The sequence below is a fragment of the Nycticebus coucang genome, chromosome Y (genome assembly GCF_027406575.1).
Source record: "Nycticebus coucang isolate mNycCou1 chromosome Y, mNycCou1.pri, whole genome shotgun sequence".
NCBI lineage: Eukaryota > Metazoa > Chordata > Mammalia > Primates > Lorisidae > Nycticebus > Nycticebus coucang.
In genome coordinates, this window is record NC_069805.1 from 31,315,097 (window position 1) to 31,387,185 (window position 72,089).

Below are 72,089 nucleotides of genomic sequence, written 5' to 3' on the forward strand. Positions count from 1 at the left end.
TTTGGGTTTCAGGAACTGTTTGGCATGCTCCAAACTTCTGTGTGAGATATAATCTTCCAAGGGACTTGATAAAAGCCAAAACATTGGGGGCTTTTAAGCCCAGACAAGATAACATATTAGGAAGGATTTTCAAGGAATCAGTTCTGCACCAGGAAGAAACTGAGCTCCATGAGGTGTTTCTCTCTTCTACTTTTCAAATGTTCAATATAATTGTAAATAATGGAGAGAGGATGATAATTCAGAATTCTTTTTATCTTCACATATACTAGGTTTTATATTTTTCCTCTCAAGGATAACCAGACTAGTACAACTCATAAAAGTGAAAATAGAACTTGCATTATACCAGTGCACATTTAGATGTATACTGAGTAAGATGACATGGAAGAAATAGATGCAATTTGCAATTGAACTTAAGGAATCCTGAGAATTGAGAGTAATCTATCAGCTCAGATTTTTCACCTATAAAATGGGAAAACTAGTGGTATATCACTACATGGTATATTTATATGTTCATCAATCTTTGGCCTATGTTTGTAACATAAATATATATCATGTCACTACCTAAATAATAAATACATGCATTAATAAATAAACACATGCATATTGTTCTGTCAAAACTCTTTCCCTAGCAAACTGAAATTGGTTTAGGCAAAAAGAAGGAAAAAAAGAGAACATGTTAGTTACCAAAACTGAAAAATCTAGAGGGTCAATCCAGATACAGGTGGATCCAGGAGCTCACATAATGTTTTCCTGAGAAAACTCAAGCCATAACTATAGTGTATAGAAGGGGTTAAGACCGTTCTGGGCATTCTGAGCAATGAAAAACAATAAAATTAACTGAAAATCAAAACATAATGTTTTATTATAAATTAGGCTGAGTTGCTAGTAACAGCAATACACATGAAATAGAATTGAATGTCTTTTTCTAAACAATCCAAATGTGAGTGGTCCAGAACTACTCTGGAAGCTCCTTCATTGTCTGAAAGCAGGGCTACTTCCAAGTTCTTGCTGTGCCTCCCTGAGGGTGTGGCCCTCGTCCTTTTTCTCCAGGATGGAGTCCCATCCAGTAAACCCACATTCCAAGCAAAAAGAAGAAAGAAAGAAAGTGGCAACAGAACTCAAGACCACTTTCTGGGAGAAATTTCCTGAAAGCAGCTAGACTAGCTTAGACTCCCATATATCACTCAACTAACTTTGAGCTGTACTTGGAATTGTTATTCCAGGCACTTGAAAGTTGGGGGTCCTAAGGAAGAAACTGTGTATTACAGTAAGAAGCCCGTACACCCACAGCAAGACATAAGTGCCCTGATCAGGGACTTTGTGTCATTCATTTAGTGCCAGATTGTGAAATAGTTACAGTGAGTGCTCAGTGAATATTTAAGAGAATAAATCAGTGAATGCAAGCATGTTTAGGGACAAAAACAACTAAAAACCTGTAATGTTATTGCAGGTTTACAAAACTTCTTTATAGATTGCAACAGCATAGAGAACAGCATAAAAGCAGCTTCTTCACAGTTCACAAATAATATGGAAAAAAAACAGGAGCTGTGAAATCGCAGATCTAGATTGCTAAACTAGGGTCACTGCTTATTAATGTTGTGATCTTTGAAGTTTATCTCATCTTGTTATATCTGAAGGCATAAAGTTGGGTCTAAACATCTAAACTTTCAGGAGAATTTAACTGAATTAAATATGTGGAAGCACAGAATATAGTGCTTGACATATAAGCCCTTGGTCATGGTCATTTGTTTTCTTTGTTCAATTAAATTCTGTATGGCTATATAAACCTTGGCCAATTTCTCCAGCTCTCTCTCTCAAATTTACCTCCAAAAGATTCTGTTCTTTTGAATCTTATTCTTAGATGGGTTTGATTTGCGCGCAGGGCAGATACTAGAAACTTGAGTTCTACCAATTTTTAGCCCAGATCTCCCTTGGGTAGATTGTTACATGCAAATGTGTTAAAGTTAAGGTCCTCAAAATAAGCCAAATATTGGGGAAAGCCTTTTAAAAGAATGCTAAATTCTGGAATAAAACTGTTAATCACAAACATTATTTTTGTTCTTAAATATATACATGTACATAAAATAAAGCCTTTATTATAATATGAATTGTAGCTTATCATATTCTAGCACTCAGCTCCAATATACTCTGGTAGAAGAATCTAATTTGAAAAAATGAAAACAACAAAATAATGGAGAAATAATGTAACCTGTTTTCTAAAATATAAACAAAATAAAACACAAACAGAAAACTCCCCCTAATTTTTAAGATCACATTTTTATTTTGTGATTGATATAATTTCAAAAAGAAAAAAATACATGCCTGACTAAACTAAAGTAAGCCTGGTCAAGACACATTTTATCTTTGAGAATCATCTGAAGAAAGATCTGGGGCTAAGATAATCACTAAAGGTCAAATGTACTGGAAAAACTAATTCTAAAGTAGGTCAAGAATTTCTTGAAAGCAGTAGACACACTTAAAAACATCCCAGCTGTCAACTGAGAATCAAGTAACAGTGTTGATCCTGAAAAAATTTCTCACTGTCACCATGAAGTGAACTCAAAAGAACTAAGAATGTGGTCAATGCCATGAAAACTCTAAACTGCTTTTAGGATTTATATTTTTCCATCCTTCTAAAGGTAGCATTTAATAAAATACTCTGGCTCTTTCTCAAATTCAATCATAATAAGACAGAGATTTCCAAATCCAATTTGCTATTATTTCTTCTCTGAGTTTTAAGAACCATTCATCCTTAGAACCAGTCTCGTTATCAGAAAAGGTATTTACCCATAAGTCCAATAAGTATTATGAATTTTTGAGGGAAAATAGCAACAGCTTGCAGCTGAGAGATGTCGCCTCTTACACCGAATTTGTGGAGAGTTAGCTTGTCTAGCATGTGTGAAGGGGCTCTTGCTGTTTTGTTTCTTGATGGAGACGAACCAAGAGGGAGCTGGAATTTGTTCAACACTTAGATTTACATCCAATATAACATTTTATCTGCAACAACCTGGAAAGTAGAAGTTACTAATTTGCATTTTACGTTTGATAAATGGATGCTCCAAAGGGCTACGTGACTTGCAAAAGGTAACTCACTTAGGAAGGTATCAGATCCCGACTCAGGCAGGACTTAAGTTTTTCTCGGCACACCTCTCTCTTTTCTCGGCACACCTCTCTCTTTTCTCGGCACACCTCACCTCTCTCTGTAAACTGACTAAACAATGCTGCTTTCTCTAGAGTAAGCGAAGGGAAGCTGGGTATAAGACACACTCGGTCATGAAGAAGTGACAAACCCTCTTACCAACGATCATTAATTTTTCTAGTGTGTGAAAAATAGTTTACACAGCCCAAAGTAGTAAACGGGTATGAGCAAAGGTAATAAGACCTTTAGTTTAACCGCGCAAATCTTCCGCCCCTCACGATCTTCTCTTGCCTGCCCTCTGATGCATCCACAGCCACACAGATACCAAATCTAAACTTGTGACTGCAGAGATAGTCAAGGGAGAAAATATTTACAAACAATTCACCTCAAACCTGTAGCCAAGGGAATCAGCTTTTACATGACAGGCCCCCTCTTTTCTGGGATCAGAACAGTGGTAAACATAGCAGTAATAATACCCACCACTCCTTTAGAGCTTACTACACACTGTGATAAGGGTGTTTCAACACTATGTTAACTCCCAAACAACCTCTGGGGTATGGGCTCCTTTTCACAGGTGTAGATGATATGGCTTAAGAGGTAAGCGGCGCAGCTGAGGTCACACAGCTGGTGATGTCAGTGTGTGCTAGAGAGCTGATCTGCCCGACACCCGAATTCGTCCACATTGATTGGTGCTTTGTCCTCTTACCCTTCCAGTGTCCCGGTCCTCTTTCACTCTCACCCTCCCAGGGATGGCCTTATTCAGGCTTTACAAGGGGTGCTACAGAAATCACACACAGGAAATTTTCTCTAACTTATGCCCTGATTATTTTCTATAATTTATACAATTTATATAATTTAAACAATTCTTTTACTTCTACTAGCATTTCCTCTAATTGAGATTAGCTTTCTTCCCACTTACCACCTTTTCAAACTCTACATAATCTAAAACGTGTTTAAAATATTTAAAAGTCTTGATAAAATCAGAGGAAAGATGTAGGCTTCACCCCCAGTCTCTCTGAAGCAATATAATTCACAAACAAAAGAAACCCACTCACAAGAGAGGCAACATTCTTTTCCTCTTCACAGCCTTATTTATCTCCTTTGGAAGACTTTCCAGGTGCTTTTGTTAGAGACACGTCTTAGTCTCTTTCCCTTTTTACTACATTAGCAGATTCTCATTTATTTTCAGTCTTGTTATCAGCATTTATTCCTGTCTTAAGAGCAGAGTTAGGAGTTCTCTGTCCCTTTAGACCTTATAAGATAGTATAAATGTAATTCTATTGAGACTTATGCCTTATTCAACTTTTTTTTTTTAACTCAGCTTGCATGTCAGAATCAAATCATTTCAGTGTTAATTGATTGGAAATACTGTATACTACTTCCAAACCAGAAGTAAAAGTTGATGCGTTCAATCTTGTTTCTAGAGACACATATCACCACATCCATGTGGGAAATTCTATTTTTAGGGAAGGTAAAAATGGAAATAGCCAGGTGAATTTCGTGGTGTGTCACTTCAATGGATGGGTGTCAGAAATGTGGAATACAGTTGTCTTTTTTCACAGAGGCTCTTGGACCCTGTTGTTCTGTGTTATGAATCTCTAAGGTAATCAAGCTAGATCCTGCCAAGTCTCACTTGATAATCTCCCTCTTACTGTCCCAGCCCTTTTGTTTATACATTCTACTCTACCCATCAGTGGAAGGATCCACAGACATGTCCCACAGTATTTTAAAATGAGAATATCGTGTGACCTCGGAAAATTTAACTGACAATGTTTAAAGCATATAACTTGGGCGAGATGTAAGCATTCCACATTTTATATCAAATCAGCACATTGTAGCTCATAAATGCATTAATACACACAGCTATGATTTAGTAAAGAATTTTTAAAAAATAAAATACAACCTCTGTTACTGACAGGAAACTTCCCTGTTTATCCCACCACTCATCTTGATCACTTCAATCACAGGATGACTTCCTTTTCACTGCTGAACATAGCCTCTCTAATTTGAGTGTAAAGGAGTTTCTAAATCACTTGCATTTCCTTTTCACCTTTGGAGAGTAAATACACTATAGAAACTTGAGAATTGCTTGTAAAATTAAAATGAAGCAAGTAATGTTTCAATGATATGACTTTGTTCTATTTTTATTTTTATTTTTTTTAACTCAATGAAATAGAAGATCTTCAGTTATATCTCAGGCACTCCTAGAAGACAGAAAACACTTAGCAGCCAAAGTGAAAAAACTGTCTTTGGTGGGAGGTTTTCAGTCACACCTTTGATATAAATCGACCAGAAAGCCTCAGGAAACAAGACCAGGGTGTTAGCTCACTGGCCTGGAATCATCTGGCTGGGGGCCGCGTGCAGCGCTTCTAAAAAGTCAAATAAGGACGGCAGGTAGTTTCTGTCCTGGAGGATCCCAGCTGGGAAAGCGGGAACCTTCTGTTGTTATGGATAATCTGATATTTCTGGCACACTTGCCAGCTAGAAAATCCATGTTAAATCCTTGCTATATAGAACAGTCATGTTTTCAGGATTACTAGGGGAAGATCAGAGCCCTAAATATTCACTAATTGGATTCCAAATAGATGATCTGATGTCTGTGACATTAGAGTACCAACATAGAGGAGGGAAAAAAATCAAATCTGTCTGCCCTTTTCTCACGTGAAAAAGAATTTCCATTTTTTCCAGATTTAGGAGAGTGTAACAGGAGTAGCAAATGTTTTTCTAATAAGCACCGATTAGCAGCACCTTAAAACGTCTTTTACACGGCTCTGGGAGCAGTTTGACCTTAGCCAGGTGTCCCGCATTCTGGAGTCTTAAAAGATTACATTTTCCCCCAAATAAGTATTCCATGTTCCTAATAGGTCAAAACATTCATCCTCTGGAGCAAATATCTTCCTGAAACCAAAACCATAAAAAGGACCCATTAAGAAAAACACACGCACACACCCCAATTTCACTAATGAATACAATCCAACAATACTCAAAATCCTAGCAAATAGAATACAGGTGTGGGACGGCGCCAGAGCCCGGGCACGCTGCGGCGGGTGACAACGGTCCCCTCGTCAGTCTCACCTCACGGGCTGCCGTGGTGACAACCGCTGCGGCTCCCCCGTTCCTCGCCGCCTTTGCCTCCAGCAGCCCCGCGTCCCGGCCAACTCTCCGCCTCCGTCAGCCGCCGCCTGCCCGACTGCGCACAACGTAACCGCGTCACGTGACCCGGCGCTGGAAGACGGCGTCCCCGCGCACGTCGGACAGGCGAGGCGCCTCATGCCAGCGCGGGCTCCACAGTGGCCCTGGGCCAGGAGGCGGTGCTCGCCGCAGCCACAGTGCCGGCCCTTCCCGGGGACCGACGCCAACGTGGTCCTCCAGAGACTGCGCGACCGGCAGTGGCTGGAGGCGGTGTTCGGGACCCCGCGACGAGCCTGCCGGGTGCTGCAGCGCACTCACGCCAGGCCCAGCTTAGGCGAAGTGCGCGCGCGGTTGCGCGCGGTACTGTGCCTGGTGCGGCGGCTGCGCGGCCTGAGCCAGGCCCTGCGGGAGGCCGAGGCGGACGGCTGCGCCTGGACCCTACTGCACGACCAAGCCGCACCGCTGCGTGCCCAGCAGGCCGAGCGACTGCAACCGCTGACCCAGGCCGCCTATCTGGACGAGGCGCGGCGGAGGCTGGAGGGTCCGGCGCCGCCAGCTGAGGCTTCGCGGGAGGGCTCGGGAACTGAAGGTCGACCGGGAGGAGGAGGCCAAACTATCGGGCCGGCAGCGCCTGGCGCTGGGGATGGATGCTGCGCCAGGAACGGTCGTCGCGCGCGGTCAGGCCGGCTGGACAGGTCCCAGACGCACAGCTCACAGCGCTGGGTCACGTGGCGCGCAGTCGGGCCGGAGGCGGCTGACTGAGGCGGAGACTTGGCTGCGACGCGGGGCTGCTGGAGGCCGAGGCGGCGAGGCACCGGGGAGCCGCAGCGGTTGTCACCACGGCAGCCGGTGAGGTGAGACTGATGTGGGGACCGTTGACAACCGCCGCAGCGCGCCGGGCGCTGGCGCCGTCCCACACCTGTATTCTATTTGCTAGGATTTTGAGTATTGTTGGATTGTATTCATTAGTGAAATTGGGGTGTGTGCGTGTGTTTTTCTTAATGGGTCCTTTTTATGGTTTTGGTTTCAGGAAGATATTTGCTCCAGAGGATGAATTGGGAGTGTTCTTTCATTCTCAATGTTTTTGAATGGATTCTGCAGCATAGGTATGAGCTCTTCTTTGAATGTTTGTTTAAATTCTGGTGTAAAATCATCTGGTCCAGGACTTTTTGTTGTCGTTATTAGAAGCTGTTTTATTTTTGCGATTACTGTGCTTGATATCGGTCTGTTCAAGAGTTCTAATTCTTCCTGGTTAGGTCTAGGTAGGTAGTATAATTCCAGGTATTAGTCCATTTCCTCCACAATGTTAAATTTCTGGGCATAGCAATTTTTGTAGCAATCAGAGATCATCTCTTGTATTTCTGCGACATCTATTGTTATTTACCCTCTTTCATTTCTCAGTGAGGTTATTAGAGATCTTACTTTTCTGTTTCTAGACTAGCCAAAGTTTTATCATTTTTTTTATTTTTATCAATTTTATTTATTTTAAGGAACCAACTCTTTGTTTTCTTAATCTCCTGAATGGTTCTTTTGTTCTCAATTTCATTTTCTTCTGGGATTGGATAGCTCTTTCTTTTCCAGTTCCTAGAAATGATGCATTAGATTGTTGATTTGTGCTTTTTAAATTATTGGCTGTGGGCATGTAATGCAATAAATTTCCCTCTTATGACTGCTTTCTCAGTATCCCAGAGGTTTTTCATCATCATTTTGTTAGACAAATCTAATGATTTTTCTCCTTTGTTTTCTCCTTGAAATAGTTGTGTTTTGCGTAAGATCATTTAGTTTTTATGATTTTGGGAATGAAAGGTTTTGTTGGAAATGAGTTCGACCTTGATTCCATAGTAATCTGTAAGCTACAAGGTATAATTTCTATTCTTTTAAATTAGGCGAGGTTTGATTTGTGTCTTAGGATGTGGTCAGTTTTGGAAAATTATTCATGAGCTAATGAGGAGAATGTGTATTTGGTAATATCGGGGTGGTATGTTTTGTAGAGTCATGTTAAAGTCGATCGTTTCTTTGCTCAGTTTGTGTTTGGAGGGTCTGTCCAGTTCTGTCAATAGGGTGTGAAGTCCCCAGAAATTATGCTGTTATAGGATATTATATTGTTCAGACTTGTTAGAGTTCATTTTGTAAATCTGGAAACATTTAATTAATTTGGGTGCATAAAGACTTAGGCTTGAGATGTCTTCTGGTATTGTTCCCTTGACAAGAAAATAGAGTACTTTATTTTTATCATTCCTTATCTTTTGTGGTTTGAAGCCCAGTGTATCTTGAAATGGTGACCCCTGCTTTCTTTTGATTTCCATCTGCCTGAAATATTGATTTCTAATCCCTCAACCTGAGTCTTGTTTTGTCCTTAGCTGTTAAATATGTTACCTGAGGACAGCATAGAGTTGGCTTGTGCTTTTGATCCAGTCATCTGGTCTGTGTCTCATCAGTGGGTAATTCAAGCCATTCACTATGGCTTGACTATGATGGATTTGTGTTTGTCTTTTGTGAAGGTTGCCACCTACATTTATCACTTGTACCATTGAGGAAGTTAGGCTATGACCTTTAATTTCTGTGTGTCTTTGCTTGTGGTACATTGTTATGTTCGATGTGTAATATTACTCTGGAATACTTCCTGGACAGGTGGTCTTATAGTGGCAAATTTCTTCAACGTTTACTTGCAAGGAAAACATTCGATGTATCCATTGAATATGGAACTTAGTTTCGTAGAATACAGAATCCTAGGCAGGGAGTTGTTGTGTTTGAGTATATTGAAAATGAGAGTCCTATCTATTCTAGCTTGTTGTTCTTCAGCTGAGAAATCTGCTGTCACTCTGATGGAATTGTCCTTGTAGGTCAACTGGTGCTTATTCCTGGTGGCCTTCAAAATTTTCTATTTCATTTTGGCCAAGTTTTTTACAATGTGTCTAGAAGATGCTCTGTTTGAATTGAGATAAACTGGGCTTTGATATTTCTCAACGGACTTTCTCTGAATCTTTGGTAATACTTAAACATTTTTCATTTATGATATCCTCCAATAGGTCTTCTGTGCCTATAATTTGTATGTTTATAAACTTTATAAAATCCCATAATTCTCTAAGATTGCTATTCTTTTACTCTCCTGGATTTGTTTGTTTGTTTTGTTTTTTGAGATAGACTGTCACTTTGTCACCTGAGGTAGAGTGCCATGGTGTCATAGCTAATAGGAACCTCAAACTCTCGGGCTCATGCAATCCTCTTGCCTCAGCCTCCCAAGTAGCTGGGACTACAGGCGCCCACCACAATGCCTATTTTTAGAGATGAGGTCTCACTCTGGCTCAGGCTGGTCTCAAACCTGTGAGCTCAAGCAATCCACCATCATTGGCCTCACAGAGTGCTAGGATTACAGGTGTGTGCCATCACACCTGACCTTTACTCTCCTCTTTTCTGCCTCATTAAATAAGCGAGTTAGCTCAAGAGCCTTGTCTTCAAGTTCTAAGATTCTTTCTTCTTCAAGGTTTATGCAGTTATTGAAATTTTCTATTGCATTTTTAAACTCCTTGAATGACTCCTTCAATACTTTGAACTCTTTTCTAATTTCATCATGTCTTTTGATTGTTTCTTGGGTCAGTTTTTTTATTTCTGTTTGGTGACTTTCCACTTGCCCTTTAATTCTCTTCATCACTTTGGACATCTATAATCTAAATTCTTTTTGTCTTTTCATCTTTGACAGCAGCTTGGTAATCCCTTGCAGGATTGGTCTATTCTAGATTTTCAAGTTGATATAATTTTTATTTGTTGGATCCTCTGCATGTGTTGTTACTTCTTGTTATTTCCTTCCCCTATTTAACTTTTCGCACTTCCTAGTTGTCCTTAAGCCTCTTTGTTTCTGTGCTTTGAGATTAAAGTTGTCTTTTGGGTGGCGCCTGTGGCTCAGTGAGTAGGGCGCCGGCCCCATATGCCGAGGGTGGCGGGTTCAAACCCGGCCCCGGCCAAACTGCAACAACAACAAAAAAAATAGCCAGGCGTTGTGGCGGGCGCCTGTAGTCCCAGCTACTCGGGAGGCTGAGGCAAGAGAATCTCGTAAGCCCGTGAGTTAGAGGTTGCTGTGAGCCGTGTGACGCCACGGCACTCTACCAAGGGCAGTACAGTGAGACTCTGTCTCTACAAAAAAAAAAAAAAGTTGTCTTTTGGTACAAGGATTAAAAAATGAAAAGGAAGGAGAGTAAAAGAATGAGAAAATGAGAGATAAAAAGAAGAAAGCTAATGATAATAATTGTAACAGGCCATGCATAGTGAAGCATACCAGCAATTATCAGTGATCTGGCGGCTCTAGGGCAGGTGTATTACCCAAAGTTAGATGATTCTGACCAGCCTTATCCAGAGTGAGACCCTACTTCCATCAAATATGGAAAAAACAAACAAACCAACAAAAACATGAACTTTAGTGAGGAACAGCTGTTGCAACTCCTCAGGAGGTCAAAGCAGGGATTTCCAAATCCAGGTGTTGAAGGCCACCATGAGCCAGACCATTGCTGCAACACTGCCATGGAGGCCTTAGAGAAATGGTCTTCCAAAAAACCAAACACAAAACACACTCAAAAGAGAGAGAGATTATCTTGATTGTTACTTAAGGGATTTATGAGAGAAAGATTAGAAAAGTAGAAAAATAAACAAAAAGAAAAAGAAATGGAGAAGAGAATAGAAATAGTATAAAGTTAAAAAAAAGGAAAAAAATCAAAAATACATGTATTGCATGGTCCGTAAGTAATGCTCCCAGATTAGGAAAAGAAAAAGAAAAAGAAAAAACCTTTTCTTCCTAATGACAATACGTGGCACTTCTTGGTTAAGAGGGGGGAAAAAAAAAAACCCAGTAGTCTGTATTCTGCATGTGTTAGAGGTGGGATGTTATCAGCTAGTTGCCAAAGAGATCCAGTCTTGTTTTCCTGATTCATTGATGTTATTCTGGGCTTGGTAGCTAACTGTATGAGAGATGAATCCCCATGGGGGTGGTAGAGGCAAATTCTTGAAGCTTATGCCAGACTATGAGGTGGGGAGGCAGGGAAGACTCTGCCATCCAAACAGTTCCCTGCAGCCACAGATGGAGCAGTGTCGTAGGCATAATCTGCTCACCTCTGCCCATGTGTCCAAGGAAGTCAGCCCTGGGGTAGCTCCAACTGCTGGAGTCAGAAGCATTAACATAATGGGGTACTGTGAGGCTGCTCCAAGCTTGGCTCCCTTGGGTGTCAGCCAGCTCAAGGTTTTAGCATTATCCACACCTGCCCTGTCAGTCTCCATAGGCAATGGGGACCAGGCTGCCAGGCCTCCCACTGAACAGGCTCCAGGACCAGATCTGCCCAGCCAGTGGCAGTAAAATGATAGCCTGGGTTCAGGCCTCTGGCTTTGTCCCTAAGAGGCAGAATATGCTCTCTCCAACCCTTGAACAAAAGGCAGCTTCTGTGCAACTGAACGTCCTGTGGGACCTATATTCCTGCTTATTTCGTATCAGTCTTCAGGCATGGATGGACAGGCCCTCTCAGAGTTCAGTTCAATTCCCAGTCCACTCCTACAGAATGCCATGGTGCGGTGTGGGGAAATCACCTGCAAAATTGATCCCCCAGGGATTCCACATGCAGGCTCTCTCTCTCCCTGTGTTGCTGCAGTCCTTTGCATCTGCTTTTCATGCGTGCCTCTCACCCTTCTTAATGTTTTGTTCCTGGTACTCCATTCTGTCTCACTGTGCCTTTGCAATGTTGTTTCTGGACAGGACAATCCAGATGGAGGCACCTAGAGACTCCGCTCATCAATTTGACTGAGATCAGCTGATGAAGAAATGTCTCTAGTCTGTCATCATGGAGCCTCCCTTTCTGCATTGTTTTTAAAATCCATCTGGGTATTTATGGACTGAAAATAGATTAGAAGATTTTTTATATTTTCACAAAAATGAATGGATTATTTTGTTTCAACGTATTACTGGTGTAAAAATATTTCATGTTACATGGATCATTTTTGTGATGCTACAGTCCTGACTATAGGTATGCCCATCACTCATACGGTATTCATAGTAACCACTAGGTTGGCTTAGTCCATTTGCCTCCTTCCCTCTACCCCTTTCTCTTGGTTGATTTCCACAGACTTTTACTTCCTTCTATGCACATGTGAGCTCATCAGTAGCTCCAATTTAATAGTGACTGTATGTGGTGTTTGTTTTTCATTCTTGAGGTATTTTACTTAGAAGGATGGTCTCTGGTGCCATACAGATTGTTGTAAAAGGTATTAATTTATCATTTTTTGTGGTTGAGTAGTACTCCATGGAATACATATACAACATTTAATTAGTCCACTCATGAATTTGTCAGCACTTGGTTTGTTTCCACATATTGGCAATAATGAATTGTGCTGCAATAATCGTTCAAATGCAGGTATCTTTTTGGTAAAATAATTTCTCTTCTTTTGGGGAAAATAACTAGTAGTGGGACTGCTGGGTCAAATTGTAGGTCTACTTTTAGTTCTTTGAGAAAACATCATTCTCATTTTCATAGAAGTTTTACAAATTTGCACTCTAACCAACAGCATACAAAAATGCCTTTCTCTCTGTGTCCATGTCAGCACCTATTGATTTGGGAATTTTAATAAATTCCATTGTAACTGGAGTAAGGTGATAATGTCATTGTGAATTTAATTTGCATTACCCTAATAGGTCATGAAATTGAATATTTTTTCACATGTTTAATAACCATTTTTTCTTATTTTGAGAATTGTCTTTTCACGTTTTTTGCCCACTTGTTTCTAAGATGGTTTGTCTTTTCCTGTTGGTTGCTTGAGTTATTTGTAAATTCTACTTACTAGTCCTTTATTGGAAGTGTCATTTGTGAATATGTCTTCCATTCTGTTGGTTGTCTATTTTGATCTGTTAATTGTGTCTGTAGCAGTGCAGATGCTTTTTAGCTGAAACAAATCCCAGTTTTGGTTTTGTCATGATTGCCTTTGGGGTCTTTTTCTTAAATTCTTTGCCTAGAATCATATTTAGAAGAGCTTTTTCTACATTTTCCTCCAGAATACTTATGATTTTGTGCCATAAATCTTTTGTATATCCTGAGTTTGAGCGGTGAGGACTAGTGGTCCTACTTCATTCTGGTGCATGTAACAATCCAATTTTCCCAGAGCCATTTATTAAATAAGGCTTCTTTTCCCCAGTTTATGTTATTGCCTGCTTTGTCAAAGATAACTTTGTTGAAGGTAGGTGGTTTTATATCTGGGTCCTCTGTTCCATTGGTGTATTTCCATATTTTTGTAGAAATACCATGCTGTTTTTGTTAAACTACAAGGCTATAGTTTCATAGTATGGCTGCAAGTGTGGCACTGGGAGTCCTACAGATTTGTTCTTTTGCTTAAGATTCAGGCTCTTTTATGGCTCCAAACAAAGTATAAAATATTTTTTTTTCTTTATCTGTGAATTATGACTTTGGCAAATTGATGGAGATTGCATTGCATTTATTAATCACTTTAGGTAGTATTGATATTTTAACATTATTGTTTCTACTGAGTCAGGATATTTGTTTATATCCTCTGCAACTTTTTTGTTCAGAGGTTTCTGCCTTAATTTCTATTGTCACCTCTGCTAAGGAAAGAGTTGGGCAGTTACTCTGCTCGTGGACTTCTGATTTCCCCTCTGAACCACAACATAGAGGTGGGACATGATTAGAAAATCACTGGGATTTCTTCTGCTAAATTCAGTCTGTAACTGAGCACCTGGTGAGCACGAGGTACACCACTGCACACCTGTAAGGCGCTCTGGAAACTTCTGGGCTGAGCCAGCAGGGCACGGTCCTTAGGACTTGGTGTCTGTGCAACATTCAGGCTTCAGTGCAGTTCGGAGTTTAGGACTTTGAAAGGCAAGTGAGCTCATTTTTATTTCATTGGGGAAATTACTTATTCTGTTCAGCCTATGGCACATGAATGGCTTTTAGTGACCTAAAAACAAATCTCTTTTGCGGATGAGGAGGGAAGGACAATTTTTCACTTATGAATCATGTGTGTACACATGCATACGCACGTTTTTGTGCATAAAATGCGATAGTGTATCTGTGTAAACGGATACACATGGGTGTATCTGGTCCGTCTCTCAGCGCGCGCACACACACATACACACATACACACACACACACACACACACACACACACACACTACCACATGCCCTAAAAAGTACTAGCTTGCCTCCTGTTAATTCAGAATTACTGATGCTTTGGAAAATGGCTGAGGGTTTAAGTGTGGACTTTAAGCAGCTTATCAAGTAAACATTTGGTAGGAGTCATAAGCTGATTAAAACATATTCTGTTTATTAAAGGAGATTCTCTTTGGTCTTAAACTAGAAAACCAGGAGTGAGCTACCACACCTGGCCCTATTTTCCTTTTTTTTAATGACAGTTTCAAGGAAAGAAAAATGTTTTCTGTGATGCAAAAAGAAAACAATTTTAGACCCTATCTCAATTACTTTACATTCTTGGAAATTACAAACAATCTTTGTTTCAACCAATTATAAAATTCCTAATAAAAGTGACAGCTGAGGGCAGCTAAGCCCCAGCTTCTACACATCATCTCACTGAGTTCTCATGATGGCCCCAGGAGGCAAGTGTTACTGTCACCCCAGTGTTACACATAGAGCTTGGTGATAACCCAGGTCCTCGGCCTGGCAGAATCAGGTCTAACTTCTACCTTGCCTGACTCCATGTTCTTAATCCCTTAGAGACTATAGTCTCATAGGCCATACAAATTAGTAAAATTTGCTTTCTGTATTCTGCATAGTTGGGTCCTAAAGTGAATAGAGGGTCTTCTCAGTATAGATTCTGGAAAAATCTGTGGTTTGACAGCCAATTCCACTGCTTTTAAAAATACAGCATCAGGCCTGGCATGGTGGCTCATGCCTGTAATCCTATCACTCTGGGAGGCCAAGGCAGGTCGTTCGCTTGAGCTCAAGCAACTTGAAACTCTTGGGCTCAAGCGGTCTCCTTGCCTCAGCCTCCCCAGTAGCTGGGACTACAGGTGCCCACTACAACGTCCAGCTATTTTTAGAGATGAGGCCTCACTCAGGCCTTACTCAGGCGACTGTGAGCTACGACACCACAGCACTCTACCAAGAGAGACAAAGTAAGACTCTGTCTCAAAAAAAAATAAGTAAAATGAAATAAAAGTATACCATCTTCTCTCATGCTGGGTGGGTTGTAAATTACGTATTTCATTAACCACTTAGTCAATCATTTGTAATCCCAGATATTAACCTTGGTTCACGTGATGGTGTACATCTTTGCTCTCTATTCTGGATTATATAATTTTGTTGCTTGGAAGAGGCAACGACTGGAAACCAAACCTTCCATATTATTGACAATCAAACTAACGGGAGACCTTAATTTTCTGCCAGCTCACTAGAGTGGTAACAAGTAGCCAAAAGGAGAATAAGAAAACTGAGCGAATCCTCAAAGAGAGTCAGGACCTGGCACGTTCATCGAGAGGCTGCAGAGGAACGTCCAAGGTAGTGTGAGCAGTGTCTGGTTTGGGGACTCTGTGCTATTCTAGAAAGAAGAGTCACATTTGCGTTCAAATGTACAGCTGTGTGTGTCTTGTGCTGGGCTTCCTGGAACCAAAAGACTGGCATATGCCACAGTTTGGGGATCTTGAAATGTCCAGGCCGTAGTGTTTGAGAATTTTAGCTTTTAAAAAATGCATGTTTCTTTTTAAATTTTCTGTATCATGGCTAATTCTCAAGCCCCATTATGGTAAAGTCAGATATCTCCCCATCCATTTGCACAAAGTAGGAGCTGATACGATTTGGGGCTTCCATTTGGTGCCAGCATTTATCCTCCACATTGGAGTAAATTTAGTCACTCCTCAGTGGGATCTAATCTGGCTTTTAGCATGCTATTTTCAATTTTCTGGCTGCTAGAATCATATTTCTGCTTTTCTTTTTGGATTATGGTAGAATGGCTTAAAAGTATAGAATCCTATGCAAGTCCGATTTTGTAGGACAAAGGTAAGAAAATTATTAAAACAAATCATATTAATAATACTATGAAGTATCAGTAGTTTCTTCATGTGCTATTAAGTTAAATAATTATTTATTAAGAACTTTTATGTGTCAACGTCTGTGCCAGGTACACACAATGGACCCTGCCCTTAGGGAGATGATGAGTACTTGGCAAGACTCACATTCAATAAACTGGTTATCCTAAGTCCCTGGCCAGGCCTGGAGGTCCAGCCCAGCTTAGGTGAACAGAACATGACTTATCAAAGAGGGCTCTAAGTTTTTCATTTATTTCTGTTCACTTTTGAGAGATTTATTATATAATTGATGATTTTCTCCATAGAAACGGTTGAAAAGGCAACAACTTTGAATCAGACTTTGTATGAAGATTTCCAGCTGCCCAGCTTGATGCTTGAGAATATGCAGCAGAACATTTCATCTTTGCTCAAAACCATACAGAAAAGGCACTTCATGCAGTTGTACCAAAATGTCACCCTGGAACTCAAGTAAGTTCCCAGGGACAGAAGCTTGGGTGTTATCTCCAAAGGAGAAGAAGGCATAATGGAAAGAACAGTGCGGCCTGGGGGTGGGATGTCAGAAGAGAGGATAAGGGTCCCTGTATTCAAGTAAGTTAGATGGGGACAGACCCCTCTAACTATATGGGACACTAGTGTTGTGGCGGAACACAGTTTCAAAAAGACTGTTGCATTCTGTTAACTGAACACAAAAGAAAAAGCCAACAAAATGTTCTGAGGGTTTTATTAATCCTGTCCCTGCCACTGAAGGACTGTCACTTCATCTCATTGTAGTTGAGAGAGTAAAGTCACGTCATACGTGAAAATTTGACCTCATCTTAAACTTCCTCAGACAGATACCTTATTTTTTTCTTTCTTTGTTATTTATTTATTTATTTGAGACAGAGTCTCACTCTGTTCATGTGGGTAGAGTGCTGTAGCATCATAGCTCACAGCAACTTCAAACTCTTGGCCTCAAGTGATTCTCTTGCCTCAGCCACATGAGTAGCTTGGACTACGGGCGCCCACCACAATGTTCAGCTATGTTAGAGATGGGGGTCTCACTGTAACTCAGGCTGGTCTCAAACTCTTGAGTTCAGGCCATCTTCCCACCTCTGCCTCCCACAGTGCTAGGATTACAGACATGAGCCACCATGCCCAACCCAAGATACCTTATTTAATGATAAGGAATGACAGATTCATGATCAGACAGTAGAGAAATATATTGGTTTTTTTTGTGTTCTTCATGTATCTATTTTAGATCTTATTACCTGTTTCATAGACCAACATCTTTATAATAAGTAGAAGTTATAAGTACGTGTAAATAGTCCTAATATTATTCTAATGATGTCAGAGTTAAAATATATATCCTTGAAAAATACTGTCAGATATGACTTGACCCAGAGATCTGGTATCTGTGAAAGGTGAGGATGTTTTATAAGGAATTTTCCGTGCAGTTCTTCCAAGTTCTCCTAACCAATTGAAGCAGAGAGTTAATGGGCTGTATTCAACCACTGCAAGAATTTGTTGTATGAAGTTTATTCACACTGCCATGAATTCAAAGTTAATTTAAATAAACAATTTGGTAGCATACTTATAAAGAAATAGGAGAAAATCTTTCCATTTCCTAATGCTTACTTTTATCATGGTAAAAATTATATCTTTTTAGCAATTTGAATTTGAAAGTTTTTATAAAATCTGTTTCTTAAGTAGATATAGAAAACCGTTTATATCATATAAATAAACTGCTGAATTCACAGCAAATCACTGATTAGCCTCCTGTTAATCTCTGATCGTATTCTGATGAAAGATTGCAGTTCCTAACATTAACACAGATTGCAGTCCTAATTTTCTAAATCCAGATTCACTGAGACTATGTATTTCGATTCCATTACTAAAATGTGTTAGGAATTTTGTGAATAAAAGTAATTTGTTAAGGATAAAGTGTAAATCTTCCATATCTGTAGCTATCTTGGAAAAATAGTTTCCATGCTTAAACAGTTATGCTGTGTCACGATTTCAGGGAGAAACATGGTGTGAATATGTAAAAATTCCTTCTGCTGTCATGTGAAAGAACAAGTTTTGCTGTTCATTTGCTTACTGTGGGGACTATTCACATTTATCAGGGCTGCTCAAGACTTACTGTCATAAATTCAGAAAGCATACCAGAAGCCACAGGAAGAGTTGGAAGTGTTGAAAGAAATAGCAAGCCGGCTCCTGGCCGAGCAGTGGACAGCTGCAGGCGGCCAGGACACTAGTGAAGGACGCAGAGGGAAAGAGCCAGGAAAGCGACCGTCTGCTGCTCGTGGCCAGCGCCAACCTGAGAGAGTTTGAGGTGAGTCTGACATGTTCCATCCTGCATAGTTAGAACTGGCAATCAAATTCTCCTGTGTCAACATCATTTTTAGCTTCTTAAAACTTTGAACCCCAACACTAACTTACCTTACTTGTATATTTTTCTTTCTTTCTGTTTTTCTTTCTTTCTTTCTTTTTCTTTTTAAACAGAGTCTCACTTTGTCACCCTCAGTAGAGTGCTGTGACATCACAGCTCATGGCAACCTCAAACTCCTGGGCTCAAATGATCCTCTTGCCTCAGTCTCCCAAATAGCTGGGACTATAGGTGCCCGGCACAATGCCCAGCTGTTTTTAGAAATGGGGTCTTTTTTTTTTTTTGAGACAGAGTCCCACTTTGTCACCCTCAGTAGAGTGTCGTGGGGTCGCAGCTCACAGCAACCTCCAACCTCCAACTTTTGGGCTTAAGTGATTCTCTTGCCACAGCCTCCCAAGTAGTTGGGACTACAGGAGCCCGCCACAATGCCCCGCTTTTTTTTTTTTTTTTCATTATAGTTGTCATTGCTGTTTTTTTTAGCTGACCAGGGCTGGGCTTGAATCTACCACCTTGGTATTTGGGGCCAGCACCCTACCCGCTGAGCCACAGGGACTAGAAATGGGGTCTTGCTCTAGCTCAGGCTAGTCTCAAACTCTTGAGCTCAGGCAATCGACCTGATTTGGCCTTCCACAGTGCTAAGATTACTAGCACAGTGAGTCACTGTGCCCTGTACCATTATATATTTCTTTTTTTTGAGACAGTCTTAACTCTGTTGACCTGGGTTGAGTGACATGACAACTGGATCAAAAAAATAGCCGGGCATTGTGGCAGGCACCTGTAGTCCCAGCTACCTGGGAAGCAAGAGAATCGCTAAGCCCAAGAGTTTGAGTTTGCTGTGAGCTGTGATGTTATAACACTCTACTGAGGGCATCATAGTGAGACTCTGTTTCCAAAGAAAAAAAAAAAGAAGGAAATTACATTAACCTTGTGTTCAAAATGTAAATGTGATTGTATATTATGAACAGAAATTTTAAAAGTGGCGGCGCCTGTGGCTCAAGGAGTAGAGCGCCGGTCCCATATGCCGTAGGTGGCGGGTTCAAACCCAGCCCCGGCCAAAAACCACAAGAAAAAAAAAAAAAAAAGAAGAAATTTTAAAAGTAAAATCTTTTACCAAACTTGAGAAGGAGGTTGAGTTGAGTCCTAGTTGGGTGTTCAGAAGGGACAGCGGGATGGCCAGGGAAGTAGAGGGAGGACAAGGAGCTCCCGATAGAATCCCATGTTTGGGGTTCATAGCCCAGAGGAGAAAGGTGACCATGATAAAGTGTGAACAGGGAGCTGGTGAGTCTGGTTAACACTGCGTGATTTAAACACAGTTCTTCATTTTATTAGCTCAAAACTGGGGATGAAATTTAAGAAGAAATATCAGTGAGAAAGTGCAATAAGCAAAGTGGAAAAAAAGACCAAGATGGCTAAAAACACACTCTTACTCTCCATCATGGATGGTGCTAAGTCTTGCTGGAAAACTTTCCATATTGCGATTCTCCATATTAAGCTATTGATTCAGTAGATGGGTCAGAAGTGATAAAGAAAGCTGTTTCCTAGGCAACTTTTTAGTAGGCTAACCTAAAAGAGAACATTTCCACCCCCTTCTCTTTAAATAGGTATTGCATCGGAACTGAGTAAATTGAGAAATACAGCAAACATTTCAAAAGAACGCTGATAAAATTACCAGGCAGACCAATGAATCACTCTCGATACATAGAGCAATTCCTGAAGGTAAGTAGAAAGGAGTTTATGGATCTAACAATGTCTTCTCCTTGTAAGAGCACCACACAGGAGCACAGGCAGGCCTGCCTCAGGCAGTCCAACCAGAGTCCCCACTGGAAAATCAGACCAAGACTGATAAAGGTTTAATCTGTAAAGGAATATGATTGAGAAGTGAAGATCACCAGGTCTTTCTTTTTAAATAACTTCAGAACATTTACACTGACATAGTAGAATATTAGAACAGAGACTTTCTAGAGACATCTTAATTGATTATTTTTGAAATGAGCTTGACATAGCACTTCGATAAAAGAAGAGGCATCCAAAAAGATGAGTAAGGAAGGAAGCCAGATTGCCCTTTACCTGCCTGAAGATAAAATCCCAGGTTTATTATACATGTAGTAAGTGGAAGAATTCTGACTTGGTCATCTTCCTTCATGAGGCAATCAAACATTCTGAAATAGGCCCACCCATCACCTTCATATTGATGGTTTGGTAATGCAGTATTCATTAGCATTTTAAGTAGAATAGTTTTTTAAGTGTAATACGAATGATTTGTGCTGCAGTTCATTATTTATACCACTTCAAACTTCTCCTTGGTTCTTCCTACGCATTTTTTGAAAGTCTTAACAAGGTGCAGAAGCTCTGCTCCCAGGTGTGCCTGCTAAGTTTCTGACATAGTCTGAGCGTGTCCAGCAGAGATGTGCTGGGAGCCCTGGAATTATCTCTTACTTTGAATCAATAGAGGATTTTCTGATCTGGAAGTGCATTTTTCCTTTCCTTTTTTTTAAAGGATAATATGGTGTAGATCTCTATATATTTTTGAGATAGAGTCTCACTCTGTTGCCTCAGGCTAGAGTGCTGTGGTATCGTAGCTCACAGCAACCTCAAACTCTTGGGCTCAAGCAGTCATTTTACCTCAGCCTCCCAAATAGCTGCATCTACAGAATCCTGCCATGATACTCATCTAAGTTTTCTATTTTTAGTAGAGATGGGGTCTTTCTCTTTGTCTGGCTCGTCTTGAACTCCTGAGTTCAAGCAATCCGCCTGCCTCAGCCTCCCAGAATGCTAGGATTACAGGTGTGAGCCAGTGTGCCTGACCTAATATTTTAATTAAACAATTTAATTACTTTTCATTTGGAGATAATTTCACACTTAAAGAAAAATTGCAAGGAGGATAAAAAGGCCATTTTGTATACCCTTTATCTGGCTTCTTCTATTGTTAATGTTTCACCTTATTTCTGATAAAACACTTTAAAAATTAATAGTGCTTTAAAAAAAATCCTTACCCAGATTTTTTAGTACAGCTGATTCCAGTTTACCTTGAATGGGTATTTAGTCTTTGTTCTGCAATTATTTCTGCATCCAGTTGATGCTGTGGGTAAAGGCCAGTCCTCTATCCTAAGTCCTTCTTGACTGCAGACTTTCTTTACAAAGCTTTCTTAACCAGATATGAATTGAGGTGGAGAATGTGTTTAATTGTGGCAACAAGGGGTGATAAAAGAAAACAAGTAAAGAAATTTAGCTTATTAATATATAAGACACCAAGCGTGGGGTTATTAGCCCATACTTTTCATGATCTCATTGTATATTGAAATCATATTCCAAAGAATTGGGATCAAAAATTATTTAATTTAGGCCAAGTGTGGTGGCTCACTCCTGTAATTCCAACACTCTGGGAGGCTGAGGCGGGTGTATGGCCTGAGCTCACAAGTTCAAGACCAGCCTGAGCCAGAGCAAGACCCCGTCTCTAAAAATAGCCGGGCATTGTGGTGGGCACGTCCCAGCTACTTGGGAGGCTGAGGCAAGAGAATCACTTGAGCCCAGGAATCTGAGGTTACTGTGAGCTAAGATGCCCCAGCACTCTACCAAGGATGACAAAGTAAGACTTGGTCTTCAAAAAAAAAAAAAAAATATATATATATATATATATTTAATTTGTCCCTGAAAGAGTATTGAATCCAAATAAGTGACTGAAGCACAAATCCCAATAAATGGAGGCTTTTCAAGCCCAAGTTGAAGACATGCCTAGGACAAACACAGACCACCTCTAGATTTGTGGCTATTTTTCCAAAGTGGAATTTGGAGTTTTCAGGATTTAAAGGGGAGTAGGGCATTAAAAAAAAGTGGGGAGGGGGCAGCTGTAGTGAGACAAAGTAGTCACATTCTTGTGACACCCAGGAATATGTACCTTTTACGCAGGACAAGGGAGCTATGAGAAGAGGGAGGGAGTGAAGGAAGCATCGGTTCCACACATGTCCCTGCTCTAGAGCAGGCCGGTTTTGAGAATGATTTCTCCAGACAAAGATCAGGATAGAAAGAAGAAAAAGTTTATTTTACTTTATGTAGACAGGAAAAATAGCCAACACAGTGAAAGACAGAGAGATATTGTTGGCTGAGATAATCAGGAATTCTGGCTTTTTCTTCAGTTGTTGTAAAGCGGGTGAAGAAGATTTATGGCTGTAGCTGAATCCGCAGGCTGCTGTGGACCCAGCATCGGCTCCGTCCCTCTTCCTAGTGGCAGGCCCCCAGCAGAGGGAAGGACAGGTTTGTCAGTGGTGGTTGTGATCTTAGTAATTCTGCTCCAGAGGTAGTGGTAGGGTGTTTTTGGTGCGTTTTTTTGTTTGTTTTTTTGAGTAGGAGCTCACACCTAAGCTGTCTGTCCAGGAGCTGTTTGAAGCTGTAAAACAGAATTTCAAAAGTAGTTTCAAGTCAATAGGTCTAAAAATGCACATTTCTTTCTTTCTGTTTAGCTCTTCCCAGATGTTGTGAAAACAGAGACACCCCCCCACCCCGTGCCTGTCAGCAAGGGAGAGCGGGAGGGGCATGGGTAATATGATTGATCCCTTACTGAGAAACTATGAGTTAGATAATTTTCTGTTATTGATATTTTTCTGTTAATTTTAGTAAGAATGTTAATTTCAGGAAGCAAGTCTGATCCTTCTTCTCTCTGGTCTTCTCCCTGTGCAGATAAACTTGTAATTCATTTTTATCACAGAATCAAACAGACTTTAGTTGTAGGGGCTGGTGGGGAGGTGACATTGAGGTTTTTATTTTCTTTTACAAAGAAGTAGTAGAGCATGTTATATGCAGGTGTATTTCCATGGAAAACAAGAAGCTCTGTAGACCATTGACCACTGCCCAAAAGAAAAAAAAGCAAAGAAGGCTCAGTTTGTATTCAACAATCAGTAAACTACCATAACATATTTTTCTGTAAAGTTGTATTTGTCACATTTTTATTCTTTTCCCTGTGTGTAATCAGCAGAGTGCTCACTTACGTATATATTTATTTTAGATGTGGGACACCAAGGAGCCAGAACTAAAGAGCTGGCCACATCTGTAAACAGGAGCGCTGTGAGCACGCTGGCAGATGTGGCAGGGGGTTGAGCTGGAAGCTGCTCGACATGTCGACTGGCCTGTCTGGGGTCAACGCCACATTGCGAGAGACAAACAAGCTCCTGCATGACTCGAACCTGACCAGTACGGCAGTGTCCTTCCTTGGAGGGTCTTTTGGGAGTTTTTATTGAGACAGAGTCTCGCTGTGTCACCATGGGTGTTAGAATGCTGTGGGGTCATAGTTCATAACAACCTCAAACTCCTGGGCTTAAGTGATCCTCTAACCTCAGATTCCTGAGTAGTTGAACTACAGGTGCCCACCATATCTCCTGTCTAATTTTTCTGGTTTTGGTAGCTAGGTCTCAACTCTTGCTCAGGCTGGTCTTGAACTCCTGAGCTCTAGCCATCCACCCGCCTCTACAGTGCTGGGATTACAGGCATGAGCCACCACGGCACCTGGCCCTTCCTCGCAGTTTTTAAATCTGCATCGTGCTCACTCAACATTCAACGGGGCCTTGCTCATAACCGTCCTTAAAAGGAAAAATGTGCTAACATATGATTAGCATTTATAAAGAAGAGCCTTGGGTAAATGCATGCTACTGGTGCATTTTTCAAATATTTACCAATAATTCACAGAATGATTATTAGGATATTCTGTTTTCCTGGTGCATTAGTGATGAACAGTTCACTATCTTGTTTCTCCCCCTCTCCTCCTTCCCTTTCACCCCTTGCCCTGTTGCATTTGCCAGCTCTGTTAGTGGAAAGAAAAAAGATGTGGAAACACAAGCCAACCTTCTATTTGATCAGTTGAAACCTTTGAAGATTTTAGAAGAGAATCTGAACAGAAACCTTTCCGAAATTAAACTGCTGATCAGCCAGGCCTGGAAACAAGCAGCTTCTGTGAGTCGGGGCCCCGGGCTCTCTGTATCCCTGGCTCTTGGCAGCCTGGCTGGGTCGCGCCCCATCCCCAGAATTCCTGCACACCAGGTCCTAGTAACCCCAGGTCCTCACAGCCTCATCTTGGTGTATTTAAACCAGTGACCCAACTCATTTTCTTTGAGATTTGCTTTTTATTAGCATGTTTCCAAACATCATCAGCCAAGAAACCTCCATGTCTTTATGGAGACCTATTGGTAGGCCTAGATTTACGGCTACATCAGCCTCGAGGGAACAGAACGCGGTGATACAAGTGTTACCGACCCTCTGAGTTTCATTGGTTTTATATGGTGCTGCTTCTTCATTCTACCAACTTAGTTTTAATAATCACAATACTCTTCAGAACGTCTGTGCGGCTTTGGCCTCGTCCTCTAAAGGAGTCTGAGGAGACAGTTTGTAGACCCACAAATGTCGTACAAATCCAGGTCACTAAATTCGTAAGCCGCTGGGCATCTGGAGAAGTTCAAAGCTCAGGAGAGTTTTTACAGCCACCCTTAGGACATGTGCTGGCTGTGTTCTGGGGGAGGGGATTTTCTGGGCGTTCTGTGACCCCTCCTCACTGCCCTCACTATCAGAAAAGAAATGTGGGTTTCCGTGACCTCTGACTTCCATTTGCTTCAGTTACAGTGGCAAAAACAAACAAATGTCAGCCCAAAGGATGGCTCTGAATGCAAAAGTTAATGCCAACTTAGAATCTTTAAGGTTAATGTAAGATACATATGCAAATCATTACTAATCCAAGAAATAATGTGGCAAGTGCAGTAATTGTTCTATAAATATTTGTCAAATGAGCCTCTCAATTTACCAGATGATCATCAAATATCCTCTTTGTTCAGGTGGAAAGATTTCAAGGTGATAAGTTCCTTGTCCTTAAAGAATTAAATCTCATGTGAGTGAGACAGTTTCCTATGATACCCTATTAAAAGAGGATTTTCCCATATGTAAACATGTTACCAAACAAAATCATTCTTACCATCGTCTGATTGCTCACTTTTTGAAACACAAAGTAGTGTGCATTATCAAGAGAAGCAGCCTGCCCCACATGGAAAATTCATTATAGGATAGCACTTTGGACCTGCTGCTTGCTGTGTGTGTCACTGAATAATCCTGATGCAGTCTCTGTCTGCAGACATGGCGACTTTAATCTGTAGAAGGAAAAGGGAAGTGTCAGATTATTCAGTGACACACACATCATTCTTCCCCTTGAAAGTTCTTTTTATGATTCTTTGTGACCCTTACATTTGTAAACATTGTCTCACTGAGTGTAAAGGAAATGAGCTCAAATCAAAAGCCACCATCAAAAACAAGTAAATCCCCTGGAACAGCCAAGGTTCTGGATATAAACAATTCAACACTCATGTTCGTTGGAGGACTAGGAGGACAAATCAAGGTAACGTTCTGAAAGTTGATCTGAACAGGACCGATTGGCTGACTTTACCCATCTACAAAATTAATATTTTAAATTGTTGAGTAGGTCTCAGGCAGATGAAGATTTTTCTACTTCTATTGTTTTGCTTTGTAACAACTCACCTGCAGACCTAGGCTGGTGCTTGTTCAATGATGTAATCAATGACAGGAAGCCAATGGCTCATTTTGTTGTTTTGGGTTTCTTTTCTAATGGCAAAACAGGAAATTCAATATTCCGTGTTAATTTCTATAAAGTTTCTTTAGCTAATGGTTGACTGATACTGATTGGTGCTTAGCAAAGGGGCCTACCATGTTTATTTCATCTGTTAACCCTCCCCTGTTAAATGCAGTTGATCTCCTTGGACCTGGAATCGTGTAGGGGACCCTCAGCAGACCAACCACATCCCCCGGGTCTCTGTTTCCTCATATGTAAAAGAAGCTTTCTCCAGCAGTAACCAAGATGATCCTTAAGATCCTGTCTAGTGGGCGGCGCCTGTGGCTCAGTGAGCAGGGCACCGGCCCCATATACCGAGGGTGGCGGGTTCAAGCCCAGCCCCGGCCAAACTGCAACCAAAAATAGCCGGGCATTGTGGCGGGTGCCTGTAGTCCCAGCTGCTCGGGAGGCTGAGGCAAGAGAATCCACGTAAGCCCAAGAGTTAGAGGTTGCTGTGAGCCGTGTGACGCCACGGCACTCTATCCGAGGGCGGTACAGTGAGACTCTGTCTCTACAAAAAAAAAAAAAAAAAAAAAAAAGATCCTGTCTAGTTCCTGCTCATTCTAAAATCCCACTTCATAACTAAAAGGAAATCCAGTGATTACAAACTGGCCGTTTTTCTGAATGTTACTCTCTCAAAATTTAAATTTGTTCCATTTGCGTTCTCAGGGAGTTTTGTGCTCTGGGAGTATTTTTTTCACTTCATCAAGTAAACTAAATGTAGCTTATGTGTTTGTTTCCTTACATCAGAAATCTCCTGTCGTGAAGGTAACCATTTCAGAGACTGCATGGGAGAAGCTTTCTTAAATGGAAAATCCATCAGCCTGTGGAACCACCTAGAAAGGGAGGGTAAATGTCACGGCTGCTTTGGAAGGTGAGATGTCACCACAATTTTACACGTGATGTGTCATTCTGTTAGCATCTGAGGGCTGTGGAAAAAACTTAATGCACATCAGAGGGTTTGTGCTATTGTTTATTTTATTGCAAAGGATATGAAATAGATTATCTCTTGGGCATAATTTTTAACTCTTTAAAAAGAAGTGCTCTTTTTGCTGCATCTTGTATGTGTACCATATGCTTTGTTTGTGGATCATAAACTCTAAAAGCTTCAGACTTTTCTTCAAACAACCTCTGTCTCAATGAGCCACAGTTAAATTGTGGGGAAATCACTGTACATTTTTGTTTTGAAAATACCTCCAAGAGGCTCGGTGCTTATGGCTCAAGCAGCTAAGGCGCCGGCCACATATATCTGAGCTGGCAGGTTTGAATCCAGCCTGGGCCCACCAAACAACAAGGATGGCTGCAACCAAAAAATAGCCAGGCATTGTGGAGGGCACCTGCAGTCCTAGCTACTTGGGAGGTGGAGGCAAGAGAATCTCTTGAGCCCGGGAGTTGGAGGTTGCTGTGAGTTGTGAGGCCACGGCACTCTACCCAGGGCGATAGCTTGAGACTGTCTCAAAAAAAAAAAAAAAAAACACTATTCCTCCAAGAATGAGGGGTATGTGTGTACACAATTTTTACAGATAAATACTTTCCTATTACTAACCAAGTTGTATAATTCTAGAAATGAAATGCATTTGTAAGTGGAGAACAACATCTTTTTGCACATATTAATATAATAGGAGGCATTTAATAACTCAATCTGACCAAGCTCAATACCTGCCCTGTTATTTTGTAATAAAGTAGCTATAGTCCCTTAAGTAAGTAAGGTCTGCTTTCTAGCACTGTAATAATTAAGACAATAAATTGTCTTTTGCTATTAGAGAATTGTGACATCTAAGTTCTCTCATCTAAGGGGCTGCTCTGTTCAGATAAATATCTGTAATTAACAGCAAGTGTGACAAGATCAGTTAAAAGCAACTTGAGTTGGCTCACACCTGTAATCCTAGCACTCTGGGAGGCCAAGTTGATGGATCGCCTGAGCTCAGGAGTTGGAGATCAGCCCAAGCAGCAGGGAGACCTCACTTCTACTAAAAATAGAAAAACTGCCGGGCATTTTAAGCCCAAGAGTTTGAGGTTGCTGTGAGCTGTGATGCCACAGTACTCTACTGAGGGGGACATAGTGAGACTCTGTCTCTTTTTTCTTACACAGAGTTCCTACCAAAGAACTCTCCAGCAATTTAGTAATTGTAACGTGAAAAATGCCCCAACCCCACCCTATAGCCTTCTGATTTCATGATTGTTTTTAAGCACCAAAGGAGTTAAGAAAAGCATCATCTTTCCCTGCTGCAGCCCTTTTAATTAAAGGATTTGTTCTGTAGAATTTGGATTCAGTCCAAAGGCCACACTTAAGGATCTAGAAGGCCACAAGTTTCCCTAAGGTTGCAGGTTTCCCACCCCTGCTGAAACCTCACGGTTAGAAAGGAAAATTGTTAACAGCAGTTTCCTAATCAGAACATTTTAATGTTTCTAATCTGGAAAATGTCCCCCTACTTTAGCTGTTACAATGTCCCCTATTTTCATTGTCATCTTCAGGGTTATTTTGAATCCCCTGACCTCCAGTTACAGCCCTGAGTGAAGGTGATGGTTGCTGGCTCTTTTTGTCTTTTGTTGGAAAGAGGAAGTCAGTTTTCTGTGTTGTCAGTTTTGTTCTGATTGACACCCCTGCCCCACAGATTCCCACCCACCCAGGACCTTTGACTGATGATGAGGAGGAGGAGGGAGCCTGACATGCTGTGTCCTCCTGATAACACATGGCCTGGCTTGTGGATAGAGGGCAGCTGCCACACTCAGCTGGTGGACCACAGAGACTTATCAGCTCAAGAAAACTAGGGCTTCATAAACCATTTGACACATTTTTATCACAGTGGTTAACATAGCCTTTCTGGCGTTATCTCAGTTACTGTGCCAAAACATTTACATTCTACATTTACCAAGTTTCGCAAATACCCCTGTAAGATGCACCACAGGTGTGATCCCACCGATCCCCCTCCCTCTACCCACTCCCCCCTTCCCACTTCCCCCTATTGTTAAGTTGTAGCTGGGTTATAGCTTTCATGTGAGAGTCCCAAATTAGTTTCATAGTAGGGCTGTGTACATTGGGTACTTTTTCTTCCATTCTTGGGATACTTTACTAAGAAGAATATGTTCCAGCTCCATCCATGTAAACATGAAAGAGGTAAAGTCTCCATCTTTCTTTAAGGCTGCATAGTATTCCATGGTATACATATACCACAATTTATTAATCCATTCGTGGATTGATGGGCACTTGGGTTTTTTCCATGACTTAGCTATTATGAATTGGGCTGCAATAAACATTCTGGTACAAATATCTTTGTTATGTTGTGATTTTTGGTCTTCTGGGTATATGCCCAGCAGAGGAATTACAGGATTGATGTGTCAAATGGTTTATGAAGCGAGTGTATGATGCCCCATGATCATATCAATGTATACAGTTATGATTTAATAAAAAAAAAATACATCCAAGAACCAGGTCTTTGGAAAAATACAACAAAATGTACAAAGGTCTCTTTAAAATTACAGAGATTACTAAAAAAAAAAATTAAAGAATAAAGTAGAAATAAGAAAAAAAGAAAAGAAAACTAGGGCTTGGTGAATTGCGCTTTTCTGCAGACTGAACAAGTCAGCAGTCTATTCTTGTGTTTATTGGCCAACATTTCCAGTAATTGGTATTTGTAAAGAATACCAGTTTGGTAGGACGTGAATAGATAGCCTATAATAGATATCCTGATCACGAATGTTTTGGAAGCACTAAGTTAAAAAATTAAAATTTTTTTGCTGCAAGGCTATCTGAGCCTGTATTTATCATTGGTGTGCTAATATGCATGGTAACCCAGTCCTGAGGAGAAGGTGGAGTTGCAGAATTTTCCAAATGAATCGACCCTGAACCCTTTTTTAAAAGGAGCATGCAGAAAATACTTTAGCAGGTACTGATATAGACACAGATGGGGGACTTTGAGTCTGTTTGTGAATGGATTGAGCTGTCTTCATTATAAACCCCACCCCCTTCCCCTGACCTTAGGCAAAAACTTTAGAAGGAATAACAACCTAATTTTAATAATAATTCACTTTGGCTGACTGTGATTAGAATTCATTTTGCATTTTTCCTCTTTGTGTAATTTACCATTATGAAATCATGAGGGTGCTCCATTGATATCCTTTAGATTTTTAAAAAAATTTATGAGTGGGGCAGCGCCTGTGGCTCAATGGGCAAGGCGCTGGCCCCATATAACGAGGGTGGCCGGTTCAAACCCAGCCCGGTCAAACCGCAACAAAAAAATAGCCGGGTGTTGTGGTGGGCACCTGTAGTTCCAGCTACTCGGGAGGCTGAGGCAAGAGAATCACCTAAGCACAGGAGTTGGAAGTTGTTGTGAGCTGAGATGCCACAGTACTCAACTGAGGTTGACAAAGTGAGACTCTGTCTCTAACAAAAAAAAAAAAAAAAGTTTATGAGTGTTAACCCATAAATGTAACTCACATAGCAAGTCAACATGCTGATTTCTTTTTTATTCCTCCTTGACTACATTTTTACACTTCTTTATGTGGGATCACTGTTTATAATTGTGAACAATCCCTTAAATTCTAAAAGGATATTATAAAATTAATCACTAATTCTAACAGTTCTCATTAAAATGAATATAGAAAAACTTTTTTATTTAGTTAATGGGCACAATCCTTGCATTACTTAAGAGTGGCTGTGGTGACAGTGTTGGCCACCGGCTGACCTTAGACCAGGGCCTTTTCTTAGGCACTGGCTGAGTCTACATCAGCCACACAGTCTGTCTCCTGGGATAGCTCATGGTTAGGGAAATGGCCTGTATACAAAAAGCAGCTGTGAGGGGCTGTGCCAAGGTGTGTGAAGGGCAGCAGAGGCAGCAGCCTGAACACAAGGCCCAGGATTATCTCACACCCCACATCACCCCCACACACTTGCTCTAAGGTCAACACAGGATTATCTGAATCTCAGGAATGACAAGCTGGAGATTAGGGAGGGCTGGTGAGTCCTCCAGACTCACAGGACTGATAGCTGGGTTTGCTGACTATGTGGCTCCCACATGTGCCCTCAGAATAATGGGGGCATTTCCAAATTCAAGAACAGAGCTATCCACAAAGTGCTGTCTTGTGTCCCTCAACTGGGCACAAGGCTGGAGCCATCTTCCTATGGCCCCCTTGGGTACAGGTCCCGGGGCTAACTGGAGACTCATATGAGCCTCTGGTCATAGAACAAAATCCTGCAGTAGCCCCTGAGAACCCGGGGACGTGGGGAGGCCCCAGAAACATGACACTGCCCCCAGGGGAACGAGCCTGCAGACAGTCTCATAAGTCATCATTTTATGTGAATTCATCCTGCACAGCTGCCTGGCTTGAACAGGCCCTGTTGAGGGAAAGGCTCAGGACTCACCTTCCTGAAAAAGATTGCTTTCAGGGTCTGGGAGAGAAGGTGTCTGCACAGGGACAAGACAGATATCCAGAGTTTTCTTTGAAACTTCAGTTTCTTGGGGTGTGTCTGTGGCAAGGCATGTAATCTTTGAGGTGGCTCAGCTTTTAATAGGCCTGATGAAGGGAGTGTAGGGAGGAGCTCGGAACACAGCAGAGTCAGAAGAGCTCATGTAGTGTGAGCATCTGCTGGGGGCCAGGCACCGGTTCAAGAACTTTATGTATTCTAACTCATGCATAGCACTCCCAGAGAGGTTCTATTATTAGAAATTTTACAGATGAAGAGAATGGGACACTGGTTAAGTAACTTTTCTGAGTTCTCACAGCTAGTAAATTGGGAAACTGGGATTTGAACTCCAGGCATCTGGTTCTGGAGTCTGTGACTGCAGCCAAAGGTTTTAGCACAAAAACTTCAGAATCAAACCACACTGTTTTAAGAATTTATGCAGAGTGCATTTCCTGGGAATTACACCTCCTAAAAGAGATCACATGATGGAAGTTTTTGAAAAAGCAAGAATGCAGGTAGCTGTAAATGTGAAACCTCAGGCTTACAAAGCACTGCTGTTCTTTATTTTGTTTTGTTTCCTCAGCTTGGGGACTCTTTCTTCTCACTGGATGTCCTGTCTTGCTGGGACATGAGGCACTGGGTTTGGTTGTTACACCTTCACTTAGGGAGAAGGTGAATTCTTACCCCCAAACCATCCTAATCCAGATTTTACTCTCAAGCCCTATGTTACAGTCCAAAAAATTATTTTTAAAACATAACTATGTTGTGTCCCAGATGAATTACTCTAAATGAACAGTGAGTCCAGTCAGCCTTTTGAAGTATAGGAGGAAGACCAGGGAACCCACTTAACTGAGCATTGCCCTGGCCCTCCGGTGCAGGTCTGGTGTGGAACACGCTTACCTGAGCTGTGCCCTGGCCCTCCGGTGCAGCTCTGGTGTGGAACACACTTATCTGAGCAATGCCCTGGCCCTCCGGTGCAGGTCTGTGTAAGCCATACATTCACCCCACAAAGTAAAGCAGGTCTTTAAACTCATCAGGCAGATTTTTGAGGATATCTATGATTTTTTCTTGTTTTCTTTTGAGACAGAGTCTCACTATCTTGTCCTTGGTAGCGTGCTGTGACGTCACACTCAAACTCTTGCCTCAGCCTCCCGAGTATCTGGGACTTCAGGCGCCGCCACAACACCCGGCCATTTTGTTGTTGTTGCAGTTGTCATTGTTGTCCAGCTGGCCCAGGCCGAGTTCAAAACCGCCAATGTCGGTGTATGTGGCTGGTGACGTAACCACTGCACTACGGGTGCAAAGCCTCAATGATTTTTTTAATGATCCTTCTGGTACATGTTTGTTTTCCATATAATACTATTTTACCTGATGTATTAGTTAAAACCAGCAGAGGGTGGCTGGGCGTGGTGGCTCCCACCTACAATTCTAGCACTCCGGTAGGCTGAGGTGGGAGGATCCCTTGAACTTAGGAGTTCAAGACCGGCCTGAATAAGAAGAAACCCTGCCTTTTCTAAAAATAGAAAAATTAGCCAGGAATGATGGCAGAGGCCATTAGTCACAGCTACTGGAGAGGCTGAGGCAGGAGGATCACTTAAGTACAGGAGTTTGAGATTGTAGGCTAAAGTATTTCCAGGGCAATCTAGCTTGGGGAAAGAGTGAGTCTCTGTCTCTAAATAAATAAATGAAGTGAGTTAAAAAATAAAACGGCACAAGATGATAAATGCCAATATAAAAATTGTTCTGTCGAGGGCACTGGAATTAAGAAAAGATAGTTACATTGAAGAAAACTAGAACAAACAAACAAATCTAAATAAGTAGAAATATTTATAGCATTATCCTCCTGTGAAAAACTTTCTTCTTACTAGAGTGAACACTGCCTACATTAACTTGCTTTTCCTTATAAAGCAACTGGCTTAAACTCAGGCATACATGTGGTAGTAGACCTTCTGTAAGTTGACCACTCAAGGGGCTGCACCAAACACGTCAACATACGGAGGTGGTCAACATAAAGACCTAGGCCTGTTATACATTGAGTACCTGTGATGCATGTCTGGTGTATGAAAATTAGGGCAACTTAAGGGAGTGGTCAGTGTAGGGAGGTGGTGGACCACAGGACATGCACCACATGTACATATCAGTATAGTAGGCCTAGTTTCTTATGGTGACCACCTCTGTATGTTGACCAATTTGTTACACTCCCTTGAGTGGTCAACTTCAAGAGGTTCTAATGTATGCTGGTTTACCTAATTAATGTGATCAAAGTATTAATGTTATCAATTTATGACTAATAGCTCTACCGTAAATTTTGTGAGGGAGAAATCAATAAACCTATTGTCTTTTCTCTTAACTGTCTTGAAAATGGATTGTATCTTGTCTCTTCTGCTTTACAGCTCCCAGAATGAAGACTCTTCCTTCCATTTTGATGGGAGTGGGTACTCTTTTGTGGAGAAGACGCTTCGGGCGACTGTGACTCAGATAATAATGCTCTTCAGTACCTTTTCACCCAATGGACTTCTTCTCTACCTGGCTTCCAACAGCACAGTAAGAGTCTGGGCACAAAGCCCTCCCATGTACACACGTTTGTATTGCTATGAATTTACTTTTGTTTAGTGAGGATTTTCTAATTAAATCATACATTTGTACGCCATGCAAGTTTATGAACATATACTAATATATAGGTATGTATGTCATACAATATCCCCATTTTGCATCATTTATTTATTATGTTAATATGAATTTACTGTAGAACAGAGCTTCTCAACCTTCCTAATGCTGCGAACCTTTAATACAGTCCCAAGGGGTCTCAACCCATAGGTTGAGAACCACTGCTATAGAACCTTTGGGACTGGGCGGCACCTGTGGCTCAAAGGAGTAGGACGCCAGCCCCAATATGCCAGAGGTGGCGGGTTCAAACCCAGCCCTGGCCAAAAAAAAAAAAAAAAAAGAAAGAAAAAGAACCTTTGGGACGTATAAAAGAGCACCAAGTGGAAACCAGTCTTCCAGTCATTACACATATCAGTTAAACATTTGTTATTAAGTTTTGAGTTCAAATAATATATTTTGTTCTATGTTCACTGCAACCACAGGGACCTTATTTAAATTGCACTCATAGGAATGTCATGATCCCAGCTTCCTCTCATGTGCTGGTAATTTCCATCTCTCCGTCTTCTACTTTTATTTTTTAGGACTGGCCCATTTATCAGTCTGAATAAAAAAGATCCAAAGAGATTCCACTTCTCTTATGAAAATTGTAGATTTTCATAGCAATGAGGATGGTTTCATTCTTATTTGCATAGATTTTCATAGCAACAAGAGTGGTTTCATTCTTATTTGTGTAAATTTTCATAGCAACGAAGATGGTTTCATTCTTATTTGTGTAGATTTTCATAGCAACTAGGATGTTTTCATTCTTATTTGTGTAGTATTCCAGAAAACCTTCATGGACATTTTTAGTTTTATAGCATAGACGTCTGGTGATGGGGCCAGATCCAGTTTCCTGAGTTTGATTTTGGGTTTCTGCCATTCCTGACTTGAAGGGAAAGGGACACGTGGGATCCAGATATAGCCATGGGAAATGTGTTCTTTTCTTTACAGAAAGACTATATCCATCGAGTTGGTCCACAGCAGAGTGAAAGTTACTGTTTACCTTGGTTCGGGACCCCTTGCTCTCATTACAGACAGATGTTACAGCAACATGACCTGGTACAAAATTGCCTTTCAGCGAAACCGGAAACAAGGTAGGTGCCCAAATGGATTTGGCTGCTGCCCGTCAAATTCTTCTAAAAGCAGCAATCCTTATTCTACTTTAGTTTCCTAGGCGTTCTTAAATAATATTCTAATTGAAAGCCATTGTCTTTGGTATATTAAGCAACAAAATTCACAGTTTGCGGGAGGAATAGTATATTAATTAGCTGTGGTTTCCAATTACATTTTTTTGTTGTTGTTGCAGTTTTTGTCTGGGGCCATGTTTGAACCAGCCACCTCCAGTATATGGGGCCAGGACCTACTCCTTGAGCCACAGGCGCAGCCCCCGCGTACATTATTTAACATTAAATGCTGAATTGAGATCAAACATTGAATCCATTCTGTTTTCTTCCACACCCGTACTGCTGTCATTTATCAACGTGTATATTGGATTTATTGACTTTGGTCAAGAAGATTTTTCACTTGTCTTTTAATAGCCCAGAACATCAGCTGGTCAAATTTGCAGAATTTAAAAGTTGATGTCTTCGTAAATGAACTTTGTCAGCAGATGTGTGCATTTTACTTTAATATAGAAAGTGATTTTCATTTCATTGCCTCTTCCTTTCAACCTCCTTTTTGGTCTCCTAGCGGTCATCACGTACAACACTAGTTACAAAGAGACTAAGCAAGGCGAGACTCTGGGAGTATCTTCTGACCGCAATCATCTAGATAAGGATCCCATTTATGTGGGTGGATTGCCTCGGTCAAGAGTTGTAAGGTATGATGTTAAACTGCAGCACTTCTGTGTCCCTCATTTCTACAACAGAATGAGACCCTGTCTCAAAAAACACCAAAGGAACAAACAGAAAAAAATTAAATCTCTCCCAGTTCCATTTTGACATCGAGGTGTTGTCAGGGCTTTGTCCCTTGGAGGACCGTGGGAGAGAACCCACTCCACCCTCCTGGCTTCTGGTGGCTTCAAGGGATCTTCAGCCTGTGGATGACGTTCTCTTTGTGGCTTCACCTCTGTGCCACGGTCCCTCTGTGTCTAGATTTCCCCTTTGATAAGGACCCCAGTCATCCCCAGTCATCCTGGATCATGACCTACCCTAATTCCCTCATTTTTAACTTGAGTAACTCCTCAAAGACCCTTTTACCAAATAAGATCACAATCTCAGGTTGTGAGGGAATGAAGAGGCCAAAACTGCAACATCTTTTGAGAGGACACCATTCAATTCAATTCAATTCAGTTCAGACTCATAACCCATCATGCTTTTATTCAAAGTACTCTACACCATATGAATTGGCAAATAAAGCAAGCCTTTTGCAGAAACATTAATTATTTTATATTCATTGCCATTAGAATATCCTTTTTTTTGTTGCTGTTGTTGAAATAGAGTCTTATTCTGTTGCCCCAGCTAGAGTGCTGTGGCATCAGCCTTGTTCACAGCAACCTCAAAGACCCAGGTTCAAGTGAACCTGTCACCTCAGCCTCTTGAGTAGCTGGACTGCAGGTGCCGCTACAATGCTCAGCTAGGTTTTCTATTTTTAGTAGAGACAGAGGTCTCGCTCTTGCTTAGTTGGTCTCCAACTCCTGACCTCAAACAATCCACCTGCCTCAGCCTCCAGAGTGTTAGGATTACAGGAGCCTGGCTGACCAGTAGAACATCTAAATATTGTTTACTGTGCAATATTTGGGGACCCCACTTGTCATACTCCACTCCCTATCTGGACATTTTATTTTATTTTTATTTTTGTAGAAACAGAGTCTCACTTTATTGCCCTCGGTAGAGTGACGTGGTGTTACATGGCTCACAGCAACCTCCAACTCCTGGACTTAGGCGATTCTCTTGCCTCAGTCTCCTGAGTAGCTGAAACTACAGGCACCCGCCACAACTCCTGGCTATTTTTCTGTTGTTGTTGCAGTTTGGCCAGGGGCTGGTTTGAACCCGCCACCCTCAGTATGTGGGGCCAGAACCCTACCCTCTGAGCCACAGGAACAGCCCCTGGACATTTTAAAGTAGTAGAATCTCTCTCTCTCTCTCTTTTTTTTTTTTTCCTTAGACAAGGTCTTACTCTGTTGCCTGGACTAGAGTACAGTGGCATCAGCCTAGCTCACTGAAAACTCAAACTCTTGGATTCAGATGAGCTTAGGAGCCTCAGCCTCCTAAGTAGCTGGAATAACAGACATGCATCACCGTGCCGCCTACTTTTTTTTTCCTTTTTGTAGAGATGGGGGTCTAACTATTGCCCAGTCTGGGGTTGAAGTCCTGGGTACAAGGAATCCTCTTACCTTGACCTTCTAAAGTGCTGAGAGCCACCCATGAGCTGCCATGGCCAGTACAGAATAACAGAACAGTATAATTTCTTTCTTTCTTTCTTTCTTTTTTTTTTTTTTTTGAGATAGAGTCTCACTATGTTGTCCTCACTACCGAGGCATCACAGCTCACAGCAACCTCAAACTCTTGGGCTTAAGCGATTCTGTTGCCTCAGCCTCCCAAGTAGCTGGGACTACCGGCGCCTGCCACAACGCCCAGCTATTTTTTTGTTGCGGTTGTTTAGTTGGCCCGGGCTGCCACTCTCGGTGTATGTGGCTGTGCCATAACCACTGTGCTATCGGCGCTGAGTCAGAAAGTAGAATTTCATTACAGGAAAAAAGTAATCCTGCTTTCCGCAAACTTCTCTGGATTCCCCTTTTGTGAGCTAGAATGAATAATGTACGTGGAAGTTTAAAGTCCAGCATCGAGAGCCTGGATGAAATGGGGCAGGGGAGAGACAAGGAATCCTTTGTAACAGTGATTCACGTTTAGCTTTGTGACTTTAATGATTTACCTAAACCTATTTGTCATTTGTGTAAGTCTAGCAATCAAGGCAAGATAGCTTCCGGGGAGTAGAGTCATCAAATGTCCAATCTGGATCACCCAGCCCAGTGGCTTCCAAATTATCCATGGCAGTGCCTTGTCTTTAGACCCAGTTCTTTTACAAAAGGCCGATGTGTGACACAGAGGAGCAGCCATACAGTGGCCGTGAGCAGCCCAGGGTCCACTTCCCACTGTGCCCCTCCCCTCTGCCAGGCATCTGGAAAAGGGCTCAGGAGAAACAGTTTGCAACCACAGTCACTTCCTGGTCTTAGACGCGAATACTGGAAACCTCTGGGGAGCTGGTCACTTGCCAAGTCAGAGCCAGGACTGTGGATGTCTCTGAATCCCACCCCAGGTGTCATTCCCTGTTCCTTCTGTGGTTAGTTTAGCCTCGTGAGAGGTGGCTACAAGGAATCAACATCCGAGTCTTCATCAGTGTCACGTGCGTCTGTACTTTGCCCACACGGCACAGGGTAGACACTGGAAAAAAGGAAAGGAGTTCAGACCCCAGACGTTCATGTTAGAAGACACCTGAGCATCTTCGTGGCCCACCTAATTATTTACGTTGGAAGAAACAAAGATCCAGAAAGGTTGAAATTTGCCCCACATCATGCAGTTGCTTAAAGGTCCCCAGCTGATTATTTAACATAGACAGAAAAAAAAAAAAAAGAGCTGTCATTGTAAGAGAAAACCACCTCACTTCAAAGCTTTCTTGTAACTAGCTGATGCGTGAAGTTTGGAGATGGTCAGCGGTCTCCGTGTTTGGAAATGAGAGCCTGACCCCGGCCAGGCATGGGGCAACTTCTAGAAAGAAAAATATGCTTTTGACTTGGAGGCTAAGAAATAGGGTCTTGGGCAATCTCAGACTTTCCCAAATGCAATTATTTCCTTTAGGACAGACTTCATGGGTGCATAGTATGGACAGAAACTCGTGACGTCTTTAGCCTCTGATCCTAGCACCCCTTACACCTATCCTCATGAGAGGCAAATGTTCTATTCTACATGATAACTGGATTATAACCTGTGGGCTATAATTTCCTTATGACAATGTATTGCCTTTATTATAATTGGACTGTGTTTTCATGAGTTTATTTAAATTGTCACAACTTAAAGTGAGTTCCTCTTAAAATATTAAATGTATTTGTTTGTAGGCAGCCATCAAAGTGGCCACATTCACTGGTCTAACTAAGCCCTTTCTCTAGTCCTTAGGAGAGTATTCCTTTGACCTGAAGTTCTCACCATCAATACCATTATTAAAGAGAGGCCTAGACGTTTCTGCTGCGTGGCCCATGGAAACAGATTTTTTTATAAATATAGGTCCTTTTTTATTCCTTCTTTCAAAAGTGGCATTATGAAATCCAAATTTCCTTATGATTTTTCTCACATCCTGCCCTGCAGGGAAGGAATCACCAGCAAAAGCTATGTGGGCTGTATCAAGAACCTGGAAATATTTTTTTTTTATATTACTTTGTTTTGTTTTCTTTTTTATTGTTGGGGATTCATCGAGGGTACAATAAGCCAGGTTACACTGATTGCATTTGTTAGGTAAAGTCCCTCTTACAATCATGTCTTGCCCCCAGAAGGTGTGGCACACACCAATCCCCATCCCTCTCCCTCCTTCCCTCTCTCTGTTTTTCCTCCCCACAATGACCTTAATTGTCATTAATTGTCCTCATATCAAAATTAAGTACATAGGATTCATGCTTCTCCATTCTTGTGATGCTTTACTAAGAATAATGTCTTCCGAGGCGGAGCATGATGGCGGACAGGGCGGACGTGTAGCCCACCTCTCCCAAGCCACCAGGTGAGGAAAGGCAGTCTGGACCTTCCCTGTGTGTGGATTATTGGAGTGGACAGACAGCTGGAGAAGCCCAGCGAACTGGCAGTTTGCTATATATGAGGGGTAATTTAAAATCACACACTCTGTTGTAGAGAATCTTCCCTGCTCGGCCGTGCCGGCCAGCAGGCCCCTCCCCAACGGAGGTCAGCAGCTTGTAAATGCTGACAAAATCCAATTGACAAGTAATTAATCCTGAACTGAGGGAGGCATCCGAAAGGAGAGCCACTCAAAACCACAGGGAGCTGGGCAAACTGCTGGACAATTGAAGGGAAGGGATCCTGCCCGGGAAACAGACATTTTGAGCTACCCAAAAGGGCAGGCACCTTTCCCCCAGGTGTTGGAGGGGGCTGGCAGTTCAGACTGTGCAGCGAACTGGTGGCCGCCCATCCAAAACTCTGAACCATAAAACTCAGAATAAATCCCACAAGCGCTCCAACCACGGAACGGCTTGAAGCCCAGGACTGGCTTTGGCTTCTGGGGCCGCGGAACAACTGAAGCTGCAGGAACCAGCTACAGGAGACACCGTGGGAACTCAGCACCACTCCCCTTATGGCCGATTGCAGTCGCCAGTTTGCAGGGGAACCTGGGAGCAGAGTGGAGGAACTTAGGAAGCGTGGACACCTGCACTGAGTGGAAGAGTCGGTCGCAAGTGCTGTCCCGAGGAGAACAGCCGAGGTTGCACAATTCTTAGGCGACAAACTTTTACAGAAACTCCAAAATGGCGATCGGCCATGGAAGGTGGTTACCATGGTAACGATATAAACTAGAAACCAGGTATTAGTCTCAAAACTACTCTCAGCGCCACCTGGTGTCCAGAAAGTATATTGCAGTATGAATATATTCCTACGAATGTTGATCCCTACAGCAGACATGTAGACATTTATAGGTATATTTCTACCACAAGAATATTTTTGCAGTTGGTGCCTTTTTTTTTTTTTTTTGGTTTTCATGGGTTTTTTTTTTTTGCTGTTGTTTTCTTTTTGTCTGATTTTTCCTCGCCATTTTCTTAGAGGAGATTTCGATAATTTTTTATTATTACATTTTATACAGATACATTTTTTATTTCTATGTCTTCTAATTTTAATTTCTTCTTTCTTCTCACTCAACATTCCTTCTAACACCACTTTTTTCTCTTTTTTTCTTGATTTCAATTATTTTACGATTATCACTGTTTTTATTGCAGTTGTTCTTATATTGCTGTTGTCGTGGCTATTGCTTGTATGTTTATGTGTTTCCGTCTATCTCTGTATCTATGGGCCCATGTGCCTGGTAACCTTTGTATCTGTTTATTTGTTCATTTGGACTCAATGAGCTTGGTGTTATGACCTGTAACCCTGAGCTCCTAACACCCCCCCTCCTCTCTCACTCCGTGATCTGGAGACCTGCCCCCTCAGGAGTCCAGATTCTTGGCTGAACTCTCAAGAGGTATAGACAGGACCTGGACTGCAGCTGGCCAGTGCTGACACTGTAGCAAAGGAGCAAGAAGACAACAGTCAGCTGAGAGGGAATTAGACTGGAGTGGAGGTGCCCCGAGGTGCAGAGGAACAGCCATCTTCAGCAATAACAAGGCCCACCCCCAGATATCCCGTAGCCTCTCCTCCTGTCTTCCTGGGCAACCAGATGAGGCCGAGCATCTTCTCAGATGGCAACCACCATGGAACGGACCTGGGACTGAAACACAGGCCCTGTGAGTAAAGGGTTTTCCTGAGACGGTACCGACCTGGGTGGAACACGGGGACTAGAAAACACACCCGCAGAGCCGGGAAACTCCTAGGGTAGGGCTGATCCAGAGAACTGCTCTACTGAGCCTAAGACGCACCTGGCCCTTAGGGGATCACCAGCCCATAGACAAAGGAGGCCAAGAGGCTACAGCCAACAACTGCTCATGCTGCGAATACAAACCCGCAGGACTAAAGACAGGGCCTGAGACACAGGTTCTGGGAACTCAAATCAGCCTCTCCTCTGCAGAGGAATCTGGTAAGGTCAGAAACAAACTCCCACAGAGTACTTCCCTTCACCCAGTAACATAAACTAAGGGTGGGGCTGGAACTGAGTGAACACCTCCAGCCTCCATCAAGTGCCCGAGGTTGACAGGCCACACCACTCCCTGATGGATAAAGACAGAGAATAGTGGCCTAGTCGAGCAGACACAGACTACCCTGTAACTTAGGCAGGTGCAAACCCCTGGAGTATCTGCTTACTGCAGACAACTGACTGGGTCACAGCCCTGTGCGGCTAGCAGAGACTGGGTGTGACAGAGCTGCAAGGAGGGGAAGGAGGCATCATTCTTGCCAGACTGATCTATTTACTGGTGGCTCTTCCTGACTCCATGCAGCACTGGAGCAAGCCTTTTAGAGCAGCCACCAGACCCCTGTGACCCAGTTCCCAGGGACTTCTTGAACTCTCCCACCCGAGGAGCTGCTGACTGAGAAAATTGACTTGGACTTTTTGAACTGAGTCACTCACCTGGGGACTATCCAGGTGGTGCCCTGGGTGTGTGGTTGTAGGAAGGTTTGATTTTCCTTTTCCATTTGTTGCCTGTGGTGGGTGGGGTGACTTAATTGCTGGTATTTCTCCACAGCTGAGACTTCAACCCAGAGTAACTGTTTCACTAGGGTCACATAGAAACCAGCTGAAAACAAGTCAGAACCACTTAGCCCCTCTACACCAAACAGGGCCCCAGTTTCTCAGGCCACAGCACTGTACGGGTCCTCGACAAAACACTAGAGGAAAATCAAAGGGAGAAACAATCATGGGGCGGAATCAGCAGAAAAACACTGGTAACATGAATAACCAGAATAGATCAACCCCCCCAAGGAAAGATAAGGCAGATGTAATTGAAGATCCCATTCACAAACAACTGGCTGAGATGTCAGAAATCGAATTCAGAATTTGGATGGCAAACAAGATTAACAAAATGGAATTAGGAATTCGTGGAGAAATTCAAAAGCTGTCTCAAGAATTTAACGAATGTAAAGACAAAACCACAAAAGACTTAGACACACTGAAACAAGAATTTGCAGCCCTCAAAGATACGAAAAATACAGTGGAATCCCTTAGTAACAGAATGGACCAAGCAGAAGAAAGGATCTCCGACATCGAAGATAAAGCATTTGAACGCTCCCAAACTCTCAAAGAGGAAGAGAAATGGAGAGCAAAAATGGATCACTCACTCAGAGAGCTCTGGGATAACTCGAAGAAGGCAAATATCCGTCTCATAGGAATTCCTGAAACAGATGAAGTGGCCTCACTGGGCGCAGAGGCCCTTCTGCATGAAATTATGAAAGAGAATTTTCCAGACATGCCTAGAGAACCTGAAATTCAGATAGCAGATAGCTTCAGAACCCCAGCACGACTCAACCCCAATAAGACATCCCCCAGGCATATCATAATTAACTTCACTAAAGTTAATATGAAGGAGAAAATTCTCAAAGCAGCCAGGAGAAAGAAATCTATACCTTCAAAGGGAAGAACATTAGAATGACTGCAGATCTCTCTGCTGAAACTTTTCAAGCCAGAAGAGGGTGGTCATCAACGTTTAATCTCCTCAAGCAAAATAACTTTCAACCCCGGATCTTGTACCCAGCTAAACTGAGTTTCATTTATGATGGAGAAATTAAATACTTTAATGACATACATATGCTAAAGAAATTTGCCATAACCAAACCAGCTCTTCAGGATATTCTCAGACCTATCCTCCATAATAACCAACCCAATCCTCTACTACAAAAGTAAGCTCACTCAGAAACTTCTGATCAAACTCTAACTTCCACAATGGCAAAAGGATTAAAAATGCCCACTGGACTTTCAAAAAACTCAATACCCCAAATTTCACCAACTTATCAATGCTCTCCATTAATGTGAATGGCTTAAACTGCCCTCCAAAGAGACATAGGTTAGCTGACTGGATACAAAAACTCAGGCCAGACATTTGTTGCATACAAGAGTCACAACTTAAAAGACAAATACAGACTCAGGGTGAAAGGATGGTCATCCATAATTCAGGCAAATGGTATCCAGAAAAAAGCAGGAGTTGCAATTTTATTTGCGGACACAATAGGCTTTAAATCAAGAAAAGTAAGGAAGGACAAAAATGGTCACTTCATATTTGTTAAGGGTAAGACTCAATATGATGAGATTTCAATTATTAATATCTATGCACCCAACCAGAATGCACCTCAATTTATAAGAGAAACTCTAACAGACATGAGCAACTTGATTTCCTCCAACTCTATAATAGTCGGAGATTTTAACACTCCTTTGGCAGTGCTGGATCGATCCTCCAACAAAAAGCTGAGTAAAGAAATTCTAGATTTAAATCTAACCATAAAGAATTTAGATTTAGCTGACATCTAAAGAACATTTCATCCCAACAAAACTGAATACACATACTTCTCATCAGCCCACGGAACTTACTCCAAAATAGATCACAAGTCTAACCTCAGCAAATTTAAAGGAATAGAAATTATTCCATGCATCTTCTCGGACCATCATGGAATAAAACTTGAGATGAGTAACAACAGGAATCTGCATACACATACAAAAACATGGAATTTAAATAACCTTATGCTGAATGATAGCTGGGTCAGAGATGAGATCAAGAAGGAAATTGCCAAATTTCTGGAACAAAACGACAATGAAGACACGAACTATCAGAACCTCTGGGACACAGCAAAGGCAGTTCTATGAGGAAAATTTATAGCACTGCAAGCCTTCCTCAGGAGAATGGAAAAAGAGGAATTAAGCAACTTAATGGGACATCTCAAGAGACTGGAAATGGAAGAACAATCCAACCCCAAATCCAGTAAAAGAAAAGAAATAACCAAAATCAGAGCAGAACTAAAAGAAATTGTAAACAAAAGAATAATACAACAGATCAATAAATCAAAAAGCTGGTTTTTTGAAAAGGTCAACAAAATAGATAAACCTTTGGCCAACCTAATCAGGAAAAAAAGAATAAAATCTCTAATCTCATCAATCAGAAATAACAAAGATGAAATAACAACAGACTCCTCAGAAATCCAAAAAATCCTTAATGAATATTACAAGAAACTATACTCTCAGAAATACGAAAATTTGAAGGAAATCGACCGTTACTTGGAAACAAGTCACCTTCCAAGATTTAATCAAAAACAAGTGGAAATGTTGAACAGGCCCATATCAAGTTCAGAAATATCATCAACCATACAAAATCTCCCCAAAAAGAAAAGCCCGGGACCATATGGTTTCACGTCAGAATTCTACCAAACCTTTAAAGAGGAATTAGTACCTATACTACTCAACCTGTTCCAAAAGGTAGAAAAAGAAGGAAGACTACCCAACACATTCTATGAAGCAAATATCACCCTGATCCCCAAACCAGGAAAAGACCCAACAAGAAAAGAAAATTATAGACCAATATCACTAATGAATATAGATGCAAAAATATTCAACAAGATTCTAACAAACAGAATCCAGCAACATATCAAACAAATCATACATCATGACCAAGTCGGTTTTATCCCAGGGTCTCAAGGCTGGTTCAATATACATAAATCTATAAAGGTAATCCAGCACATAAACAAATTAAAAAACAAAGACCCTATGATTCTCTCAATCGATGCAGAAAAAGCTTTTTATAACATCCAAGATCCATTCATGATTAGAACACTTAAGAAAATTGGTATAGAAGGGACATTTCTTAAACTGATAGAGGCCATCTACAGCATACCCACAGTCAATATCATATTGAATGGAGTTAAATTGGAATCATTTCCACTTAGATCTGGAACCAGACAAGGCTGCCCATTGTCTCCATTGCTCTTTAACATTGTAATGGAAGTTTTAGGCACCGCAATTAGGGAAGAAAAGGCGATCAAGGGTATCTACATAGGGTCAGAAGAGATCAAACTTTCGCTCTTCGCAGATGATATGATTGTATATCTGGAAAATACTAGGGACTCTACTACAAAACTCTAGAAGTGATTAAGGAATACAGCAGTGTCTCAGGTTACAAAATCAACATTCATAAATCGGTAGCCTTTATATATACCAACAATAGTCAAGTTGAAAAAACAATTAAGGACTCTATCCCATTCACAGTTGTGCCAAAGAAGATGAAATACTTGGGAGTTTATCTAACAAAGGACGTGAAAGATCTATATAAGGAGAACTATGAAACTCTAAGAAAAGAGATAGCTGAGAATGTTAACAAATGGAAAAATATACCATGCTCATGGTTGGGAAGAATCAACATTGTTAAAATGTCCATACTACCCAAAGCAATATATAATTTCAACGCAATCCCCATTAAAGCTCCACTGTCATACTTTAAAGATCTTGAAAAAATAATTCTTCATTTTATATGGAATCAGAAAAAACCTCGAATAGCCAAGACATTACTCAAAAATAAAAACAAAGCAGGAGGAATCACGGTACCAGACCTCAGACTATACTACAAATCGATAGTGATCAAAACAGCATGCTACTGGCACAAAAACAGAGAAGTAGATGTCTGGAACAGAATAGAGAACCAAGAGATGAATCCAGCTACTTACCGGTATTTAATCCTTGACAAGCCAATTAAAAGCATTCAGTGGGGAAAGATTCCCTATTTAACAAATGGTGCTGGGTGAACTGGCTGGCAACCTGTAGAAGACTAAAACTGGACCCACACCTCTCACCATTAACCAAGATAGACTCTCACTGGATTAAAGATTTAAACCTAAGACATGAAATTATAAAAATACTAGAAGAGAGTGTAGGGAAAACCCTTGAAGAAATTGGGTTGGGCGAGTTTTTTATGAGAAAGACCCCACGGGCAATTGAAGCTGCTTCAAAAATACACTATTGGGACTTGATCAAACGAAAAAGCTTCTGCACAGCCAAGAACACAGTAAGTAAAGCAAGCAAACAGCCTTCAGAATGGGAGAAGATATTTGCAGGTTATGTCTCCGACAGGGGTTTAATAACCAGAATCCACAGAGAACTCAAACGCATTAGCAAGAAAAAAACAAGGGATCCCATTGCAGGCTGGGCAAGGGACTTGAAGAGAAACTTCTCTGAAGAAGAAAGGCGCATGGCCTTCAGACATATGAAAAAATGCTCATCAGAGAAATGCAAATCAAAACTACTTTGAGATATCATCTAACTCCAGTGAGACTAGCCTATATCACAAAATCCCATGACCCGAGATGTTGGCGTGGATGTGGAGAAAAGGGAACACTTTTGCACTGCTGGTGGGAATGCAAATTAATACATTCCTTTTGGAAAGAGATATGGAGAACACTTAAAGATCTAAAAATAGTTCTGCCATTCAATCCTATAATCCCCCTACTGGGCATACACACAGAAGACCAAAAATCACACCATAACAATGATATTTGTATCAGAATATTTATTGCAGCCCTATTCATAATTGCTAAGTCATGGAAAAAGCCCAAGTGCCCATCGATCCACGAATGGATTAATAAATTGTGGTATATGTACACCATGGAATATTATGCAGCCTTAAAGAAAGATGGAGACTTTACCTCTTTCATGTTTACATGGATGGAGCTGGAACATATTCTTCTTAGTAAAGTGTCTCAAGAATGGAAGAAAAAGTACCCAATGTACTCACCCTTATTAAGAAACTAATGTAGGACCTTCACATGAAAGCTATATCCCAGTTATAACCTAAGAATAGGGAGAAAGGGGAAAGGGAGGGGAGGGAGGGGGGAGAGAAGCGGAAGAAGGGGGACTAATGGGATTACACCTGCAGTGCATCTTACAAGGGTATATGTGAATCCTAGTAAATGTGGAATGTAAAGGTCTTGGCAAAATAACTAAGAAAATGCTACAAAAGCTATGTTAACTAATGTGATGAAAATGTGTCAAACGATATATGAACCAAGTGTATGGTGCCCCATGATCATACTAATGTACACAGCTATGGTTTAATTAAAAAAAATAAATAAAAAAATAAAAAAAAAGAATAATGTCTTCCACTTCCATCCAGGTTAATATGAAGGATGTAAAGTCTCCATTTTTTTTAATAGCTAAATAGTACTCCATGGTATACATATACCACAGCTTGTTAATCCATTCCTGGGTTGGTGGGCATTTATAATAATAATAAAATAAAAGAGAGAAGTAGATATTGTAATATTTTATATTATTTTTATTATAAACTACTCAGTGAGCACCAAATATTTATTGCTTTACCTACAGAGAAAGTGAAAAGAATGAGGTGTTAATCATTCATGCAGAATGAATTCATAAAGTCATTCTCATTGTAATATATTTCCATTAAAATGAAAAGGTCTATTAATTTCGTTGAGCCTTCTTCTAGGTATTAGGTTTAGAAAGTAGAATGAACTACTTGGCATTGAAATTAATAGCATGTAGTACATCTAGGATTAACAATATGAAAATTTGTTGAAATTTTTATTTTTTCCTTTTCTTATCTCCTATTATCTCATTTTTACATTGAGATGCTATATTAGAATAAAAATTTCATGCTTTCCAATTTGCATTTTTCCTCCTAAGTTTGTGATAAATTCAATTTTCTCTATTAGAACAATCGGAGCACTAAGTATAGTTAATAAAATAATAAATATGTAGAATATAAATTACATTTAATTTTTTTAATTTAATTTTTTTTAATTTTAGATTTAAAGGGTACAATTAAGTTACATTATTTGCATTTGTTAGGTGAAGTCCAGGTTGTAGTTGTGCCCCTCCTCCAGGGCATAATATACGCTTACATTGTGCCTGTTACACGAGAGCACACCAATCTCCCTCCATACTCCCCCCACCATCCCTTTCCTCCCCCTCACTTGAGTTTAATTGTGTTTTTCTCTCATGTGCTCGTGTATTTGTTCATCTACGGATTTGATATTAGTATTAAGTACATTTGGATACTTGCTTTTCCATTCTTGTGATACTTTATTAGGGAGAATGTTCTCTGACTCTATCCAGAATAATTTCCATTTTCAATTAATATTATATATATAATATGCCTTTAATGCTAATAACATTATGCTAAATTCAACTTAATTTTTCTTAATCATAAAATACTTTGAGGTATATAATTATTATTAATATCAAGGTCATTATAATTAATATTTTATGCATTAAAATACCAATTACAGCTTGATTAACTGAAATAAAGATGAGGAAAAGTCCATTTAGAAGCTAAAATCCAAATTATAATCACATTGATTACAATATTGTACAGTGATTTAAATGTAAGTTTATCATACTATTACTCAATATTTAAGAATACATTTATTATGCAACAGAAAAAAAAAAGAACCTGGAAATATCCAGGTCGACCTTTGATTTACTCAGAAATTCCTATGGAGTGAGAAAAGGTTGTATGTTGGAGGTCGGAAACATTTAATTGATGTTGGAATGAGTTTTTATAAATATCCACTGATGTAGCAAAATAAGAACATAAAAAAATCTAAACCAGTGGGGTGGGTAGAATGGAGAAAATGGGGAAGCCCAGCGTCAATGGGGAGTCGGCCTGTGGCTGGAAACTCACGGCTCCTCTTATCCCCTCTGACCAGCCCATCTGAAGTGTTAGCCTCTTAAGAGGCAGCTATGTTGAGTTGCCATCCAAGTCTTTGACCCCAGAATCGGAATTGCTGGCCATATTTGCCACCAAGAACAGCAGTGGCATCATCCTGGCTGCCCTTGGCAGGGACGTGGAGCTTCAGGGTCCTGGGCAGGCCCACGTGGTGAGTAGTTCCCCTGCCGCCCGGCTGCATGCTCCAAAACTTTTGGTGTGTTCCTGGTTGTTTATGAGTATGTATTTTTAATAAGTAAAAGTTACATCGCTGAGTGCCGTTCCCTTATGAATCAGTGATGTCCTGTGCTGTGCAATCCATCCTTCTTGTCCAGTGACTTAGGAAAAGACACTTGCCATCCACCTATAATTTTTGTGAAAACACGTTCGGCGAGCACACACTGAGTTGTCCTCCATGCGTCATGGTCCTTAGTTTTCATTCTAAGGTGAAACAGCAGTCCTTCAGTGCTGTTCAGATCTTCAGTCTACTGCTCTAAGGCAGGGTTTTCTTCATCTGCTATAGTAGTGATTTTCAACCAGAGTACTGTGAAAAATTTTAAAGATAATGAATTAAATTATTTCCCAAAGAAGTTTAAAACACAGTGAGTATATTCTCTTTCTTTACTTTTCTTTTGATCAACATAATTTCAGTATGCCGTGGAAGTTTAACTATAGGTTCAAGTATGACATGAGATAAAAAAAGGTTGAAACACATTGCTTGAACAATTTGAAAGGATCGAAAGAGCAGCAAGGGGCGGCACCTGTGGCTCCATGGGTAGAGTGCCGGCCCCATATACGAGGGTGGCGGGTTTGAACCCAGCTCCGGCCAAACTGCAACAAAAAAATAACTGGGCTTTTGATGGGTGCCTGTACTTCCAGCTACCCGGGAGGCTGAGGCAAAAGAATCACCTATGCCCAGGAGTTGGAGGTTGCTGTGAGCTGTGACACCATGGTGCTCTAGTGAGGGCAATAAAGTGAGACTCTGTCTCTAAAAAAGAAAAAGAAAGAAAGAGCAGCAAGAGAGTCATAGCCTGTGATGAGCACATTGAGCAAGCGCCAGGAGAGGAGCGAGGACAGGGTTCCATGTTCATGTTGCCATATTTATATTCCATTTTAGGAGCGTAGGTGATACTTACCTTACCCTCTGCTCAAACTTGCACCTGTCACATGATTTGGAGAAACTTAGAGATTGCTAGTGTATTGTGTTAACGAAGTGGAGCCTGTCTTAACCGCAGTGTACTGGGGACCTTCTTTACTGTACAAGACACTTTACAGACATTGCTGCATAAGGATTATAGCCACCTGCAAGGCAGATGCTGATGCTTACATTTTGTTGAGGAAGAAATGGATTCAGAGAGCCCAGTTTATGTGCCCAAGGTCACACAGCTGTTGTGACATCTGTTTATAGACGCCAAGCATGTCACAAGCCACTTGGCGAAGAAGGGCTGATAAGGACTAACATTGGTTTGGGACTCCATTGATCATTTCATTTTAAAATATTTTTTCAGTTCTTCTTTAAAAAGTTGAACTGAAAAACTTTTTTTTTTTTGTTTTGAGACAGTTTCAGCTGTCACCCTGGGTAGAGTGCTGTGGCATCACAGCTCACAGCAACCTTCAACTTGGGCTGAAGTGATCCTCGTGCCTCAGTTTTTCTATTTTAGTAGAGACGGGGTCTCGCCTTTTGCTCAGGCTTGTCTCGAACTCATGAGCTCAAGCAATCCCCCCACCTCAGCCTCCTAGAGTGCTAGGATTACAGGCATGAGCCACCACAACCAGCCTGAAATTTATATAAAATTAATCATTGTAGAGTAAATAAGTCAGTAGCATTTAGCACACCCACGGTGCCACAAGGCCACCTTCTCTGTTTATTTCTAAACATTTTCATCACCCAAAATAGCAGTCTGGGACCATTAAGCAGTCACTCCCTGTGCCCCTCTCTCCCCACCCCTGCGTTTTGTCTCTAAGGATGAATTTGCCTATTCTGGATGTTCCATATGAATAGAGTCACACCACGTGTGATCTTGTCGTTCACCTAGCCCGTCTTTGAGTATGTCCACACTGTCATATGTAAGGTCTTAATTCTTCATTCTTTTTTTTTTGGCCGGGGCTGAGTCTGAACCCGCCACCTCCAGCATATGGGGCCAGCACCCTACTCCTTTGAGCCACAGGCGCCACCCAGATCTTCGTTCCTTTTTCTGGCTGACTAGTATCCCACTGTGTGAACCTCTCACAGTTTATCATTTGCTTCCTTGATACATGGGATTATTTCTGCTTTTTGACTATTATGACTAATGCTGCCAGGAAGTGTTTGAGGCCCTGTTTTCAAGTCTTCTGAGTGCATACCTAGGAGAAGAGCTGTTGGTCATATGGTAATTGTATATTTGACTTTTGGAAGACCTGCCAGACTGTTTCTGAGCCAGCAAAAACAGAGTAGTATCGTCCAGTAGTAACAAGGGTATTGTGAAACACCCCCATTCCAGTTCTTCTGGTGGCATTATGAATTGTTATACCTATTTTCAATATGGCAAAATGATTTTAAGAGCTTTAAACATTGTCAAACTTTAGTTCCACTTTTAGAAATGTTAGAAACAATTTCATGGGCAAAAAAATTTAAATATTCATGTGGATGATAATAAACAATTATTAAATTGAAACTACTTTAAATGTTATTGATTAAAGTGACAAATTTATAATCTGTCTACTTATTGTACATAATGTAGCAATAAAGAATCCCTGCGATGGCAATGCAGACATGGAAACATGTGGTGGTATGTGTAGTGGTAACAGCATAAGGCAGAATGTAAATTACATGAAGGGATTAGAAAGTAACACGATAAATTTAAAATAGTTGTGTTCAATGATGAGAGTCTTAAGGAATTGCTTGCTTGATGTTAATATTCCCATGTTACCTTGGTAAGATGGAAATTTTTTAAATCCTATACTAACGAGCTTTTTTCTGGCTAATTCTCTGCACACTCCTGCCCCCAGCCCTTCTCCATTCTGCTGATTCAGGGCCATGTTGAGGTTCACATCAGTCTTGGGGACAGGTCCAGCCTGAGGAAAGCCCTCCTACACTCTCCCACAGGCACCTACAGCGATGGACAGCCGCATTCCATCTCCTTGTAGGAATCGGAGGTACTGTCCCCACAGCAAGGCGTGTGTCATGAGGGGGTGGGGACCTCACCAGGGCTTCCAGCAGAAACATTGTCCTGGCACCCTGTGCAGTTAAATGACTGGCATGATTAGCATTCCAAATAGTTGTAGAAGCCAAACCTTGCCAGACAGCTCCTTATGAGATGTTTGTGCTATTTCTATAATTGAACAACTTTATCCTTGCCCTTTTTTGAAACTCAATATAAATTATATTGGATTAATTCTGTGGCAAAGAGCATTGTGGTATCAATAAATAGTATTATATCAATAGTAAATAGTACAGTAGTAAGTAGGTTATGTCAACATTCCTGTATATTTCCCTCCAGAACTCTAGAGCAAACATTTTAAAAGTATACTGGACATTTTCATCATAGGTAAAGAGGTAAAATTATACTGTTCTCAAAAAAGCAGTCAAATTCAATGATTTTTGTTAACATTGCACTCATTACTGAAGAATTTTCAGTTGTAAGTTTTAATCTTTAAGATTCACCTTTTGTTCTGACATGTCATATTAAAATTTGTCTTCCAGGAACTTTTATTATTCAGTAAGAACTTTGCTGGGATTGTGTGTTAAAATGGGCCATTGATTTATTATAGTTAAAGATTTTCGTTTATTTTCTCCTTTGATCTTTTAGAATTATCACTGTTAAATTGGCTGAGACCAATCCTGTGGAAATGAACTTGGGTCCATTAGCAGAAAGCAGGACTATAAATGTGTCCAACCTGTACATAGGGGGCATTCCTGAGGGCGAGGGGACCTTGGTGCTCAGAATGAGAAGCTCGTTCATTCCATGGCTGCATCAGAAATCTGATCTTTAACCTGGAGTAAGTGAAACTGTGCTCTCTGCATGTTTTTGCATTTTCTGACCTTCAACAGTGAGTGCTAACGCTAACCTGCAGTCTAATTTTGTTGTTTGAGATTGCCTAAAATTTTAAAAGTTCCTGAAGAACATACGAACCCCGTTTGTCTATCATAGAAATCCCCACAAATGGACTTTATTGGATTCAAATGATTGACAGGTACAGTCACCTTACTTTCAAATAAAAGATGGAATCTTAGCTCCACACACAATTATCCATAAATAGCTGGGGTTAAATATATTTTTGATAAGCACTTAAAAGAAGATAGATTTTGTAATACAAATTTCTGAATTGTTTTTACAATTAGGCTACTAGCAGCTTCAGATTATTAATGGTTCCCCTGAAAGCAATTACTGTATAATTAAGAACTGGAAGCCTCCATCCCATGTGTGGTGGGCTTGTCATGATTCATTCCTCCTTGCTGACCCTCTGCCCATGGTCAGCGTGCTGAGCAGACCCAACACATGCTCTGCCCTGCAGGGCCATTGTCTGCTTGGGGGAAACTGGATGTGAGCTGATGAGATTGGGATCTCTCCCGCCGAACCACTGACTTGCCACTCGATCTTTAGCAAGGACTTGGATCTTTCAAGATCACAGCATCGGGCGGCGCCTGTGGCTCAGTCAGTAAGGCGCTGGCCCCATATACCAAGGGTGACGGGTTCAAACCCGGCCCCGGCCAAACTGCAACCAAAAAAAATAGCCGGGCATTGTGGCGGGCGCCTGTAGTCCCAGCTACTCGGGAGGCTGAGGCAAGAGAATCGCTTAAGCCCAGGAGTTGGAGGTTGCTGTGAGCTGTGTGAGGCCACCGCACTCTACAGAGGGCCATAAAGTGAGACTCTGTCTCTAAAAAAAAAAAAAAAAAAGAGATCACAGCATCTTTCCCCATGAAATTACCTCTTACGGGTCCCTGAACCGGGCAAGAATACAAATGTATTCATGGATTTCAACATGATTACAATGTCGGAGCCTTGGTTTAGCTATTTCTATAGACTTATATTTAGTCACCTGTTGTCTATTTATTCTTTCCCTCACTGGAGAGTCATCTTCATGCTCCTTAAAGCTGTGAGGCTGTGGACTCCACATCTCTTGTGGTTCCCAGGCATGTCCAGGAAAGTGCCACAGGGTCACATGCAGGTGCAGGACTTGGTGCTGGAGCTGCGTAGTGAAGGGGCGTGTGACGAGGGAAGCCCACAACCTCCCTTGAGGGGACATCAGTGTTCAGCTGAGGTCACTATGCAGACAGGTAGAAACCAGAGCATGAACGTGGCCATAGGGCAGCCCAGTGAAGGCTGCAGGAAGTGTGTCAGCTCCGGAGCGGCTCTCGCAGGGCGCACAGGAAGGGCCTGGGGTAGTGTTTCAAGAAGCACCAAACAAGAAAGTACCGGGTGTCCCAAAAGTCACCATGCATAGGAAAAATGGAAAATCATAGCTAAATATACCTTTGTTTAGAAAATGTTCATTACAAAATTTTACAAAAAGGTGGCCAACATGTAGAGAATATTTTGTAAATATTTTGTAAAATTGTGTAATGAACATTTTATGAATAAAGATGCATTCAGCTATAATTTCCTTTTTTTTATGTTTGATGACTTTTGGGACATCCCTGTGTATAACATGATCTATCCAGACTCTCAGGCATGCTGAAGGATGGTCACTCTGATCACTCCAAGAGAAACAGATTCATTGTTTCTTATGGATTTTAATTGTACACTAATTACATGACACAGTTTCTGGTTTGTGATATCCTAATTTTGAAACTCTCCCTTGTTTGTGCCTAGACTTTTGGATTTCACCAGTGCAGTTGGCTCTGAACAAGCGGACTTGGACACCTGCTTGCTTGCACAAAGACCTAAGCTGGCTTTTCTTGGCGAGGACGGGGAGCACATACACCAGGGCTGGTGAGTTCGAATCCAGCCCGGGCCTGCCAAACAACAATGACAGCTACAACAACAAAATAGCCAGGTGTTGTGGTGGGCGCCTGTAGTTCCAGCTACTTGGGAGGCTGAGGCAAGTGAATCACTAAAGTCCAAGAGTTTGAGGTTGCTGTGAGATATGACGCCACAGCACTCTACCCAGGGCGACAGCTTGAGACTCTACCTCAAAAAAAAAAAGAATGCAATGACAACTTGACCAGTTTGGCACAAATGCCTTAATTATCATCCTGTCACTAAGGCAGCAGCACTTTTAAGCACCACTGGTTTTACAATGAATAGTACAAGTGTCAATATGGTGACATGGGCAAACAGCATAGGGAGTACTACCCAGCATTAAAGTAGTTTTAACCTTGCAGGCCACTGAAAATCACGTCTAGGGCTTCCCTTACCTGTCCACAGATACCGCTGACTTATGTGCTTCCTATATATCAGAACTTGTGACTTCTGACTCCACTTAAAACTTAAATTTGGTATTCACATTAGCGTTTTACTTCTTTATAAAACTATGTTTTTCTCTCTGAAACTCTGAAGTCAGAAAAATTTCTTTCCCAATGATCTGGGTGTTGCTGAGTTTGATATGTTGTTCTTCTGGTCAAAATAATGCTTGAGTCCTAACACCTCATAGAATTGTTCTTTTATTAATTTATGCATCTTCCAACTCTCAGTTTTACAAACAGAATGTTAGCCTTATTCAAAGTGGGTTTTATCCCTCTTTTAATTCCCACAAAATGGGGAGAGTCTCATCTCCCAGGCACGCAGGGTGGCAGAGCTCTCCTGTATCTCTGGTCCCTTGAAAGCAGATGTGGCTTAAAACAGTTTGGTGGAAACACTTCAGACATTTATTAATAAGTAAAAATAAATGTTCTCTGAGCTTAAGAGAAACGTTGTTACCTCAGAATGAAAAATTTCTCTTAACTTTCTAAAGAGAATGATTTCTAAACGGCCAAGGACACACTGCTTCTCAGGATCACACAGATGAATTCTCCAAGGAATTGAATAAAAAGATTTCAACATTCCCATTTTTCAGTCTCAAGTGCATTAACAACAATTCCTTAATTGTAAAATGGAAGTCCCACAAAACCGTATTTTACTAAAAAGACAGACTTAATTTCAGAAAATACATAAACAAAAACCATTTCTTACACACTCCATGAATGCTCTTGACAGTGCTAAAACCACCCCATGGTGCAAATGGACAGGTAACTCATTTGTGCAGTTAAGAATATATACAGGACCCATGATTGCATGTACACAGCTATGAAAAAATATATATATATTTTAAACTCATAATAATAAAAAGTGACTATTATATTGAAAAAAGAAGAAGAATATATAAAGGAAACACAGGATTCTTGAGACAAGTCAGGAGCTTACACAAGATTTACACAGAACAACAGGCGGGAGGCAGTAGCGTGCCTGTTGGTTTGGGAATTTTAAAATGATCTAGTTAGGGATCTGAGCTAAAGAAGGGACCAGAAGGATCTCAGGCTTGAAGAGAACATCAACCCAGATGAAAGAGCCAGTTTTGTAATGAAATTTGTGACTTCATAGCCAAAAGAGCACAGATCTCATCATCGCTTTGGTTTTCAGGTTTTAGATCAACTAATGATTAATTTTCCTACAGTACTAACAGTCCTAGAGTTTTTCAGGTGGCAAAATTTAGTTTAATAGGTTCAGAAAATAATTTGATCTTATATTTTATAGAGTTATTAAGTATAGGAAGGATTAACTGAAATATTGAGTTAAACTTTCTTGTAATTTAGAGGGAAGTTGTCTATGGTGATCATGATTTAAAGTATTGAAAAAATTCTTACAAATGGCAAGGTGGTCTTCTTTGGGATACAGAGAAGAAAGTAAGTTGAATGTTTAAAGGCATCTCTCTCTTTGCCTCTTCCACCATAGGATGTGGGGATCTCCTGAGGAGATTATCTTTCTTTTTTTTAAAAGTTTCTCCCAGACTAAACTGTAATCTGATGACCTAGAATTACAAATAAGACATGCCCATTCAAAAGAGTAACTCTTTTTTGGAACTTGTCACAATCTGGGCAAAGCATAAATAGTCTTACAAAGTTCTTAGAATGCAGATAACATGTCTAGCACCTTAAGAAAAAAATTAAACATCTAAGATAGTAAATCACCTGTAGTGTTTTATCTAATTTACCCAATCTTGGCACTAGCAGCAGGAATATATACCCATGTATGACGTGCCTGAGTAAGAGATAAGAAAACAAAGCCCCCCAAGGCTCTCTGTATAACCAGGGAAACAGCACACACATGTATCTGTAGAAACCCTGAGTTGCCAAAGCAGGACAGGCAAAGTTGCAGATTTATGCCAAAAATTCCAAAGTGGGGGAAAAAATTAACTCCTAGATATCTCTAGGCCTTCTAGCTCCCTGCTGCATCGTTTTTTGCTCTTCAAAGTGAACACACATCTGCAGAGATGCAGTGGATTCTGCCTAGGGGTGAAGACGGCCCACAAGGTCATAATCCTTGTCTTCCAATCCTCCGTCCTTGTGTTTGGTCAACCAGCCTCTGAAGACATTCTGACTCAATGAATGGAAAGATGGCTTTGGGGCTTAATATGTACAATTTTCCTAGTTCTATTCTTTTGAGAAATGTCAACATAGAGAAGGCAACTAGAAAGGAGCTGCAAAGCAACAAGTCTGAGTAACTACCTACAGTACAGGTGGGCCTGGTGCTGGACAAGGAGACGCAGATGCCCCGATCTGTCCTGGACAGGCAGACGCAGATGCCCCATTCTGTCCTGGCACACAGGTATGATGGCAAAGCATGGCCTTCTCAGGGCCAGAGAACACAACTGGCCTTCACCCAGGCTTTCTCCCAGCTGCTGCTCTCCCTTACAACACTGAAAGAAATAGCTATCGCAGTTTTTGTCCTTAAAGGAACATATTAGTGGTCATCATGAAGACAGGCATACAAAGTCCCCAGGGTACCGACTGCTAAAAGTGAGATATGTACTCTGTGACCTAATCACATACAACTAATAATAATGTGGAAACAGAGCTGTTCTTGTTTGAGACTTCAGTGGGCAGGATGTTCGAGAAGCTCTATCAAAAGAGTAAGAACTATGCCTGTCCTTGCAACATGGGGGACCCACACTAAAGCATTACATTGACACCTATTATTTTATTCTTTTGGCATCCTGATTATCAAGAGTAAAAACATAAAAAGCACTCTCCAATTTTCCATTGATGTACTCTAATTTGATATCTTGGTGAATAACGGCCTTCAAAGGAATTGCCATGCTGAATCAGCTAATGAGTTAATGGAGCTTTCTTTTATAACAAATGGTAGTTCAAAGTACCTGTAAGTGTGGCCGTGACGCCTCAAGGGTAGGTTCATCTTCTGGATCAAATTCGTTGCTGTCACTAGGAGGGAGAGTTCTGAATATATTGCAAGATACCTAAAAATAAACAAGCAGCAGAGTTAGCTGGAAGCATCTTCTGGACAGCTTTACATAAGGTCCTGAGGAGCCAGCTAATGGGAACACAGGTAATGGCATGAGGGGCACCCTCAACTGGAATAAGGGCCCCTCGCTCCAGGCTTTGCCACCAGGATCACCTGGAGGCCAGGTGGGAAGGGAGCAAAGCAGCCCCTCCTGCTGTCTTGAATGCTGCATGTCTTGTCTCTATTTGGCCCTTTCCACCTTAAGTCCTCATGATTCTCTACCTTCCATCAAAGCCTGCTCTTGCTTGCTTACCTGTCAAGCCTGCTTATAATTAGCCAATTTCCACTAAGATAAAAGTAACTGCAAGGGGCTTCACGTCCTTCTCTTGTCAGGCTTATTCACAATTTGCAAATTTATGGTTGAACTAATGGTGAAATTTTAGATATTCACAAAAATGAATCAGGAGAGATATTTTAGAACCTTTCTATTACACTTAAAAATATTCCTGATCTGGGTGGCGCCTGTGGCTCAGTCGGTAAGGCGCTGGCCCCATATGCCGAGGGTGGCGGGTTCAAACCCGGCCCCGGCCGAACTGCAACAAAAAAATAGCCAGGCTTTGTGGCGGGCGCCTGTAGTCCCAGCTGCTCGGGAGGCTGAGGCAAGAGAATCGCTTAAGCCCAGGAGCTGGAGGTTGCTGTGAGCTGTGTGAGGCCACGGCACTCTACTGAGGGCCATAAAGTGAGACTCTGTCTCTACAAAAAAAAAAAAAAAAATATTCCTGATCTGTCCTCAATAAGTTCATTTACAAAATGGCAGGCCACGATGCCCAGGGTAAGATTATGTTTGTGATATAAACCTCTATAGGCCAGGGCTCTAGGCATTCCGTTACCGTAGGCATCAAATTACATGCCACAACAGCCATGACTGGTAACTCTTCTAACTATGTGATAGAGAGATGAGGATTCATTACATTATCCACTATTTCTGTCTACTTATGACAAGATTTCTATAATAAAATGCTTATTTTTAAAATGTTGTTAGGCCAGGCGTGGTAGCTCATGCCTATAATCCTAGCACTTGGGAGGCCGAGGCAGGTGGATTGCCTGAGCTCACAGGTTCGAGACCAGCCTGAGCCAGAGTGAGACCTCATCTCTAAAAATAGCTGGGTGTTAGCCGGGTGTTGCGGCCGGCGCCTGTAGTCCCAGCTACTCGGAGGCTGAGGCAGGAGAATCGCCTAAGCCTAGGAGTTGGAGGTTGCTGTGAGCTGTGTGACGCCATGGCACTCTACCGAGGGTAATAAAGTGAAACTCTGTCTCTACAAAAAAAAAAAAAAAATAGCTGGGTGTTGCAGGGGGTACCTGTAGTCCTAGTACTTGGAAGGCTGAGCCAAGAAGATGGCTTGAGCCCAAGAGTCTGAGGTTGCTGTGAGCTGTGACACCATGGCACTCTACTGAGGACAACAAAGTAAGACTGTCTAAATACATACATAAATGAATAAATAAATTGTCATTGATATTAGGGTGCCTTTTCGATTTGTTTCCTGCCGTAGTTACTAATAACCCAACTTCTCCTAATGTCCTCAGGTCTAAAGAATAAAACAAACAGGGCAGGAGGAGAGTGTGCAGAGAAGTAGAGAAAGGCAAAGGAGGGAGACACTGGCACGAGAAGCCTTTGATGGACTTTCATGTAATGTGGAAAATACGAGCTATAATATGTTTCTCTCAAAGAGGAAAGAAAAAAGGCTTTGGGGGCTCCAGACAATCTACATCTGTTTATTCATCCAACAAATACTTATTGTCTATTCTATGTACACATTATTATAAACAATGAGAAAACGGTAGTGAACAAAGCAGGTAAAAATCCATGTCCTCGGCTTGGCGCCCGTAACTCAGTGAGTAGGGCACCAGCCACATGCACCGAAGGGGGTAGGTTTGAGCCCAGCCCCGGCCTGCTAAACAAAAATGACAACTGCAACCAAAAAATAGCCAGGCGCCTGTAGTCCCAGCTACTAGGGAGGCTAAGGCCAGAGAGTTGCATAAGCCCAGGAGTTAGAGGTTGCTGTGAGCTGTGACACCACAGCACTCTATCCAGGGCAACATCCTGAGACTCTGTCTCAAAAAAGAAAAAAAATCCATGTCCTCAGGGATGTATTCTAGTTAAAGCTATAGTTATCCCCATTTCCCTGGCTATGGAAACCGAGCTCAGATGTGTAAGGAAAAAGACTCAATTTTAACTGCAATGGGAAGTCATTAGTGGATCTTACACAGGGAAGTCACGTGATCTGAGATCTATACAGAATAGACAGGAAAGGGACAAATTAGAAGGCCGAGTGGCAAGGGATGGTTTGGACTACAATGGTGGTAGGGAAGACAAATAGATGGATTCAAAACACATGCGTTCTGGAGACGGCACTTGCCGCTCGCTGGCTTGGAAAAGACGGAAACATCATGGACGAGTCACAGATCCGAGGCCATTTACTGAACATGGAGATTACAGAGGACGGGAACCTCTGTTTGCTGTTTTGGTGGACAGATGCAGAGACCGACTTAGAGATGGATTAAAGGAGTAACAGCTAAGAAGTAATCAGACTGGACTCTGGACTTTTGAGTTGCACAGGTCATATCTGGAGATTCATCAGGATATAGATGATACTGAAAACCATGGGACTAATGGATCACCTTGGAAAGGAATAAACAGAAAGATTAGAGGTTCTTGGCACCCAACATTTAGTAATTAAGTAGAAGAGCCAAGAAGAGAAAATGAAAAGGAGCAGGGGGTCGAAGAAAAGAATTAGAGTTTGCAGTCTCAGGAGCTAAATGAGAAGAGTCTTTAAGATGAAAGAAGGGTCAAGAGTAACAAAAGCTGCTCAGAGGTTGACAAAGATGAGCACAGTACAGTATCTGTATCTAACACAGCACAGTAGTGGACTGGGCGGCCTTATCAAGTGTGTGCTGTTAATATCCCAATTTACCACCAAGGACACAGAGATCTCCACAGTGTTCTAGAAGAGCAGGTAAACCAACCCTTTTGCTCTTTAATTTAGATGACAGAAAAAAAAGATCCTAGAATATGTTTTTGCTATGGCTAATGACAGCATGCACAATTCTATTTTCTCTTCCAAAGATAATTAGAAATTATATTGATGAAGAAACTAGCTACTTTTCAGATAACCATCAACCCATGACTTTTCTTCAACCAGCCAGCCATACTGCAATCCATTAAGTCAAAGGTTCTTTAATTATGCAACTTCGAATCTTCATTAAATTATACATGTATGTCAAAAACTCATTGAACTTTCATCCCAACTAAGTTACTTATATTTACCATACTCTTTAACAAGTGTTATTTTTCCTCTCCAAAGACATAAAAGTAAACCATGAAAGGAAAAGAAAGGCCTCTCTATAGTAAAAAATCTGGGTAAACAGAAACTTTTGCTCCTTTCTATTTTCTGACATACAAACTCTCTTCCAGTGTCTGCCACATGCTGCACAACTATCTGTTTGTATATTTGTCTCTCCCCACTAATCAAGAAATAATCAAGAATAGGCAACACATTTGTTTTCCTAGAACATACTGTGTTCAAAAAATATTCAAAAATAGAAGTTTGGCTATATTAATAAAGCTGTGTACTATGGTTTTGCTTTAATCAAAATTCAGTTGCTGTTTTTGTTTGTTCGTTTGTTTGTTTTTTGAGACAGAATCTCAAGCTGTTGCCCTGGGTAGAGTGTCGTGGCATCATAGTTTACAGCAACCTCCAACTCTTGGGCTCAAGCGATACTCTTCCCTCAGTTTTTCTATTTTTAGTAGAGACGGGGTCTCACTTTTTACTCAAGCTGGTCTCGAACCTGTAAGCTCAAGCTATCCACCGGCCTCGGCCTCTCAGAGCGTTAGGATTACAGACATGAGCCACTGTACCTGGCCCAGTCAATACTCAATTTAAAGTTTTCTGGGTGATTTAAATAAATCTAGGTTATTTATCAGGATGTTTAACTTTGTGTATGTTTCTACTCCTCTGATCTTATCAGTTTCATGACTCAGTTACCATATCAAAAGAAGGCCAAGTTGGGTCAATAAACCAAACAGCAGATCATTCTAAAAACACCCACATCTCATTTAGCTATATACTGACATTTCTTCAAATTTACCTTTCTGACATGCTTTTTGTTTACTTCTAAACATTCACCAAACACATGTCTATCGGGTTAGATAATTCAGAGCTGACTTGACTGGTTAAGTATTTCTCCCATACACAGGGAAAGAATGGCAAACCATATCAAGTGTCACGGAAATAGCCAAGCCTTTGACCCAGCCTGATATATAGTAGCTAATTAATAAAAATATTAACGAATAAACCATTACTTCCATCCTTGAGAATCTACCCTCAGAAAAAACTAATCCAAGACAAGACTGAAAAAGCAACTTAAAATTGTTACTTTCAACATTCTCCAAAAAGTGTAAAATAGGACACAGCATCTATGGCCAGCGTTAGAGAGGAACATCAACTCAGTGGAGTGTGGCGCAGCATTAGAGACAGCAGTCAGTTCCTTTTGCCCTCAGTAGACGTGGTGTGGTAAGCACGCTAGAGAGGCTGCTACTGGCGTGAGTTTTTCAGACCTCACCCCCCCTCGTGGGGTGGTGCAGACTGTTGGATCTGGGCTCAAGGAGTCCAGGCTGATAGGCTGAGCCTGGTCATGCCCAGCTGGGATATCCCAGAGGAACAGGAATTGAAATGCTTCATGGAAACACCACTCTGGCCTTCAAGTTCTGTCACAGTCATAGTTGTAGCCAACTCCAGGACTACACTGGGTACTTCCATAGCCTCCCGGGTGGTGAAGAAGGTACCTGCTGGGCACCATGACTGGGATGCAGCAGCCTGCAGATTCCGGGAGTAGTTACTGGCTCAGCAGCATCAAATCTACAAGCTTTGAAATAAGGGCGGCATCTCGGTCTCAGCTGCCTCCAAGCTGTTGGCCAACAGGGCGCATCTTTACAAAGACATGGAGCTGTTGCCGGCCTCTACTATGTGGATAGTGAAGGGAACTGGACCTCAGGGAGACACCTTCTCTCTGAGTTCTGGCTTTGTATATGCTTATGGGGTCATGGATCAAGGTTACTCCTATGATCTGACCCATTGAGCCATCTACCAAACCAACAGAGATGCCTGCGCAGGAGGTTTGATTGACCTCTTATCACACGCAAAAGGATGGCTGGGTCCGAGTCTTCGGTGACAATGTAATGGCTCTACAGTCTGAAGGAGGGTGGATGTGGCTGCTTGCATTTCCTGGGGAGAATGTCACTGGCAATATGGATACAGCATCCCATTTTATCTATAGAGGAGGGTTCCTCAATTGTATTGATACTTACCTTTTAAAGCTCTAGAACACTGACCCCTATGTTTTCCCAGTTGGTAATGAGCTGCTGCAGAGGTTTGGTTTACTTTCTTGTAAATTAACATTACACTAATATTTGACCCAAAAAAAAAGGAAAAAAAAAAAGATAACAGTCATATGGAAGCACAAAAAGTCTATAAATAAAGATTTAGATGGGGAGGCGAGAGAATACTATGTGATTATAACTATAAATAACGTATGCAGGTACTAAAAGGAAGCAAGAAGGCCACGGACAACAAGCCAGGGAGGTCGCTGTTGCTATGTGTTTCGCTTAGGACACACCAAGTAAGTCTTACATCTTTAGAAAGCACGTGCTAGAGACACACAGTATGTGAGATAACGCTTCTCATTTCAAGATGAAAATGGACTCTTGAATCTGTTTATATTAATACTATTATTGCTGTTTGGAGAGAGTTAAAAATCAGAGCCTCCCACAATACCTAAGCTTAGTTCATGAATGAATGATTTAAGAACTGAATGAACAGACCAGTTTAACTATACAGGTGAGGTCCAAAATCATGAATTTAAAATCTGGTCATCCATCAGTGAGAGGAGGACGTCTCTAAAATCCCCTGAATTATCTTCAACAGATAAGAGGGCTGGTTGCCTTCATCAGATTTTCAAAACACTTTCCAAATCTAAAAATGGTTAAAAAACACTACTTTAAATAGTAAATTTATTTCTATTAAATCTTCCATCATCACTGGCAGTCACTTTTGAGTTTATAGCCTAGGCTTAAATGGAGTATTAAACAGGTAATGGCCACAAGTAACCCCTGCCCTAATTCCCCACCACGTGGTAGTTTAGTGAAGCATACAAGGGACAGACCAAAACACATTTGAATATTTCCAATCTCACAAACTGCCTCTCTTATATATTAAAATACAAGGCTTTAGCTCTAAGCCTTCATTTTATTCAATCTGAAATGAATTATCAAAAATGAACAAAAGGAAATTTTAAAATATATTAGAAGGATTTATCAACTGTTTATTTTAAACTACACTGGTGTCAGGGCAAAGAAAAAAAAAATAAGAAACAAATATCTTCGAGGCAGTCTGAACCATTTTCCTTGCAAAGATACTGAATATTGGGGTCAAACAAAGGGCTTGAAGTCACAGTTGTAACCTCCAAAAAGTGGCTGGAAGGACAGAGCAAGACTGAGGGAATGGGAGGAAGGGTATCAAAACCTGGATAATGCCTCTTCAAAGACAGAAAGCCGGGGGTTAGGCCTCTGTTGTGTGGACGGCCTGATAATCAGATCACGTCCGAGACTGTCTCAGCCAGCCCCTCATCTAACCAGTGAGGAGCTTGAGGGGCAGAGTCTGCTAGTTTCTCAAGGTAAGGAATCGCCAGGCCAGGCACCGAGGGTTCTCAGGGCTCCTTCTCTGAGACACCACAACCGAAGAAAAAGGATGGACTCGACTCTTTCTCTCATTTTCCTCTAATTTCTCCCATTCTCATTTCTTTTTATCATTTTTATTACTCTCTAGTTTCCTCCTCTCTCCCTTCCCATCATCCACTCAAAGGCACTTGCAGGCGCGGTTTGCCGACCCGGATGGCGTCTGGGTCTAAACAAGCTGATGACCTTCCTCGGCATTGATAAGGCACTGTAACAATCTCCTCACCCCCACTGTGGCTCGGACCCCAAGCACCAAACACATAGATTCCCGTGATGTTTTCCCCTCTCTGGTGTTCTCTTCTCCACATCTCTTCCTTCTGGCCTCTCCCAGTTAGATTTTGAGACCCTCAAAAACTCCTTAATCATCCCTGAACCGCTTGGCATCTAATGTAAAATAAATAAAAACTGCTATGTGGGGTGGCTCACACCTATAATTCTAGTACTCTAAAAGTCCAAGGCAGGAGGATTGCTTGAGGTCAGGAGTTTGAGACCAGCCTGAGGAAGAGTTATTAGCTAGGCGTGTTGGCATGTACCCAGAGCGCCAGCTACTTGGGAGGCTAAGACAGGAGGATCCCTGGTGCCCAAGAGTTTGAGGTTGTAGTGAGCTATGATAACACCACTGTACTCTAGCCAGAGCGACAGAGCAAGACTCTGTCTCCAAAAAAAGTGAAAATATTAAAATTTTTTTTAAAAATAGAAATAACTATGGTGGTCAAATAAAAGACCAGACCAGACACAAGTTAAATGTGAATGGACTGGTGATGTAAAGAAATGACAAATAATTTCTTGGGTATAATCCTGTCCCACAAAGTATCTGGGACAATGTTAGACTAAAAAAGTATTCATTATCTAAAATTCAAATGTAACTAGAACTAGGTGCCTGTATTTTATTTGCTAACTCTGACAACCCCAAAACAGTACTAATAATAATTAAGACCCTCCACTAAAGAGTCTCAAACAATGATTTTCAACCAGTGTGCCATGAAAGGATCTTAGGAGTAATATGAAAATTGTTTTTCAAAAGAAGTTCAAAGCACAATAAATACATTCTTTTTTCACTCTTTTCCTTTTCTTTCTTTTTTTTTTTTTTTTGAGACAGAGTCTCACTCTGTCCCCCTCAGTAGAGTGCCGTGCTGTCACAGCAACCTCAAACTCCCAGCCTTAAGCGATTCTCTTGCCTCAGCCTCCAGCGTAGCTGGGACTACAGGCGCCCGCCACAACGCCCGGCTATTTTTTTGTTGTAGTTGTCATTGTTTAGCAGGCCTGGGACAGATTCAAAACCACCAGCCCCGGTGTATGTGGCGGGCACCCTAATCACTGAGCTACAGGCGACGAGCCATTTTCACTCTTTTTCTTGTTCAACATAATTTAAGTGTGCTATGGAAATTTAACTATAGGTTCAAGTATGCTCTGAGATAAAAAAAAAAGTTGAAAAATACTGATCTAGAACTTCCTGGCTGTTTACTCTGAGGGGCTGGCTGCTGTGTTATTTTTCAGTACTTTAATTAACTGCTGACTAAGTTTAACTATGGCACAAAAAAAATAAATTTCATATTCTTGGCCTAATGTGACAGAGCAGACTACAAAGTTTCCAAGTTCATGGCCCAATAAGCAAAAAAGGAAGAAGTGTTTAGATTAAACAAGTTATTACTTTTTGACTTGCAATAGCAAAATACATCTGTTACATTTTTAAACATTTAAATTACTACAGAAAAAATCACCATTCCCTACCCCTTTATCTCCATAGAAACCATGAATTTACGCCACAGTTTCCACAGACATTTCTTTGTTGTTAAGGAAATGATGAGCACGTTAAGAAAGAACAGAGTGGCCAGAACCCAGTAGTTCCTCACTAAATACATGAATTAAGATTAAGACAGAAAAAAAAAAAAAAGGACAACAATACAGTGAGAGTTATTTTTATAAAAAATTAATAAGTATTTTGAATTTCCTTTAGTTATGTATGTGTTGAGGCATGTAGTGTGAGCAGGGGACCAGGACCACTTGAACTACAGTTTAACACACTGACTTAATTCATCTTTCCTATGCTTTAGAATATACCTTCTAGATAGTAAAGTATCATCTCTCTTCGAGAAAAGTAGATCAACTAGTTCACCTCAAGCATATTTTCCCCTTTTTGCCTGTGATGCTATACACTTTCATACAATTAGGCGATACTACAAGCTTATCAATTCTAAGTACAAAAATAATGGCATTAGGATGGGTGTGGTGGCTCACACCTGTAATCCTAGTACTCTGGGAGGCTGAGGCAGGTGATCACCTGAGTTCAGGAGTTTGAGAACAGCCTGAGCAACAGCAAGACCCCATCTCTAAAAATAGCCAGGCATTATTTATAATTTAAATTACTACAGTTGGGTGCCTGCAGTCCCAGCTACTCAGGAGGTTGAGGCAAGAGAATCACTTGAGTCCAAAAGTTTAAGGTTGCTGTAAGCCATGACACCATGGCACTCTACCAAGGGCGGCAAATTGAGACTCTGTCTAAACCAGGTGTCCTCAAACTTTTTAAACAGGGGGCCAATTCACTGTCCCTCAGACCGTTGGAGGGCTGGACTATAGTTTAAAAAAACACAAAACTATTAACAAATTCCTATGCACACTGCACATATCTTATTTTGAAGTAAAAAACAAAATGGGAACAAATACAATTCACACCGCTTCATGTGGCCTGTGGGCCGCAGTTTGAGGACGCCTGGCTAAACAAACAAAAAAACAAAATAATGGCATCAGAGTTTTAAAATGAATTTCTTGAGATTACATCTAAAAGATACATTTTCAGGCGGCACCTGGGGCTCAAAGGAGTGGGGCGCCGGCCCCATATGCTAGAGGTGGCGGGTTCAAACCCAGCCCCGGCCAAAAACTGCAAAAAAAAAAAAAAAAAAATTAAAAGATACATTTTCTAACAAAAAAGGACCATAGGAGTTCTTTCATCATTTGTATGATGTTTTAAAAAGAACATTCAAATAAATCAAAAGTTACCATTATTTCTCAAGTACTATTTACATTAAGACTTAATACAAGTAACAATTTCAATGATATCCCTGAGTTTTCTCATCCAGTTCACTCATCATGTTTTAAAAAGAAACCAAAATAAGTTAATCAAGCATTTACAACCAGAGCGAGGACCCCGCAAATGCAGAGTTGACACTAGGTCACCAGGTATCATTCCCATAACACGCTGTTACAAAAGAGGAATCCAAGTACATGTGGTAAAACTAGGTCTTCATCAACATCAACGATGACTGCCACTTTAAAAAAATAATTATACCTGAAATAAAAAATAGAACATAAGCAAGATCTACTTTAAATCTCTCAGACACTTGAACACATAATGGTATTCCCAGACACAGTAGAATGTATATGAAATATTCAACTCCAGGAATAAAAACCAATATTCTAACAAAATGTGCTCACATAAAAATAATTAATAAAAAAAATGTGTATCTCATTACTTTTGTTAACACTAAATTAAAAAAATAAATTTTTTTTTCAGGCAGAGCTTCAAGCTGTCGTCCGGGTAGGGTGCTGTGGCATCACAGCTCACAGCAACCTCCAACTCCTGGGCTCAAGCAATTCTCCTGCCTCCATATCCCAAGTAGCTGGGACTACAGGCACCTGCACAATACCTGGCTATATTTGGGTTGTAGCCATCATTGTTGTTTGGTAGGCCTGGGCTGGATTTGAACTCCCCAGCTCAGGTGTATGTGGTTGGCGCCTTACGCACTTGAGCCACAGGTGCGGAGCCTAAATTTAAAAATTATTAATGGTCCCAATGATAACCTTTCAAAACTGACCCTCAGTCCCTTTGAATTAAATACAGGTAAATAAGCAGTGATAAATAAGAACAGAAAGAATGATACCAAAGCATTTGTAATTATGCTCAAGGGCCTGAAAATCAGAACAGATAAATATCTTTTAAGCTGATGGATGCTTTGATCAGGAAACAAATGGCAAAAAGAAGAAAAATAATATATATATTTTTTGAGACAGAGTCTTACTATGTCACCCTCGGTAGAGTATCGTGGCTCACAGCAACCTCAAAGTCTTGGGCTTAAGTGGTTCTCCTGCCTCAGCCTCCCAAGTAGCTGGGTCTACAGGTGCCCCCCACAACGCCCAGCTATTTTTTTGTTATAGTTGTCAATGTTGTTTATTAGGCCCTGGCCAGGTTCAAACCTGCCAGCCCTGTGTATGTGGCCGACACCCTACCCACTGATCTACGGGTACTGAGGCAAATGGCAAAATTTTTAAGCTTTCATTAACACTTAACTTAATTTCACTGTCAACTTGTTCATTCAATAATTTGTTTCTAAAGCCAAACTACGTCTTTTAATTACCACAATAAATCTACTATAGTTTCCACTTCAGACGAAGTATAAAGTGAATTTTTCTACATGAGTGAACATAGCTATTTAAGTTATCTGAACTTGTGAAACCATTAAAATCCCTTATTCTGGGTGGTGTCTGTGGCTAAGTGGGTAGGGCACCAGCCACACATACCAAAGGTGGCAGGTTCAAACCCGGCCCTAGCCAAACTGCAACAAAAAAATAGCTGGGCATTGTGGTGGGCTCCTGTAGTCCCAGCTACTAACTTGGAGGCTGACGCAAGAGAATCGCTTAAACCCAGGAGCTGGAGGTTGCTGTGAGCTGTGTGATGCCATGGCACTCTACCAAGGGCGATAAAGTGAGACTCTGTCTCTACAAAAAAAAAAAAATCCCTTATTCTAGCATAAACACATGCCCTCAGCACCTAATTCTAAGGAGCATGTACACCAGAACCTCCATAGCTCATCATCTCCCTACACTTACCACCTCCTTAAACTGACCTCACTATCATAGGCCAGACGTGCACCACACGTACATATCCACACAGGGGGCCTCATGTTGACCACCTCTGTGTGTGGACCAGTTTGTTGCAGTTCCTTACAGGGCTTCTACTGTATTTAAATTTAAATCAGTTTGATAATTTCCTAGATTATGGGCCATCCACAGTAGTTTTAACTTTATTCTCTAACATATTAAACATATAACTGTCATTGTTATATAATCTTATCAATACAATTATAATTTTCAGGCAAGAATTTTCAGAAGTTATTATTCCAAACATATGACTCCTTGAGCTCAAACAATCCCCACAAAAGCCTTGTTTGGCATGACCGTGGGTCTCAGCAGCACAATGAAGATCGTCTGAGACTCCATAATGTGTAGGTGTGACCAAGCCGCTATGGCAAGGTTGTCCACATCTTGATCATCCAACCTCCTTTGTGTACAAAGCTTTCCTTCGAGGAAACATTCACTGAACCAAACACAGGGCACTGTTTACATGTGACGAAGAAGCATGTACTTGTGACAGTTATGAGCTTGTTTTACAACACCTGGAAATCTAGAAGAGGAAAATTTGAAAGGAGATTTCAAGAGTGATTACAACCAAATTATTGTTACCCATTCACTGCCATACTTTAAATCTGTATTAGAAGCCTTTCTAGTAACTTTTCTAGTAAGCCCAATTTCTGAAATGAGGCAGAAGGAACATCTTAAAATGGTAAAAAACCTAATAGGCAACTTAAGAAAAGGAATAACAAAAATGTTTTAAAACTTAGACTGGGGCGGCGCCTGTGGCTCAAAGGAGTAGGGTGCCGACCCCATATGCCAGAGATGGCGGGTTCAAATCCTGCCCCGGCCAAAAGCTGCAAAAAAGAAAAAAAACTTAAACTGCTCCAGTTAGAAGTTTTAAATATACAGCCAATATTGCAAAGATAAATATTAAAGCAATAGAAATCTTGGGCATGTACTATTTTCCTAACACACAAGGAAGACACTTTTATTACTTCTACTTCTTTCATTATGTATTTCTTTTTCCCTCTACTGAAAATACTCACCGTACAGATTTACACAGTCAAAAAAAAAAAATGTTCTCATTGTTACTACTGCAACGGCTGTTGGTAGTAATAAGAGCTTTTAGTTGGTAACTGTTCTGATGAATTTATATAAGGTATCTGCAGGGGTGGGAGACCCATGGCCTTCTGATTTCTAGATTGTTCTTTTTTAAGCACCAAAGGAAGAAAGAAGAGCTTCTTCTTTCTCTGCTGCACCCCCTTTTTAATATAAAAGGATTAGTTGTATAAAATCGGGATTCAGTCAAAAGGCCTCACTTCAGGACCTACAAGGCCACAGGTTTCCACCCCACTAGGTTTCTAAAAGATCAGAGCATTCTCAAGGAAGAAGGGAATTGTCCAAGAGACATCAAGAATAGAGAATCCGGAGACTTAAGAATTTTGTCTGGCGGCGCCTGTGGCTCAACGTGTAGGGCGCCGGTCCCATATGCCGGAGGTGGCGGGTTCAAGCCC

The 72,089-nt window shown here is 41.2% G+C and overlaps 1 long non-coding RNA gene and 1 pseudogene across 1 annotated transcript; both read left to right on the plus strand.

The window, feature by feature from the left end:
• The first annotated feature begins 15,726 nt into the window (after nucleotides 1-15,726).
• LOC128579129 (uncharacterized) lies at nucleotides 15,727-23,763 on the plus strand. Its single transcript, XR_008378055.1, has 5 exons — nucleotides 15,727-15,768; nucleotides 16,601-16,763; nucleotides 18,398-18,606; nucleotides 20,262-20,376; nucleotides 23,660-23,763. It is a non-coding gene; the product is annotated as an uncharacterized LOC128579129 (long non-coding RNA).
• A 9,153-nt stretch (nucleotides 23,764-32,916) lies between these two features.
• On the plus strand, nucleotides 32,917-58,443 carry LOC128579056 (laminin subunit alpha-1-like; annotated as a pseudogene).
• The last annotated feature ends 13,646 nt before the right edge of the window (nucleotides 58,444-72,089 follow it).